The sequence below is a fragment of the Leuresthes tenuis genome, unplaced genomic scaffold (genome assembly GCF_036924035.1).
Source record: "Leuresthes tenuis unplaced genomic scaffold, fLeuTen1.0.hap1 SCAF_4, whole genome shotgun sequence".
Taxonomy (NCBI): domain Eukaryota; kingdom Metazoa; phylum Chordata; class Actinopteri; order Atheriniformes; family Atherinopsidae; genus Leuresthes; species Leuresthes tenuis.
The window spans coordinates 10,615,085-10,684,327 of record NW_027325358.1 but is presented as its reverse complement, the minus strand read 5'-3'; the positions used below and the strand labels follow the sequence as shown (position 1 = coordinate 10,684,327).

The following is a 69,243-nucleotide window of genomic DNA, read 5'->3' as shown; positions in this document are numbered from 1 at the left end:
TTGTGAGATGAATCACAGAAATTTGATATGTATTCACTCCAGAAATGGTTGGTCTGAAGTAAAACAAATACAACTATTGTCGCAATACCGAGGTTTGGACATCATTATTTGTCACAGTGAAACATCCAAATTGAACATTTAGTGAAATGTTAAAAAAAAGTAAATTAGTTACCTATTTATTTGAGATTTTGAGGAAAACCGGACAGTAAATCTTTTCTCCCCCTCTCAGTGTGTAAGCCATTGCTGCAGAAGGGTGGCGCTATAGTTTGCATCCACCGTGTAAAACTAACCAGAAGAAGAAAGTAAGTGCTAAGTAAACGTAACTATGGATTGAAACGATAGGTGAATACGTCGCCTCTGGATAATTCAAGGTAATCGATATGTTGTGGGCTTTCACAGCCATCATAAAATGACATCCAGATAGAGAAATATCGCTTTCGCCAACATATGTGCAAAGGTTTTCCTCTCCAGCTAACATCAGCTAAAACAGGCCACTGTGAAACGTTTGGCCGGTATGTCGGAGGATGGTTTTTGCAACGTGTCCCACACATATTGCACCGACGATGATAGGAGTTTAAAAGATTGTTTTTGAAGCACAATTTTCTTATATCTTACTTACACATTCAACGAGCCCGCTGATTATATCATACGTTTGTTGTGAAAGTCAAACCTTCAGTCTTGGTGGTGAGAATGGATACGACGTAAGAGTAAACACGTTAATAAAAGGTAACTGTTAGCAATTGTTCCGATGCTGCCTTCAGGTAGTGGTAGTGCCATAAACTAGTGGAATTTGACTGTATCTTAAACTTGATTGGGACTGAGACGCGCGTGTTAAAGTGTTTGTGTAATTAATTTAAAAGTTAAAGCCACTTCAGTAATTTTTTTAATTATTTTTTAGAAAAAGTTATCTAAGTTTGGCTATAACAGATGCATGCGGCTTTCTTTTTGGCATTGGCTTTATTAAATAGCAGAGGTGCATAAATACAGTTACGGCTGTTTGGAATGAAGACATTGTCCTGCTGACATTTTAAGAAAGGTCTGTGTGACAGAAATGGAGACTTTAAAAAAAAATGAATGAAATGATGCAAAGGTAAAAATGTGAGATTTTGCCCATTTCCTTCATATAGGACAGTAACTTTTAGGAGATCTGACTCCCGGCACATTAAAGTGTTGAAGCAACCAGCGTGTCTGTTGTTTTTCCGTCAAAAATTGTCTGAAATTCACCAAGAAATTCAGTTTATGCTCACTTGTCTCCATAAATTACACAAGGCCTGTCATGTCGCTTGTTTCTTTACTTGTAATTTGGAAAGCTTCTTGTTTTGCTCTACTCTCTCCTGTATTCTCCTTTCTAGATATATCCTTGTTGGTGAGACTAGAATAAAGGACTGTATAGGGTTGGTACGTTCTGAGTTTAAGCTACATTCGCTCCCAGGGCGTCGGTCAGGACACAAACAGAGGAGATTGGAATCCAGTTTAGGCAGTTTTACTGATGAGAGGCAGGCACAGGTGAGTTACAGGCATGAGACTGTTTACATGGCAGGAGACGGTGCTAACACTGAATAGATGTCTGAATATGCGTGTGTGTGTGTGTGTGGTTCTGCAGAATACAAACAGAAAAGGAAACCATTATGAGCATAAACACAAATACCATAATATATTACATAATTGCAATAATATAGTATTTGATAGTGTAGCATTTACACTATACAGGTTGTGACAGTATAAGATCAGATATGAGGAATAATCTTGATTAGTGCAATAACTTCACCACTCTCTATTTACCATACCAGCTCTTATATAGACCACAAATAAAGTAAGCAATAAACCGTTATCAAATAAAGGTCTCGATAGCCTTAAATGGCGTTAACAAGCTTTCCCCCCACGACTGGCGTCCTTGTCAAAATTGGCGTGGTTTGGAGGAGGTTTCGTAAACAATAATAATAATAATAATAATAATAATAATTACGCCTTCAGGAACAATAGGGCCTTCGCAGTTCACTGCTCGGGCCCTAATAAAAGCAATATTTGATATTTATAAACGTAGTTTTAAAAAAAGAGTAAGTTTATTAGAATGGAAGATTAAAAACATGCTAAAATGAGCCAAAAGTGCAGTGAGTCATTCTTGTGCCATTGTAATTTGTTGGATTTTATGGTAATCCTGTGAAGCTGGATGGGTGCACAGTTCATGGGCCGTTGCACTGTTTGCTCTTTATCTACATCAGAGCAGAATGACATTGAATCAAGGCCAACTTTTCAGTTTAGCGATGTTCCTCATGATATGTGAACCAGGATATCACAACTGTATTAACACAGAGGGTAACTGAACCAGATGGTATTTATTTTCTTAGCAAATTTGCAGAACCAGTCCCTCTTGTCTTAAAAGGTGCTCAGTCTGTAATCACCTGGTGTCATTAGGTAGATCTAGGGCTGTAACATGAAACTTTTCACTATTATGCAAGTGCAAGAGGAGCAGGAATAATTTGCAACACAGAGGAGGAACAAGGAGGCAGTGTCCTTTGGTGAATGTCTATGGCCCGTGGTTTGTCTTCTGTCTGCTCAGCCAATCGTGAGCTGCCCCGACCTCATGCAGCCCCTCCCCCAGCTCTATTATCCATGCCACGCAGCCTTTCTCTCTTCCTTTTTCCTTATGCTGTTTGCTGGTTCGTGCACGCCCTCCCTTCGTTGCTTAATGCAGCTGGGATTGAAATAATTAAATAGAGGAATTGGAAAAAGAGTAGTGGATTCTTATTCAGTTTTCCATAGTGGTGTGGGATGGAGAAGCAGCCAGTGTCTTTGGGCAGAAACCCTCATGTGAGTCAGATGGCCCTTTTTCCCCCCTCTACCATCACTCTAAGGATTTTATCATTATCGTATAATCCTTCCTGTCTTTCTCACATTGTAGTTATTTCTGTTTTGCATGATTGGTCTTTTTCATCCGCCTCTGTTGCTGTGTCATCTCTGCCTTTGCTTTCGGCATGCGTCCCCGCCCCCATAGCATAACGCTGGCTGCTGCTACTGTCTTGTGATGCTTAAATGAAAATTAAGGTCTGCTGAATGTTATCTGGTGTAAATCAAAAGATTTAGTTTAAAGAGAGGTTTTTTTGTGTATGTGTGTGTGAGACCCAACTGTTAAAGCTGATTTGACTCACCACACAGATGAGGCAGATTGAGACTAGAGAGGCACTAGTCTGAAAAGAAAGTGATCCAGGTTGACCCCATATTTGAATTTTATTATATTGATTGAATAAATATATATAACCCTGTGTTTTTTAAAAAATTGACACCTCAAAACTAGTACCCTTTTCAATCTTTTATTGTTATATTTAAGATGCTCATGAACAGTTCCAGACCTCCCTGGGCCCACCGAGACCAACATAATGGGTGAAACACCGAAAAATATTCAAAAGTTACAAACGCTGGATGTTTAAAGTTAAAGTGATTCCATAGACCTTTTTTTATGGAAGACCATTTGAAAGTAAATGTAATGTGGTGAATGATGAATAATTTCCACTTCATGTTAGTTGTCTCAGATGAGCGAAAACCAAACTGAAGCAATGTGAGCAATAATCTGTCTTTTCCATTTTTGATCTGAGCACAAAACCAGAAGATGGAGAATGATACATTATCTGATTTTTCAGTCTGGTTCAAGAAATCAAAGTTGAATAAACAAGTTTTTTTCTTTCCTTGCCTCTCCTGACTGGTTTGTCCCAAAATGTTGATGCATAAGAGCTAGTGTAGTGGTATTATTGCCACCCTTTGTGTGGGAGACCTGAGTTCAAATCCACTGCATGAAAGCTATTACCTCCAGTAATACCCCAGTAGGGATCCTTAGGCAAGACCCCTTTACCCTATCGGCCTGCCTGTAAGTCGCTTTGGATAAAAGCATCTGCCAAATGCATAAACACACAATTCAATTTCAGTCCATTTTTTTTCTTTTTTCATCTCTCTGAGGACTGAAGAAGGGAAATAAAATTCCTAACCCTTACTTGCACGTTCACAATGTTTACAACCTCGACTTCTACTATTCGGGCTGAACGATATTGGAACAAAAATACAAATTGTAATATTTTGTGTTTCTGAGATGCATATATCGCAAAAAAAAAGATAAAGAAATGTTCACAAGACGACTTGGAATTTGTAGTGGAGTTTGAGTCACTTTTTCCTTCCTAACATTCCTAGTGCATCCTGCAGAGTGATTATTGCACATCTACACGTTGAAGCCTAAATGATATATCCTGCTGCCCTAACCGTATTTTTTTGGTGTGTCCTCCTGAGATGTGACTGGATGTGAGGCCTTTACTTTGCCTTGTAAAGCTTTGTTCTACAGCATGCTCAGCTCCTCTAAGAATCGTTGGCACACGTTCTTCATATAAGTATATAGCATTTTTAGTGTAGTTTTGTTGTGTGTTTTCATGCCTCAAATTCTGAAAACTTGGAAGGCCCAAGTGAGTATGACCTGTGGCTGGATTTTACAACGACACTAACGCATAATAATGCTTTTGCCAGAAAATTACCGGGACCTCATCACCTCTTTTGCCTCTGTTTCCTAGGAGCTGTACTCTCAGAGAATGCAAAGGAGCAGAGAAAAGATGGAGCGAGACAAATTGGACGAAGAACAGAGTCAGGTGTGACCTCGTGTCTTTGGTGTATGGGAACATTGTTAAAGTCAAGTTGTTGCAAAGAAAGATGGCTTCTGGTGTTTGCCCACAGACTCTGTTGTTCTTTGAAGTTAATGATTAGATTGTGCCAAAGTCTAACTGTCTTATGTTTTCTTACTTTTAGACTAGTTGAACAAACTGATCAGGAAGTTAGTCGGCAGTAAGATCCTTTATACAAATGGGATTGTTTTCTGTACATTGTTGGATATTTAAGAATAATTATGAATAATTATTTCTAATGAATATTAGACATGTCCAGTATGTAGTGGAGAAAGGTGCGTGATTTAAGTGTGTTAATGTGATGAGCTAATGGTCCCCGTGTGTGTCTGTTCTCCTTTACTTGGTGAAGTGTAAGAGGAAGTTGAGGGTGTGTGTGGCAACATGCAACAGAGCAGATTACTCCAAGCTGGCCCCCATCATGTTTGGGCTCAAATCCCACCCTGATGAGTTTGAACTGGAAGTTGTGGTGCTTGGTTCACATCTCATTGACGACTATGGGTAAGACTACCTTTCCTTCTTCTAATGGGCTGTTCATAATCCACCACAGATTTTTGGTTTAGTTCTACGTTCGCTGTTTGAATGATATGTTTTGATGTGCTTTTTTTCCCGTTTCCTCCTCTTAAGGAACACTTTTCGTATGATTGAGCAGGATGACTTCGACGTTGGCTCTAAGCTCCACACTATTGTTAGAGGAGAAGACGAAGCAGCCATGGTGGAGAGTGTTGGGTTGGCCCTGGTGAAGCTCCCTGACGTCCTACAGAGACTCCGCCCTGACATCTTGGTCATACACGGTGACCGTTTTGACGCTCTTGCTCTGGCGACTGCTGCTGCTCTGATGAACATTAGAATACTTCATTTGGAGGGAGGAGAGGTCAGAAGGCTTCTCTGTTGAGCAGCTTCCACTGTATGAGAATCATTTTTCTTAATGTGATGTTTATTTACACAAAGCTTGTGTGTTCACTTTATGATGTTGTATCTGTCCCATTTTGATCCAGTTTACTTCTCTACACTCTAGCAACAGACTACATTTTTCTCCCATCTGTCCCATTCTCCTTTTCCCAGGTTAGCGGTACAATTGATGATTCGATCCGTCATGCCATCAGTAAGCTGGCCCATTATCATGCCTGCTGCACACGCATGGCAGAGCAGCACCTCATCGCCATGTGTGAGGACCACTCTCGCATCCTTCTGGCTGGATGCCCCTCATACGATAAGCTCCTGGTGACTCATCACAGAGATGACTACGTGGATATCATCAAGAGCTGGCTAGGTATGCAGGGTAACAGTCATGTGGACAGACATGTAGTGTGATACATCCATCTGTGGTTGTGCAGTGTACTAATCACTTAATGATTTACGGTAAATTCGTTGGTCACTGATTTTCATGCATCATTTCTCGTATTTCGTATATTTCAATAATCAAACATATCCAACCTTGGAAGTTCACTTTTGTGAGTCTTGTGAATTTCCACTTTGGGGTCTTTATTTTCAACACAGACTTTCTGAAATATCTTGGTGGGATTGTTTAAAAAAATGAAGACAATATTGAGAGATTTTAGACATATCAGTCTTGTGACATTAGAAGTGATTCTACACAAACGTGCTTTCTTATGTTGTATACTGCATGTGATCTATTATTATTTTGCAGGTGACAAGGTGCAGGACCGTGACTATATAGTGGCATTGCAGCACCCTGTTACCACAGACATTCAGCACTCTATTAAGATCTATGGGCTGATGCTGGATGCCCTACTCTCCTTCAATAAGAGGACGCTCATCCTCTTTCCTAACATCGATGCCGGTTAGTTAAACGGGTCTTATTTGTATTTCCCTGCTTTGTTTTTCTTGATTTGCAAGTTTTTCTTTTTATCAGTTTAAAACTGGGACCAAAAGAATTACAGAAAAGTTACTGCCTCTAGAACTTCTCCTTCTCATTTTAACAGGAAGTAAGGAGATGGTACGCGTCATGCGAAAGAAGGGTATCGAGCAGCACCCCAACTTCCGAGCAGTGAAGCACATTCCCTTTGAGCAGTTCATCCAGCTTGTTTGCCATGCAGGCTGCATGATCGGAAATAGCAGCTGTGGAGTGAGAGAGGCTGGGGCCTTTGGCACACCAGTCATTAACCTGGGAACAAGGCAAACAGGCAGAGAAACTGGTAGGTTTCACCTGCTGCGCATGTCATCGTTTAGTCCTGATTTCACCTCTAGCAGAGCAAGAGGAAGATTGAAGGATCACATTTGCTGAAGAAGCAAAAGGTTGTTGCTTACTGAGCTTCTTCAGAATTTACAACCTAATTTAACTTCAAACTAAAGGACTGAACATTTTAAAATATCAAGATGAGTTGCCACTGACATCAACAGAAAAAAAGCAGGTAGATTTGTAATTTTATTATTCAGGTTGGAAGGCTGTCAACATTCTCATAAAGTCTGTTTGTCATTTGATGGAAATTCATGTTTTGAATATTAAAATAGTTCTGAAGCAGCTAGAAGTCTAACAAAAGCACGAAGACGCGTTCGCTTACATCATCAGTCCAATTACTTCTTTACTTACGTTATTAAATAACAACTGCGTTGTTATTTCTCTCTTTCAGGGGAAAATGTTCTACATGTCAGAGATGCTGACACTCAGAATAAAATCTACCATGCTCTGGAGCTGCAGTTTGGAAAGAGATACCCCTGGTATGTACCAGTAATACCAGTCTTAGGAGGTCTTTGTTCTCCATTTTTTCAGTTTTAGATCGACTTTTGTCTTTTTTTTTTTGTACTTATATTGAGTTGCAACAGCAACTCAAATGTCAACTTTAAGCTGGTCAGCTGAGCACCTGTCATATCTTTCAAGTTAACGTTTCATTTTATTCATGGAGGCCCTTGCATTTTAAAGAAATCATTCCACAGTCTTGAAAATGAAAATGGCACACCCTTATCAATGCTTTATAAGCACAAGATAATCAAAATGGAGGTGCTAAGGTGTGTCTCCTTCAGTTGCCACAGTGTAGTTCTGCTTCCTGTTTCGCTCTGCAGACGAGTATTTTGCAGAACCGGTAAGATACTGACTCAGAGACAGATTATAATCCTGATTTTCTTGTTACAACAGACAATTCCAGACTACTATAACCATACCCATACCTACCCATAACTCTGTCTAAGGACAAAAAGGGTTAACAATGTGTAGAATAAATCAGTTGGGGAATAGAGGTCAAAAGATCACCTAATTAAAGCTGTGGGATCACTCTCAGCTATACTTGGAGTCATATCACTTTAGCAGCATTTATTGCCATCAAAGAATCGCAGAATTTTAGACATTTCTGTTCCACAGTTATCAATAGAGATCATTGTAGCAACATTTTGCACCTACAAGACTTACGATTTTTTTTTTCTTTTCTTCAAAAATGGGATTTAAAGAATGTAATTTCTGATCTTTATTACAAGGAGTGATCAGTAAGTTCCTAGCCTGCACCTATGAGAAAACAAGACTTAACCTGATCTTATTTGGCAGATTGTAGAGCCTGCTGTTTTTGGAACACACGCTAGAAATCCAACTCTGGCCAAATGAAAATGTGGATTTGCATCTCGCACTGAAAAAGAGAATAAAAACAAAAGGAGCCAAATCTCCTGACTCAGGCGAATGTTGTGTAATGCACCACATTTCATGTCAGTTTCCAGACCTGAAGTCATCATCAGTGATGATCCAGAGCATAAAGGTCATGTCAGTGTTGGACAGAGTTGGATGCTTGCACTCTGCGTAAGTTTAAGGTCTGCAGTGAAATATGCACCACAAGGGGTCAGGTTGGTACTCTTAAGGTCACAACCGTGCATCCATCTCAGGGAAACGCATGTGCTCATAAGCATTGTGATTTTTTATTTTTTTTTACAAAGCAAAGTAATGTTTGTTTTTAACCAGCTCAAAGATCTATGGTGACGGCAGCGCAGTGCCTCGTATTCTCAAGTTTCTGCGTACGATTGACCTGGACGAGCCGCTCCAGAAGACCTTCTGCTTCCCTCCTGTGAAAGACCCCATTTCTCAGGATATCGATCACATTCTGGAGACTCAGAGTGCTCTGGCTGTTGACCTAGGAGGGACCAACCTCAGAGTGGCCATCGTCTGCATGAGGGTAGGTTTCACAAGTATAAACATGTGGACAGAATAAATATTTAATCATTTTCACTCAGCTGTCTCTTCATTTTCATTCCATAAATCTTTTATCAGAGTTTGTATGTGGAGCTTTTGTGTGGAGAAAAGAAGCACCATTATGTCATCATGATAAAATTAATTTAGTTTCAAACAAATTACATTAAATTAAACTAAAATAGATCTTAAGATATCCTATGTTTATAGGCACTAATATCTTTAGTATCCCAGTTATTAATTCTAACCCTTAATGATGTAACTATGAAGAAACATTACTTTTAGCCACTCTTCCTTAAACTTAATCTGTAATAAGTGTGTAATAATGATGATGCTATCAAGCTTTTCAAGCTCTGTTTTCATCTATTCATCATCTTTCTAACCTCTCTTCTTCTCTCTGTTCAGGGAAAGATAGTGAAGAAATACACAGAGGCCAATCCAAAGACTTTTGAGGAGAGGATGCGTCTGATATTAAAGATGTGTACAGATGCCACCCGGGATGCCGTGCGCCACAACTGTAGAATACTTGGTGTCGGTATGAAAATGCTTACTCAGATTTCTTAATGGCAAACAAAATGCACTTTTTCCATTTAAGTGTCAGCTTTCTAAAAATCTGCTTCTAAGGAATTTCCACTGGTGGACGTGTAAACCCACAAGAAGGTGTCGTCCTACACTCCACGAAGCTGATCCAGGAGTGGACTTCTGTGAACTTGAGGACACCCATCTCAGATGCTCTACACCTGCCTGTTTGGGTGGACAATGATGGCAACTGTGCAGCGTTGGCTGAGAGGAAGTTTGGTCATGGAAAGGGAGTGGAAAACTTTGTCACTGTTATAACAGGAACAGGTAAGAAGGCAGGATTCCTGTGGTAAAGTCTGATTACGTATGAAGATATTATGACTAAAAAAAAATGGTGATGTTGAAGTTTCCAAAAAGCTTGAATGATGTTCAGCCTGACTGACCCCATCAATTAAAGCATAGTCATCAAAGTGTTAAACTAGTTGAATTAATTCTTATTGTGTGCTGGATTGGTTGGATCATTGCACAGGAAGTCTAAGTGAATAGCTTGACTGTGTTTAGGTATTGGAGGAGGAATTATCCATCACTATGAGCTGGTCCATGGCAGTACCTTCTGTGCAGCCGAACTGGGTCACATCATGGTTTCACTGGATGGCCCCGAGTGTTCGTGTGGGAGTCGTGGCTGCATAGAGGCCTATGCATCTGGTTTGGCGCTGCAGAGAGAGGCCAAAAGGCTGCATGATGGTAAAAAATAGCTTTTTTTTTTCCAGAAGCTCTGGGAAAAATACTAAAAAAATTAATATGATCCAAAGTGATCCATCATTTACTTTTATACATCTGACCTGTGTTATGGTGTGCTATACAGAGGACCTGCTGAAGATAGATGGGATGGATAATAAGTTCTCTGAGCCAATCACAGCTGCCCACCTTATCAGTGCATCCAGAATGGGGAACTCAAAAGCTGATGCTGTTTTGCACAAAGGTCAGAACACGAAAAATCACAGTTGCACACACACAAAACACATGACTCTGTTGGAGAAATAAGGAAAATTGTGTGTTAAGTTCACCAGGACCTTTCAGTTGTTTTTTTGTTTTTCAACCATTCCAACCATTTTTGATATTTTGTGACAATTTATTTTCACAGCCTTGACTTTCACTTGATTAGAACATCTGGATGGATAGATGGATACTTGAGACAAGATGAAAACAGGCCTAGTGAAAAAAGAGTGTAGAAGCTTTATATGCCTCTGGGCACCAATGAGACAACTGAAGACATACAAACCCAAAGAAAAACTAACTTGCGTGTCTTTTTCTTCTTGCAGCATCCACAGCACTCGGTGTGGGGATCGTAAACATCCTCCACATTGTCAACCCCTCATTGGTCATTCTGTCTGGAGTGCTGTCCTCTTACTACCAGGCCCCAGTTCAGCACATCATCTCAGAGAGAGCTCTCTTATCTGCCCAGAGTATCAAGGTTCTTACATCAGACTTGGAAGAGCCTGCTTTACTTGGAGCTGCAAGCATGGTGTTAGACTATGCCACAAGAAGAATATCCTGAGGGATCTACAGTTGGCTCTAGACATATTAGGACACTCATCATCATTTTTTTTTAATTTGCAAGACATATTGAGGTAACAGTTTTATAATGAAAATGGACTTTAAACATATGCTCACTGTTTTAATTTGATTGATATTCACATTACATTGAAGGGATTTTGAAGGACTGGTACATTGTTTTTATGTAGAAGCTTCTGTTTCAGGGGCTCAATGAGTTTTATCATTGTCGATGATGCTTTTCCAGGTGTTCATTGCAGCTGTCCGTAGTTGTTTGTTCACAGGTCTTTCTGCCTTTTAGTTTTGTGTTTAGCAAGTGAATACGGCTCCATTGGGGTTGATATCACTTGGACTTTGACTTGGCCTTTAAAATGTTGGATAGTTTGCGCTCTGTGTTTTGGGTCATTGTCTTAATTGATCAAGCTGCTTCTGTCATCTAACATGACTAGTGACCAGTGCCACTAAAAGCCATGCACGCCTTTATCATTGCGTTCTCTTCAAGGATCCTGTTACCGTCTTCACTTGTTGTCTTTTGTGGACATTCTTTTCATGTTACTATCTCACAACTTTTTCTCTCAGAATGTACTGTTGGTTTGCTTCTGATCTCTGATGTTTTTTGTTTCATTTAGTTTTTACAGTTCAATAATGGCCTGTTTTGTTTGCATAGAAAGCTTCTTTAATGGCATGCTCTGAGTTCTCAGAAACAGCCTTTAGGCGAGGATGCCACAGTTGAAATCAACCATAAAGCTTTCCACATTAAAATGCTGTAATTCTTAAAACGTTTCTATAATTTGGATGTTAATATCCTCACTTCAAAGCTGGAAGCCTTCACTTAAAGCTCCTTTTCATTATGTAACTGTAACTTGAAAGTAACAAAACTGGCCTCAGTGTCCCAAATATTTCTAGACCCATCTGTAGTTCTGATATCATAAAGACTGCTTCCAAGAGATGGACCCAAAAACTGACTGTAGTCAGAATCAGAATCTCTTTATTCACCGAATGGACGATGTACACAGGAATTTGACCTGGTGTAACGGTGCCACAGGATATTAAATAACAGTTAACATAGCAGGACAAGTAAAAAGAAGGTGACCCAAATAAAAATATATACAGTTGAGGTGGGATATGTACAGAATGATATGACCGGAAATATGTACAAGATCTTTGGCAGGGATAATATTGTAGAAGAGATGGGGGAGAGTGCTACTTCTATTTCAACTGTTTTTAGGAATGGTGAGGGGTGACTAGGATGTTTGTTTATAAGGGTAAAAAAGTGTTCAGGTGTCTGGTGGTTTTGGTCTCGATAGACCTGAACCTGCAGCCTGATGGGAGGGTTGTAAACAGGGAGGGAACTGGGTGTGACGGGTCTCCCACTATCCTTCTAGCCCTCTGCCAGTCAATCTGATCGTGCAGAACACACACGGGCTCCTGTTCAAGGCCCGTTAGACGGCTGGCTGTTTGCACGCTGCGCTCCAGTCTGTTCTTGGTGTGGGCAGAGGATGCAGGGTACCACACAGTGATGGAGGAGGTGAGGACACTTTCGATGGGAGCTCTGTAGAAATGTGTGCGAACCTTAGGGGAGACGTTCATCTTGCAGAGCAGCTTGAGGAAGAACATCCTCTGGTGCGCCCGCTTGATGAGTGTGTCTCCCATTTCAGGTCGCTGGTGATGGTAGTGCCCAGAAACTTCAGAGTCCACCATCCACCAGTAGTGCCTCTACTACACAGATAGCTAGAGATTTTTTAAAGCTCGGGTGATATCTGATGTCTTTAAAATTACTACACCAATGCTTGGTATGGGCTTCATGCATTTAAAAAAGAATTCTGCTGACAATTAGTTTATCAGAACCTGGAAACACAGTGTGGAGTGGGTCCAGTGTACATGTTAGAAATTTCAGCCTCTAATGCCTAAAATGAAATCTAAAGTTTAATGAAGCTGAACAAATTATTAGATGTGACCAAAATATTGCATAGACATTCTCCTGTATGGTAACTATTTTATTTGTTCTAAATGATTGCTTTTTCAATTTTATATGGATCTTGTAGGAGCGTTTTCTTCCCAGTTTATCTCTTGAGGTAAAAATTACTAACTGGTTATTATGTAATATTTCCATGTTTCGTTATTGAATTGTTTTAAGGTGGTATTTATCAGAGGCAGGGACTAAACTGACAAATAAATGAATTGCTAAGGCAACAACTGATTTTTCTCTTTTTTGTGCATTATATGACCACTGACCATGAGGATTTTAGCCTTTTGAATATAACAGTTTGTATGTGCTATTACATACTGCATTGTACATGAAATGATTTTTGTAACTGTATAGATGATTTACTATACAAGTTCATTGATTTATGTTGGTCCAAATAATGAATAAAGATTTTAGGCATTCACAAGAAAAGCTTCATTTGATTCTAATAGAAACTGTAGAGGTGTTCACAATAATACAAATTCTGCTTTACTTTACACAGTTGCAAAAGACCAGTCTACAATATTTCAGGGTCTCCATCCATGTTCTATATCTGCATAATCCAATTCAGGGTCGCAGGGGGTCTGGCTTCCAGGAGGGCCACATGTCAAAGTCTTTGGGCAACCCCACCTTGGCTACCAATGCATCCATCGTATGTATTGGTGTATGACAAACATACGTAAAGAACATAAATATATGTGTGACTGTGTAAAAGAAAGCACCGTGTAGCCTCCAAATGGAATGTAAATGGAGTGTAAAAGTGCTTTGAGTAGAAAAAGCACTATACAAGTGCAGTCAATTTACCAAAAATCTTTTAATACCTCATGGTTTTGATGAGAGGTTTGCACCCGCTTCGTTTTCTCATGTAGTTTCATGAGGATGTAATCTGTAACTTCTCCAAAATTCTTGAGAGTTCCAAAATATGTTAGTATGCGTTGACAGTCTTTTCTTCACTCTGCAGTCTAAGTCATATCAAACCTCTCAGGAAAGTTACATTTGGATAATCAAATCATCTGATGCTGCACTCCATCACTCCTATGAAGCCTAACAGCCTTAACAGAGTCTGGATACTCGTTTGCTAATTATCCTGCCAAAAAAACATGATGACCACATTAAAGGTAAAACAGATGGAATAGCAGATCCTTTTAAAGAGCTAGATCTGATATTGCTGGTTAAATGTCACTCACAAACCATCACAGCTCCTTCTCCATGCTTCAAAAAGATCTCATAAATACACAGCAGCTGGATTAAAAAATTACTCACCAAATTGAATAATCCTGCTGTACTCAATGCTTTTAGGTCCATTGAATAACTCAGCCCTAGAGCTTCTCCTCTTGTCTCACTTGTTAATGGTCACTTTGCAGCAATTTAACTATTAAGGCCAGATTGACAGTCTCTCCTGATCTGCTGATACTGAGATGCATCTCTGCTCCTAAAAATGTCTGAATCCTCTACAATAAACTCGACTGTTAAGTCTATTCACCACTATCTAATCATGCATCATGTTTTTGTCAATGAACTGTGTGTCACTCATCCCACTCACAGTGTAGGTTTTAAGCTGTAATGCTTTGCAGCTTGCACATTATTCTCACAATATGTACTCATAGCAATTCAAGAGTTCACTGAGTATCTTGTGGATTGCTATCATGTTTTAAAACCAATTAATTTGCTCCCTGCTACATATTTCAAGTGAGTCAGGTGAGTCCTTGCTTGTCACCTGAGCCCTGTGAGACTGCCAGAGCTGTTAATTATTAACCAGTGGGCAATTAGGCTTGGGCAGGACACAATTGTTGCTAGAGTTGCCAAGACAAAGCCAAAAACTCTGTTAGTGTTCAACAGAAAGCCTGACTAAAGAAACATAAAATAAAGCTCTATGATTTGATGAGGCCAAATGATTAAATGATTTATTTGATTACGTTAAGCTCTGAAGAAAAAATTACATATAGCAAGAAAGCGCCATTCTTACTATGTTGCTTGGAGTTGGCTACATGAAGATCAGGACAGAAGCGCCTTGAAAAACAGCTGGAAACTTTATTAGGACCATACAAATAGGACTTACAAGAACTGTTTTATTATCTAATCCCAACAAAACAGCAAACATCATGCATGCCATATATGTATATATCTATATCTATAGATATATAAATATAGATACGGCAATAAGAGTATATAAGCATGCAGCAGATGAATCTTGCCTCAAGACATAGAGACTGCAGATTTTTTTACACCTCTGACAGTTGTACTATACGTAGCAGGTCATGGGACCTGTATGCAAAAATACAAAGATTTTATTGGTCAAATTGTGAGGCAGCTGTTATGTGATTGGCCAAAATAACTATCAGTACTCTGTACTGGTTTATGATTGGCGGATATTCTATTTCCCACTCGCTATCGTCATTTTTCTTTTCCGTTCGTCCTTCCTCCCGTCGAACTGATCGTTTTCTGTGTGTTGCTACACCTGTTCTTCGTTTCCTACATTATCCTCGTACAAAAACACTCAACATGGATGATTTTGACATGTTGAACGCACCCGTCGCTGGAAACGGCGTCGGCTCGGAGGAGGATCCCGCGGCCGCTTTTTTAGCCCAGCAGGAGAGCGAAATCGCTGGGATTGAAAACGACGAGGGTTTCAGCATCCTGGACAGTGGAGAGGTGCCCTCGTCGCTGGGAGACTCCAACGGTGTGTAACTGCTGTGGTCAAGCGCTGAAACTCTTTAAGTGTTGTTTTTGCTCTTATATGTGTCATCATTGTTTGGGGTATATGTTGGGTATGAAATTAAATTATGGTCTTTGAACACAAACGGTAACGTGACACCGAAGTTGGCGCTTTAGCTAATGCTAACAGTGTTAGCAGATTTGTCAGGCGCTGCCAGGTTTAGTTAACGTTAACATAAACTTGTAAATGCGAGAGCTAAATATGCCGAAGAGAGTGGGGGGGGATGAAAACCCGATGTGGTTTGTCAATGCCTATTGTGTCGGGAATATAGCCTTTGCTAGCGTTTCTGAACGAGTCAATTAAATCTTTCTGATAACATCAGCTCAACCGTTCTCGGCCGTCATTCATTTTGCCTTCATTCAGCTCGACTTCTTGTGCCCAGCGGCTAATCGTACAGCTACAAGAGGAAATTCATACAACTTAACAACCTTTGGCCGTGACTGCTCATTTCCCCGAACCTATTACAGGGCTGTGGTGTAGCAATTGTGACTGTAGTTAAAAATGCTGACATGTCATACTTGAAATCGTGCTCTTATGACAATCTTGAGGCTTTAGCCACTGTCTATACATTACAGTGTTATTTGTCTTCATTTAAGATATACCTCACTATCTCTCTGTGTGTGTGTCTCTTTTTTGTGTATATTGATTTCTAACTGCTATCCCTGCTCTTTTCTTTCCTTAGATGGCGCTGTCAATGGAGAGCTCCATGGGGTAAGACTTAATTAACTTTTTTTTTGTTTGCTTGTCGATGGTACTTTGCTTTTGAATGATAACACTTATATCTGTGCCTTTTCTGTGGAAGTGGAGAGAATTTACACATACAATACCAGTCAAATGTTTTCTATTCATTGTCAATTGGTTGCTGTATTTCTGCTTTCTTGTCACTATAACATTTCACAGATGATTTTCCGGTCACCAATGTTGTTGTTTTGGTATTTTGTTAAACTATACTGCTATGGTGACATATTTGTTGTCATGTCACTGTGGAAAAAATAGAAACAGCCTCAAGGTTGTCAGCTGGAGGGGAAATGACCATTCTGTAGGTACATAAAACACTGCGAGTGTGGAATTAAAATGTGTTTAATCATTTTTGTTTGGCTTACCCCTGGAGTTTGGCGGAATGACAGTAATTATACACAACATATTTGTTTAGATCTACAAACTCAGCCACCACGTTACCAAAAGGTTAAGAAAAACTACATAAACGTCATAAGGAAGCGGATTATTTAAATTGTTCACAAGAAGGTAAAACTAAAATGTGTCCATTCAAAATGTCAGTAATGAGCCATTATTGCACAGTAAGCTACAGACCAGCTACAGGAAGTGCTGTAGGCACAGTTTATTCACCAACTGTACATGTAAATGCTGATTTTGTTGAGTATCTTGGTAGTTGGTCTAAATCCTCTTTGATTGTGTAACTGCAGCCTCATTTTAGTGATGTTGCCATGTTCCAGATAATTCATAAACTACATTTGTTCTTGGAGCATTTTAAATGGGATATTGAGACTGGCTTTGTACTAAACACCATTGCATTCTCATTGTTCAAACTGTTGGAAATGTTTGTAATATCTTTAGCATTGGAAATACTCATTATGTTTAAGCACTGCAGCATGACATAAGTATTAAACACTGAGGGTTGAGAGTCTTTCAGTTAGTGACCCCAGCTTCTTTTTCCTGTGCTGTCATTGCAACATTTCTTCCTTTTGCACTGTCAGGGCTTCTGGCAGTAAAGGAAACTCACTTCTAAGAACATATGCAATGCCTGCATATTTGCAGTGAGATACAAATAACCTATTGCAATGGCAGCTTTTGTATGATAGTCAAAAAAAGCATAATTGAATATCTGAAGATGAGCCAAAATTTTCTTATCTCATATCTCGGTAAACATCACTAACTTACATTGTTTCTGTAATGTGTTAGAGTTGAATGGCAGTTGCTTCTTGTTTTGCAGGAAAGCAACGGTCCGTCAGATGCATATGCAGCAATTTCCAATGCAGATCGACTGCAGGCCGAACCTGAAAGTCTCCGCAAATGGAGAGAGGAGCAAAGAGAGAGGCTCGAGTTACTGGGTAAGCACAGAGCGGGACAATGAACAGAAAAGTTTCCAGGAGCTAATGTTGTGGGGGACACTCATGCTTCAGTAGTTTTATCATCATGGCTTCATCACCAACTCCGATTGTTCCACTTCCCTCAAAGAATCTGAACGGAGCTGCTCTTAGAACAGACCTAAGGTGTTCAGCATACTGAGAATTGCCAAACACTACGGATGCCATCTTCGTGTTTTTACAGTTCTAAATGCGAAAGGGCTCGAGATTTTCTAGCACTGTTCGAAGATCAATAAATGTACCTGAGATCATCTGCCTCTCTCTACCTGTCCCTTTCTGTCTGAGTCCAACTCTGTTCTTTGCATTGCTTTCCCCTGATGACACCATTATGAAACATTTTCATTAAAACTTCACTTCGTTCTTATGAAAACGTTAGCAAACTGCCTTTGATGTAACGTGGGACAATTTCCTTGCATGCTATTTTTGGTGCCCTGAAAAATGATTGCATCTTTCTTGTTGTTTTCAAGCAGGAGAAGCAACATCTCTTAACTGAGAAAAAGACAATAAATTCATTTTTATTTATTTATTTTTTCTCAAACAAAGCCTGGAAATGTATAGATAAAACCTGCAATTTCCGTCTCCATCTATACAGACATATCATTAGTGTCTCCTACTTTGTCCTTTCACCGTCATCCACTGCTGTGTTAATTCTTCGCCCGTCTCCTCCTCTCCAGATGATAACTCCCGCAAACAGGAGTCTGAATGGAAAGAGAAGGCCAAAGTGGAGCTGGAGGAGTGGCATGCCAGGCAGAATGAGCAGCTGGAGAAAACTAAATCGAACAACAGGTACTGGCTTCTTCGCACAATGGAAAAGGAGCCACAAATGAATAACCTAGGATAGCAGAAGGTCCTTTTAGGGATTTGATAATTACTGACTAACTAATCACTTGATTTATAAAGTAAAATGTGTAATCTGTGAAGAATATTGAAAGGCCTTTTATTTATTTTTTTAAATCACATCGGTATTTAATGTGAGCTCCAACAAATAAATAAACTCCAGATATAGAAGTTTCTCATTTGGTGCAGGATACTATATCGTGATAATTTGATTAATTTACTTCTTTAGAAGATGAACATTTTGACCGTGCCACTGTTTGGTAGATACTCTTTAGTGTATATGACTTGTTGTAAATGCAAAGAGATAAAGGTGTTGACACTCCACCGTTTCCTTGAAGAAGACGGACACAGTCAGCTGAAAGACTGGGTGACTCTTTTTAAATGCTCTTTCAAACCTGAGACTTTAACTGTATGTCTGAGCTTGTCATTGTGTGGTAACTGATGACGCCTGTGTTTCCATCCTCTCCTCCCTTTTACTGCTTTCTCTCTTCTCTCCCGCCTTCTTGCTGCTCTGTCGTTGGGCGGATGTTTGTCCAGGGTGCTGGACGAAGACTTCTACAAGCAGCCCTTCTCTGAACTCATTGGTTATGTGTATGTTGCTCCAACTAACATCCTCCTTTATTTATTTTTGCTTTTGTTTACTCAATTTGTATCATCCACTGACATCATATTCATCTAATTAGTTAGGGACGTGTTTCCTCTTTGTGCTGCCAGGTTTTTATCATTTTAACATCCTGCATTTAAAAAAGCAAATCATTTTAACCCCATGTTTCTGCATGTCTTATGTGAGTGGATGTCTGACAGAAATTTTAATTAAAAAGTACAAATGCATGCAGCCACACCAGAAGTAGACCGATTTATCAATTTGGCTGATCAGGAGGTTATAGAATCTTCCTTTTTTCTGAGGAAATTTGCTCCGATGGTGGCTAGTGACTGGAGTCAGTGCAGTCACCAAAGTTGAGTTCACACCAACGGATCCGAAGCACATTTTTCACATCACAGATAAATGCCGCCTTTTCATGGCGCACGCCAGACGGAAGTACGTCATTTTGACGTGTTTGATTGGTGAAAAGGGAAATGGCAAACCTACAACAAACATAATGGTGAGCATGGTAAAGTAACTGCGGTATGCTCAGGGAACGGAGCACAATGTGGTTCACCATTGGCGATTTGCCTCCCCCCCCCCCCCCCCCCCACACACACACACACACACACACACTGAATTATCACATGTGACACTATGTGCAACGAAGGTACATGAGTCCCTGCTATGAATCATCAGCCATACTGTTTGTTAATGATGATGGAGAGAATTGTCCCCACATGACAGCCGGAACTGCGTGATGTAGATCAGTCAACAAGTCAGGGGTTAATTGCTGCGAAAAATCTTGTTTGGGTGTGACTCCCTGTCACAGATCACTGCTTCAAAACTCTCGCACAATTAAGCTCATGGCGTAGTGTGAACAATCACCAATTAAACAAGACTTAATATTGTCTAGGTTGAACTTGGCTTAAGAGATGAATGGCCTTAAATGCTGGTTTTTGTTTTTTCTTCTTTATTTTCATGTAAAACAGCAGATTTTTCAGTAACACTGAGAAGTGGAAATAATGTTATTTATGACTTGGTTTCTTCCTATAGCAATTATATCCTATATATGTGTGTGTGTGTGTGTGTGTGTGTGTGTGTGTATACATATAACACAACAACAGCATCTGCTCTTTGTTCATAGCACATGACAGATGAGAAAGAAGCAAGCTATTCAGTTGTTGCTTAGCAGTCTCTGATCCAAACAGTCACATACTTTAACTATCAGTTTAGGAAATAAAATTGGGCACTTTTGGATCTGCTTCACTGGAAGCAGAATTGGCAGACGAACTACAGCAGAAGTAACGCACTGTGCATGAGGACACTTAATTGAGTACGTTGTACGGGGGTAATGCACTTACTTTTACAAGCTCATCAGCTACTTCTTTTGTTTTTGTTGAATTTTGCAGCGTTTCGCCTAAAACTAATCAGTATTTAACACATTTTAAGTACATGGGTCAAACTTGAAAATAAAGCTAATGCTTATTAATGGCCCAAGTAATGAGCTAACGGCATTCAAGTATCATATCTCCATTCAAACATCCAGTCGGTCTACTTCTAAATCACACAAGCTGGCTCAGTCACATCCATTGAAATCTCATTCATTCCTTCATAATTGCCTGTCTTTATTCATTCTCCATTTATTTTCAGAAAGTCATTTCAGCAAATACAGTTTGTATGTGTCCAACTATTAACATTTGCTTGTATTGATTATATAAACTTTTACAAAGTGTTTGGTTCAATGCCTTTATGAATGTCGTTTTCTCTCACACATGACACAAAAATAAGTTGTTCAGAAGTAAGATGCTTATAGATCCGTTTGAAGCAGTTGTGTGTTAGAAATTTGCACTTGAGTGCATCGGTATCACCTGAGCCTGCAGGGTTGACATTAATCAGAAACGTGTCTCCACCTCTGATACAATTAGCTCTGCCAAACAGTTTCTCCGTCATCTGTTGTTATTGTTGCTGCTACACTTATTTTATTGGTGGTACATATGGCATGAATACACAACTGCTTCAAACTCAGATGATTTCATGCTTTATTAGAACTGATGCTTATGCTGCTCTGTAGCTACTGCTGTCCTATAGGATGACCTGCTTCTATGTCCAGCTAGCTATCCAGTTGCTTGAGCTGTGCAGCCTTTGGTTTCACCATCAAACAGTTTTGCCTGCTTTGTTGATTTACACTCCTGAATGGATTTTCGGCCTCAGTACTGTTGGTCCAGGATGAGGCTGAATCATACATGATGTACATCAAAAAGTACATGTGGGTTTTGATCACCTAACTTCTACTTCCCACGCTGGAAATCAGAACTCTGAATAAAAATTGTTAGTGCCTTCAAACTTTTGGGCAAAAGTGACAGCTGGTCACATTACCTCCTCTTACCAAACCAAAAGCTGCACGCTAATGATTTTCTAGTATAAAAAGCTGATGATGATGATACTTTTTAAACAATGTTGCGTTTGCATGCTGGCTTTCAGCTACTGCAACTGGCTCATTTTGTTGTTTTGTTTAGTTCGTTTTTTTTTTTCATTCCCTCCCCCTCTTTCTCTTTTCTGAATTCTGACTTGTGAAACTGTTTTTCCCTGTTTTCTTTTCCTATGCACCTTAAAGCACACACATTAACCATCCTTGCTACCGCCTAGACCAGTTAAGTAAAAACATAAAACCCCAGAACCTCCAACTACTTTATATTTTTGACAGGGTATAGATGCAGTTTTGTGACTGTGTGTGTACTTATGTGTTGCACAGATACTAGTGTACTTGCCCGTCAGTTAGATCCACTGCCTACGTAGAAGTTTGGTGTAATTTCCCGTATTTGATGTTGTCGTCCCCTTGTGTTATTTGTAGTTGGTTGTGTTAGTCAATGTCCATTAGCTTCTCATCCCCCATTTTGCTTTGTGTACTGTGTTTTAGTTTGTAGCCGAGGTTGTGTTTGCAGGTGGGGTGTAAATAGAAATTAGATACTGCAGTGGTATTATGTTTGTGGGTGGGGAGTGAGGAGGACCACGATCTTTGGTTTGCATCTGAAAATGTTCAATAGTGGTACTGACCCGTTTTTATGTTTCTTGATTTCTTTTTTTTTTTTTTTTTCTCTTTTCTTTTTTTTTTTTAAACCTTTTTAGCAAATTGTATTTAGTCCTTTCAGTGTCTTTTTTCTTAGATATTCAAAAGAAAAAACAACCTTCACTGAGAAGATGACAGTTTTTCTTTTGCCACACTATTGACACATCAAATCAAAGTTAAACCCATTCTTTCAACTCCAAAAAGCCTGCTCTTCTGCCACAGCAAAATGCATGGCTAACGCCCAGTAGTGCTTCCAGTTCATTTGGACTTGGTTAAAAAAAAAAAAAGAAACAGAACTTCGTTGTTATTGTTTCCTTATTTTCAAGATGAAGTATAGGGATGAGCTTATCATCCCTGTGCCTGGTTTTTGTTTAGCAAGACAAAGTTAAGTATGTGGATGTGGGCAAACTCCTGTCCCCCAGTTCTGTTCAGAACTGCATTTTTAACCAACCAAAAGTGCTTATCAGATCTTCATTTTCCCCCACTTTTCTTTTTTAAAGATGTATTTATGTTATTTTTCTTCTTTTTTTTGTGTGTTTTGTATGCCCCCCCCCCCTTTACTGTTGTAGCGTGTTCAGTAATACAGGTGACTGTAGTTTTACATGTAGCGCAGTTGGGGGCATGCTGCAGGTTTTGAAGCTGTGACAGTCTGTTTCTTTTCTTTGTGGGTGTAAAGACATGTTTGTTCCTGTGTGGTAATTAAACCGCCTGAGGTAGACACTGCTGAACTAAAAGTCCAACACAGCCTGTGAAAAACTGTGAAAATGTTTTTTTTTTTTTTTTTTTTACATTTTTAATGAAGTTAAAACTGATGAGCTAAAGCTCAACAAAACAATGATTTGATTCACAATTGTGCTGTAGACACTAGTGTCTCCCACCAGAAACTGTGTTGGTGCTCAGCAGAGGACTTTCTCACGGCTGCTTTGTGTAGGTGTATTTTACATCTTCCTCCGCTGACTGTTCTTTATTCTGTTTCTTCGCCTCCTCTGTTACGTCTAGGGCGGCTGAGGAAGCCATGATTTCAGATCTGGATGAGAGCAACCCTGGCACAGAGTGGGAGCGGGTGGCTCGGCTCTGCGACTTCAACCCCAAGTCCAGCAAGCAGGCCAAAGATGTGTCCCGCATGCGCTCCGTCCTCATCTCCCTGAAGCAGTCCCCGCTGGTCCGCTAGGCACCAAACGGTGCTCGGAAAGTCATTCCATATCATTCTTTTTCCACCACACACCAGCCCAGCTACAGACGTCCCACCACTTGTAATCTGAGGACAAGAGGGCTCTCATCCCTTCTGTTCACATCTTTTTGCCACGAATGGCCCTGTTTTTCACCCAGTGGAAGGAAATAGCCAGTGGTCCTACCCCCTTTCTATCTCCTCCTGGCAGGGCTCTGAGATTAGCCTTGATGTACCTGCTCACCATCTCAACCTACTGAAAGATTTTTATCTGTCTGCACCTCTTCCACAGACCAATTGAGACCATCTGATGTTTTGCCCTGAGATCAAGAGCAGTTAGATTTGCACCAGGTCATATGGTCTGTGGTCCTGCATAATGCTGTATGGGTGGTGAGTTGGGACTCTAAAAGGGAAGGGTTGATGTTTGTTTGGGCCTACAGCTACACTACGTCCTGCGTCACATGCCCCCCCCCCATAACAATCATTCCTATAATGCTGTGCTGTAACTCTTAACTCATCGGTCTTATAAATCTTACCTTCAAGGGTTGAAATATTTAGTGGTTTTATTCACATTTTGCCCTCCAACATACCTCCTCGTGTTCACCTCTTTACAACAACAAAAAAAAAAAGTATCAGCAGGATTTTTTTTCTCTATTTCTTTTCTAAGGACCAAACTCTTAAGACAAACTCCAAATTCAGTGTGTGTACTTTGAACTGTGTGTGTAGTGCCTGCTTGTGGCATATTGTGTTATATTTTTCAATCTATGCATTGTCTTTTGAAAGCCTCTCCCTCCAGTCAGAATTGAACAATGTCCAGTCATTACAATACCTGTTTGTATGTGTCAAGACCTCAACAGTGTGTGTGTGTATGTACTTTATGCGTGTACCTATGTACATATACAGAAGACCATATATATACAGTATATAAAACATTTATGTCACTGAAATTAGACAGTTGTGGTTTCAAAGAGAACTAGATATAGCCAGCTGATGCTTGACCATGTGTGTTCATTGTCCATTTGATTTCAATATCAGTAAAAAGTGAATGAGATTTGCTGTCCTGTCTTCCTTTAACTGGATATTTAATGTATCCTGATGAATGTGGTGCTTATAGATCCTGGAAAGATGTGTTTAAGGTTTATTACCACTGTGTTTAGCTAAATGTTTGGGTCCACAAAGATGCACAGTAACTCCCGAATAAGTGGATTCACAGAACTGCAGGAACTGCAAGGAAAAAGGAATGTGTGTGTGTATATATATATATATATATATATATATTCAGACTTATCAATATATAAATAATTTCAAGATCTGGGATGTTTGCAGGTTTGTCTGAAATCTTTATAATCTAGATAATATGAATCCTCAATGAAAAAAAGATCAGCATCAGATGGCACACTGCCACTCAATTTTTAACTGAGAGGAGTGTCTTAAGAATAAAAAGTTGACCAGGATTTCACTGTTTTACTGTTGATGACCAAATATATCTGTATGTGGATCTCACCAACCAAATGGGTGTTTTCCAACATTAAAATAAAAGCCACCAAAGCTTAACTTCATCTGATAATCTTCTCCATTAAGCAGGAGATGCAAGAAGACAAGCTGCAGTATATAGGACATAAGCATGTTTAATCCTTCTGCTAGAAATTTTAGATAATATTGCAATCTAAGGAAGTCCTCCTTTTGGAATATACCATGTGGAAATATTCTGTCCTGGATGCCCGAAAAGCTTATAAAAGAAATGTACATTTTCCTGGTTCCTACCACAAACATGGACATAGTAATCTTCATTTAAGGAGCAACGCTAAAAATGAAAACTTCTGATTTGACATGCTTCCATTAGGTAATATTATTAGACAGCTTGGCATAAATTTCCATTGCTGCGGGGTACTCGTCATACTTTTACCCAACGTCAGAATAAATCAATCAGTTGGTTTGACAACAAGCATGTCTTAGAGATATAAAAGCCTGCATGACTGAATTTTCTGCCTCTTAATTCAGGCAAAACTGAAGTTGTCTTTGGACCTGAGAGCTTTCAGAAAGACATTGTTTAGTTATATACTTACTCTAGGTGGCATTACCTTGGCTTCCAGCACTGCCATGATAAACCTTGGAGTTCTTATTGACCGGAATCTGTCCCTCGATTGACAAATAAAGCAGGTTTCTAAGACTGCTTTCTTTAGCCTTTGTAATATTGCTAAAATTAGGAACATCCTGTCTGAATGATGCAGAAGAGCTGGATTACAGTAATTCCCAATTACTGGGATGTCCCAACAATTGCCTGAAAAGCCCCCATCTGATCAATAATACTGCAGCCCGAGTTCTGATGAGAACTAGTAGGAGAGACCATTTAGCTTAAATTTTGACTTCTCAGTATTGGCTCCCTGTTAAATCCAGAACAGATTTTTGAAATTCTTCTCTCTAGCCATGCGTCATCAAATTCTAAATATGTCATAGACTCTGGAATCTTATAGTTGTATAATAATATGTATATTATAGTTGATCTATCAGGGAGTCCTGCAGCTCCCTTCACCGCTCTTCTTCCCACAGCTTTGCTTGAAAGGCAAAGCAAAGCATGACTGCAAGACCCTCAGAGGATTTACATCTGTACACGTCCACAAACAAATGTTGACTCCTGAGACAGACATAGTTTTGAATGTGTTTAGAAATTTGTGTGTGCAAAAAAATGGTTACACTTTATGTGAGTTGTGTCTCCCATGTGTTTTTGATCCAAGTGGATCCTCAGTGGATCCAATATTTCTGGTCAGAATCTGTGCTGAAGTTCAGCTAATCCCCTGAAGAGGTGGGACTGTGATGAAAAGTGACACACATCCTGGAAATGACTCCTGAGAGGCTAATCTCACCGAGTTAGGTGCTCCTCCATTACAGGCTAACTATCATTCCCTTGATCGGTTGTTTTCCGTGTCTTCCCCTGGCACAGTAACTGCACAGTAAATATGAGGGCTAACATGCAGGGATCTTCTGCTGCAATGTTACTTTTAACGTCTAACATCAGCTCAAGAAATGTGTTGTTTTGTTATAATGCTCTGTTTTTTACAGAAAAATGCAAAGCAACTTCCTAATTTTGCATATAAAAACCAGGGAAGTTTCAGTAACGTTTTCTTGCTGTGTAATGCCAGTCTGCTGCCTTAATCATAAATTGCCAATGGATTTAAGATCATTGAGGCTGTCTGTATCCACAGTGGCCCTGAGGTGCAACACATAACAACAGTGGGTAAAATGTTTCTTAAATTATATATATATATTTTAAACATTTTGTGGTTTTTTTTTTACATTTATGCAAGCTGTTTCCTTAGCTCGTAATGTAAAAATTAATGGCTATTTAAAGCAACCGTGGCAGGCAAGCTGAGGCCGAGAAGACCAAGACAGCAGTGATGTGTCAGCCGCGAACAAGCTGGTTCAAAGAGCTGGCTCTTTTAAGTAAATGATGGGAGCTGGCCCACGTTTTTTTACTTTTCTCTTTAGGAAAAGTACCTGCAGGTGTTGGCTACGGATGTCAGTGCATGCTGTGCAACCAATCATGTGAGGATTGACAAGGATCATACCACCAAGCAGGGAGGGTGCTGAAGGATAGAGAGGAGTGAAGACAAGAGAAGAGTGTGGTGCTTAGGTTTTTATAGGCATTTTCTATCTGCTTTGTGTAGCAGAGTGCTTCTTCAAACAAGTTGGAGAGTTACAAGGGATTTTAAACTATAAATGCAATTGGCTTACAGCAGTGTATTGAAATTTAAGTGATATGTGTGTTCACAAACAAATAACAAGTAAAACAGCGTTAAATTTGACTGACTTATAAAAGGTATAAGTGGTAAAATGGAGAGTCGTTTGGGAGCCGAAAGAGCCGGCTCCTCTTGGTGAGCTGAACCATAGGATCCGGGTCACTAAAAAGAGCCGAAATTCCCATCACTTCAAGACAGCTCTCTGTGAGAAGTGCTGACCGGATAGCTTGAAAGGCAAATCAACAGCAGGGGCTGGTGGTTGTTTTATCTGCCTCCTGAGTGAAAACGCAAAAGCAAAACATTTTTATCCTCATCCTCTCCCGTGAATAAATTAAAGCGAACTTTAAAAAAAAGAGAGAAGAACTGTGAGCATATAATCAATAAAAGCAAAAAAATATGGTTATTATTTAAAGGAAATGCCGCTGCACTGTAGCACACGTCACTACAAACACGGAAGTCCGGAATGTGCAGCACAATAACCGCTCCCGGTCGGCTGCTCCTTCTTTCAAACCTAACCGCTGTCGCTTCGTCCGTCTGCCTACTTGCTAAATAATTGCATTCACAGTTTGTGCTTATTTGTCTCTGAACAATCAAAATGCCTTTAGAGTTTGAGCTGTGTCCCGGTCGAATGATTGGAGGGAGCCATCCGTGCTTCATTATTGCTGAGATTGGACAGAACCACCAGGGAGACATTGAGATTGCCAAGAAAATGATAAAAATGGCAAAGGTAAATTAAAACGCTGTTTATTTCGAGCGAGCTCTGTCTTGTGTTCTCTTGTACGGATCCAAAAGTGCTCTTTGTGCACATTTCTAAACATTTTAGCTGCACAAATCAACGCATGATCATCCTGGAAGATGTTATAACTATTGGGAAACAGTGTTTGGACCACTCTGAGGCGGACACCAAAATGAGCAAATACTCCTATAATATAGCCAAACCCTGCGGAGCTGCAAGCTACTGCCAAGTGTTGTCAAGTCAGTCTGACTCTTGTTTTATGATAGACTTCTTTGAGTTTCCTTCACATAATAAATGATTTTTTTTAATTTCTTGATGCATTAAATTTTAATGCTCTGTAGTCTCTGTCTATGAGCTTCTCCTGCCCATAGCTAGTCTGTCTTTGTTTTTGGTATACAAGCATGGCTTTAGACACAACTCTTTCCTAAACTTGTGATAACGCTGCAGACTTCTGGGTGATTTTTAGGAGCTGCTGTAGCTCAGGAAGAATTGGAAGGTCAACTCCCGACCTCCCTGTACCACATGTCGAAGTGTGTTTGAGCAAGACACTGAACCCTGTGTTGCCTACTGAGGCGTCCATCGGTGTGTGTGAATGTATACAGAGAAAAAAGCACAGTGTATCATTTTGTCATAGCAGCTGCTGCTCTTTGTGCTACGACAGTTTGCCTTCTTTGGAAGTCAGAAAAGTCACACCCATTGACATAAACTGATGCACAGAAATAAAGAAAATAATAATTTAAAAAAAAAGAAACATCTCTGGTATTAATACAAGTACAGAACATCGTTAGTGTTTAAGAGATTTATGTCCCAATAGAGTTTTATTTAGGTACGTATTTTAGTGGAAAAATAGGATCAGAAACTTCCCTGGTTTAATTTTTTTCCTGCCCAACACTTGCATTTTCCTTTTCCCACCTTCACAGGCCTGTGGTGCAGATTGTGCCAAATTCCAGAAGAGTGAGTTGGAGCACAAATTCAACAAGCAAGCCTTGGAGCGTCCATACACCACCAAAAACTCCTGGGGAAAAACATATGGTGAACACAAGCGCCACCTGGAGTTCAGCCACGAGCAGTACAGGGAGCTGCAGAAATATGCTGCAGAGGTGGGGATCTTCTTCACGGCCTCAGGGATGGACGAGGTAAGAGAGCTGTTTGTTCACATGTTTGTGATGCTTAAATCAGCTGAGACGTTTAACTCCAGCTGTTTACACTGTCTGTTAGATGGCAGTCGAGTTTCTCCACAAACTCGATGTGCCTTTCTTCAAAGTGGGCTCTGGAGACACCAACAACTTTCCATATCTGGAGAAAACCGCCAAGAAAGGTGAGAGAGACTCCTTACTAATAGATATTGTAGTATTTTGTTTTCTGCAGAAGGTCCACGTAATGTTTATACGTCTGTTCCCGCCTGTTTGTCAGGTCGTCCCATGGTGGTGTCCAGTGGGATGCAGTCAATGGAGACAATGCGTCGGGTGTACAAGACAGTGAAGCAGCACAATGAGAACTTTACCATCCTTCAGTGTACCAGTGCCTACCCTCTGGAGCCCGAAGATGTCAACCTCAGAGTGATCACAGTGAGTAGGATATCACTCTTGTAAACTGTTTTCACACATGAAAAACCGGGGAAGTAGTTGGTGGGATATGTTGTTTTTAGGTGCTTGTTTTTATTGTTTTTAAAGATTTTTGCATTTGTACTCCGTAAAGCAATTTATGCTACATTCAGATTTTGTGAAAAGGGCTGTTTAGGTAAAGTTTAAGTGATTGATCGATTGAACGGTTTCGTGGATTCTTGAAACCAGTTGCATTGTTAGATCATTTCATTAGATAAGCAGAAATACCCTGAAGGCGGGAAATGTAACGGGCTGCATTTGTGAGCGTGAGTTAAGACCCCAAATCAGTTTTAGTATTTGAGCTGCCAGCCCCTTATGTTTGTACTTACTTTTGTTTTTGTTCAAAACTACAAATTAAAATATAAGATTTAAATTTTTTTAGTTCGTAAATACCATTTCAAAATATTGCGTCACAGGCAAATATCTTGTAATTGCAACTTGTTCCACCTCATCTAGTATCACCAACAAACAACTCACTAATTTCCTTTCTATTTGCTCCTGCCTCAGTTGAATTAATGACAATATTGTAATTCCATCATGTTCCCAAATAAAATATTAGTTTAAGATACCCCTGGAAAAACATAACAAATCAGTAATGTAAATTCATGAGTGATTGTTGAACCATTCGTGTCTGTTATTGGTGGCGAAGCTTCATTTGTAGTTGATTGTGGGAATTCTGGGAGAATGATACAAGCCTTGAATCGGGACTTCATCTGAAAATTTCCATTCGTGCTCGCATGCCTCGAAGCTTGCTTCTCTTCATTAGTTCCATCACTACAGTGAAATGATTAATTACGATCCAGATACTTCATATTTAGTTGAAGTTGCAGATCCTTGAGCTTCAAAGTGAATCAAATTCTCATTTCTGATATTTTCTTTTCCTTAATATCATATTTATCTGTGATAGTTGCTGTATAGATGAACTTTTACTTAACTTTATCTGAACTGCAGATGAGATTTGATCATCGGCATCCCTAATAAAAAGAAAGCTAAAATGAGCACTTATGTACCTTGTTTTAATGCACTCTAAAACACTTTTAGAGGTTATTAGCTATTTCTTTCTATACCAATAAGTTTTATTTCATCCACTTTTTGAATGCAGGAATACCAAAAGGAATTTCCTGATATTCCCATTGGATATTCCGGCCACGAGTCTGGAATCTATATTTCAGTGGCAGCTGTTGCTCTGGGAGCGAAGGTCATCGAGCGCCACATAACCTTGAACAAAACATGGAAAGGAAGTGACCACGAAGCCTCACTGGAGCCCTCTGAGTTGACTGAGCTGGTTCGCTCCATTCGGCTGGTGGAGAGAGCGCTGGGAACGGGCCTCAAGCAGATGCTGCCCTGCGAGAAGCCATGCCATGACAAGGTTTGTTAACGCTTAACACTAACCCGTCCCAGCAGTCAGTAAAACTGGCAGTTTATGTGATTCATTTAGACTGAGAACATTAAAGCTGTAATAATGTCACTCCTCTTCATTCCTTTGGCCTTAGTTGGGGAAGTCAGTGGTTGCCAAGGTAAAGATACCCAAAGGAACCTCCCTGACTCTGGACATGTTGGCGGTGAAGGTGGCCGAGCCCATGGGCGTCGCAGCTGAGGACATCTTCCTGCTTGTTGGCAAAACCGTGACGGAGAATGTGGAGGAAGATGAGAGCGTCACGCCTGAGGTGGTGGACAGCTATGGCAAGAAAGCTAAATGCTGAGCAGAATTTAAAAAAAAAAAAAAAAAAAAAAAGCTTCAAGTCGATTTAAAAAGGCATTTATTTTAAAATTTAATTGATTTCTGAGGGGATGATTTGGATGTAATCAAGATGACACATGGAGGAGTATGAGGATAATTTTATTCGCTTTGGTTGAGATCTTTGACATTTAAGTCATTGATCATCAGTAATCTGACAAGTGATTGGACAGCAAAGTTAAATAGCTAAATGACATCGCAGCTCTTGTCAATAATTTAACCACTTAATTCTTCTCCGCAAAAGCGTTTTCACATTTTTAAAAAGCGGCTTTAAGACGATAAACCTGGCAAACGTGATGCCCAGAGGCTGGATAGTAGCTCCAGCTCAGTAGTCAGTACTGATGTTGTTCTTCCAGAAGTTGCACAGCCACCAGATGTAACTGTCATCTAAACATTGCTTCAGTCTGCACTGGAGAGAATAAACTTAAGGCGACGCTGAAGCTGCTGCTGATCGTCTCATTCAGATCAGTCAAATCAGAGCCTGTTTGTCCGGCAGCTCGTGTGTTCCTCATGTAGCATTTCACTGAGCTGCTTACAATGTTAAAGGTACCAGAAGATATCAAATTATACAAACTGAGACCAGCAAATAGAACTCGTTCATGTACAGGAACAAATGTGTCGGATTGATAAAGCCCTACGTATGTACTTTGAAATCTTATGTGATTATTGCCTTATTTCCACATTCACAACTGATCTTTTTATTTAATCATCAAGCCAACTCCGTTCGTTCTGTTCATGACCAAAAGCTTTTTGTCATCGTGATGTGAAGATGAAGGACATCATCACACACATGTAAATGTTTACACGTTTATATTTGAGCTCTGACATGTTCTGAGAAAATGAAACCCACCAATAAAATGTTGCCAAAGATTGATGATTATGCTCTTTGCTCACGTCAGCTAACTGAGTGTACAGCATATTCATAGCAGTGCTTATGACATCATGGTATTTACAGTTAGTCATGTTTTTTTGTTATTTTATGACAGTATAATAATGACTTGGTGAATATGCATTTTACATCTGCAGTAGAGAAAGAAAAATCATCAGATTCAGTGCATTCACTCATAAAGCTTCCGAGATAGATTCTCTTTTTATAAAAAAAAAAGCCTGTTTGAGCACATTTTATTGACTTTGAGTCATCCCTTATATAGAGAGAATGTCAGTATCAGACTTCAAATAGTCCCGAGAGCTGTGTAAGGTAAAAAGAAAAACATTGCAACAAATACAAACTTACAGAGCATCTTTCACTTCAGCATCCAAACAGAATTGAAATGCTGTAAACAGTAAATACATTTAACATCAGCCCTTGTTGATAAAACAGAAGTCAATATATGAATTAATGATCAGATCTATAGAAACAAATCAGAACAATGTTGCTTCTTACAGACTTCAAGTAGTATTTGATTTTAAAAGGTGTAACTTTAGTGCTCTCTAGTGGTTGTATTAAGGAAGACGAGAGAAATTTCTGCTTTTCATGTTTTTTGGCCTGAACACATGCTGTATGTATGCTGCAGTTATGCTGCTGTGATCATTTCTCTGCACTTTTGTTTCATCTAACTTCAATGACCGTTACATCGGTTAAGCAACTGTTCTGGTTACATGGATTATGTTCGGAACATGTTGCTGGTACACATGGGGCACTGAGTGCATTAAGATACAGCTAACCCTGGGCATGAATCCAAATCCAAGCACCTAACTGGGACAGGATCATCATCATAGCCTGGAAAAGGATTTAATATTTGCTTTTCATTTCTTTACGACACAAACAATAGTTTTACGACACTTTATAAGCAGGAGAAACAACATTTGTTAAGTATTACTTATCAGATACTTGAATCTCACTCCCTTGAATTTTTTTTTATTCGTGAGAGGAATTGATAATCAGTCTAATTACTGGATGATAATAAACCCACCTTGTGATCTAGTTCTCAACTAACAAGCACAATGTGATACAGCATTGTCTATGAATACAAAGTGAAGTTCTGTCTACTTTTGGAACATGAGGTAATTAAACCACTACAAACAGCTGTTCAGTGTGCTGAACCTTCAACCCATCACATGCAACTGATTTTTACTGCGATTTAAAGACACTTGAAGCATAAAATTCACAACAACTTTTTGTCTTCTGTCTGTTGCGTGGCTCCTGGCAAGGAGTAATCCTTCTTTCTGCCTCTGAGGATCAGAGGATTTCGTTGCTAAGAATCTGGACTGTCTTAGGCCTCCAGTTTTATGCTCGAATTGGGTGGCAGTAAAAGGTGGAGCCAGATTCAACAAATCAGTGCGGAAGTTGTTGCACCACCCATCCCAGCTACTGATATTATGATCCTGACTACAGTCTAGCACAACTTTATCTGTAAAATAGGTTTCTTTCTTATGCTGAACTAAATCTCAATTTCCAAACACTTAGCAGTAACAGCATTTGATAGGGTAGCTTTGCCATATTTCAAATGAATGAATTAAATTTCCAGTCACTGCAAAGGATATTGATAATAATAATTCATAATAATGATACATTTCTCTTGTGTTTTCTCTTGTCTGAGAGATTAAGTCTCTTTGTGAACAGGCACTGTATAAAGGTGCCTCAAACTCTGCATTCCTCTATAAACTGCAGTGTGCAGGGGGAGGTGTGATCAGTAGCTGCTATCATTAACATATTTCTGGCTTACAACTACAAGCTTGTATTGGTGAGGACCAAAGCATTGCATACATAATAAGCTAGAAAGAGTAGATAATTTATTAAAATAGTGAGTCTTATTATAAAAATTGAAAAAAACATGATGAGAAAGACTGACATGGAAGAACAGCAGATGGTATATTGCTCCTGCTGCAGTGGCATATGTTGATTCTTGTATGAACAGTTTGGACTGTATGTATGTCACTGGCAGGTGCTGCTTGATATTTGCTGGCTGACCACTCTTGGCTAATTACTGGACTGTTGCATCAGTGTGAAAATTCAATGCCAATGATATAATTTCAATAGAGGAAGACTACTATAGAAGACATATTTGTATTTTTCTACCGTTATTGACAATCAAGGCAAGCAAATGTGCATAAAATCTAGGAACTTTAAAATCTCCTCCTGTTATTGTGTTGAAATATAAAGTAACCATGGCAGCTGGCATATTTTTCAAAATATATTGTATACATTATATACATAGATTTGAGATAGTATTAGTGTGACACAGTTGTCATAAAATTTGTATAAAGCTGACAGTGGCTACCCATGATCCCATCAGACTGCTGCTGGAAAGTGGTTGGTTGGCGGAATGTAAGTGGTATACCACTGTAGAGTCAACATATGCCACCGAGCCATGGGTGGCCTAACGTAGGCCAGTTTTAGACAAAGTAGTCCCCAGTAAATCCAACTCGTTTTCATGGTTGGGCATACTTCATTGTATATAGTTAAAATAAAACAAGCTATAAATCTACCATTACTGTGCACCTTTAATCACTGTGTGCAAGAATAAATAAGCTTTAAAATATTGTTACATTAAGTTCAAATTTGTCCTCAGTTTCAAGCTGAGGTTTAATCAAATGTTCTAAAGTCAAAAGGAATGTAAAAAAAGAAATAAGGATTAAATTAGTTAAATTAGGTAAACTGTCAAGTGAGAGCCAAGACAAGAAGTTTGTTTACTCTCTGCAAGATTACACAAAATCTACCAAGTTTAATGTCATGAAACTCGAGCATAAGAAGACACCATTAATATCTGGTGCTAGTCTACAGTCAATTACAAGTGCAAATGGATGTATTGTCCTTTGCAGGACATTTGCTCCCTGAGTGCCCTTCTAGTCGTAAACTGCATTTGTGCTTGGTGTGAGCTTACTGAACAGTAAGTTCTCTTGAGAGGAGATAAAGACTCATTATATAGATCTCTCTGATTACCTGAGCTATCCCTACTGCCAAAATAAGGCTCCTCCCTTTCTCCTATATTACTAAGAAGCTATTTCAAGCAGGAACTTGAGCCAATAAGCTGTTGCTGATCCCAGCTTCAGAAGGGAACATCTTTCTGTCTGACTTTTCACTGCCTGGGAACCCAAAGAAAGCCGCTTCTAATTTGAAAAATTTGCATGAAATAATTTCGCCAACTACAATCTCATGCAAAATTAGGATTTGCAGGTATATTATGTATATATACATTTGTATTTACATATTTATTTGGTTGATGTGTGTTTGCACAGTACCTTGGACTCTTTCAAATTTAACCTGATATTAGTGATTCCTGTAAGGACAGTTTTTGTTGTGAACGCAAACTAAAACAGATACCTGAGGTCTTCTGAGGTGCTTTCTGCATGTTAGTATTTAAAGCTTTGCCTGAGATGTACTTCAGCCTACCCAGAATGAGGTTTAAGTTAGCTTTGTTGATTATGTAACTAGTTTAGCCTTTTCGGGGCGTTGCATTGCCCTTAATAAAGCAGCTACAACCCAGATCCATTACCAAGGTCAAACCAAATGTGACCTCAGGACATGACATTGATTTATAACATTACAATGAGGAAAGTGGGAAAATGAACTAAATAAAGAAAGAGAACAGGATTTAATCAGTGTTGCAGTTGTTGCCTACAAACCCCATTTCCATAAAAAAATCTGTTTGAACTGTCATCAAATAGACAGCAGTACAGAAGTAATGATTTTCAATGTGTTCGCTGAATATTGCTGAATATAAAAAACTCAGTTGGAAAAGAGGCATTGAAACACAGAGAAGTTAATGGAATATTCAAGCGACAGAGTTCTGGCAAATTCTACAATCAGCAGTTGATTGATAACGGGTGAGGTCTTTAGGATTGGGGATAAAAGGGGCATATAGTCTTTCCTTGCAAGGATGGGTTGTTGCTCACCACTTTGTGCAAAATGCTTTAAAGCATATCACCAGTAAATTAAGAAAAAATTCTCAATGCAGGATTGCAAACAACTTTGGTATTCTATATGTACAGGGTATTATATTGATTCAGGGAGTCTGAGAAAATCATGAACAAAGACCATGGACAGAAACCTCTGACTCAGGCGACACTTCATGAGAAACTATCATGATGAGAAGTACCGTTGAAAACCATTTTCACTCAACGCAGTCCCTCACTGCTTCCAGAAATGTAACCTGAAACTATATCAAGCAAAGAGTAAGCCATATATCAACTCAAAGACACATCCTCTGAACATGCACTCATATCAGATGGACAAAAAGACAGTGGATAGAGTTGCATACTGGAATTTAGAAGAGACACATTACCATCAAGGTTACATCTTTTCAAGTGCATGGTTGTTTCAGCAGGACAAACCATTTCTCACTCTGTCTGACTTAAAACAGTGGCATAGACAAAGAGTGTGTGTGCTGGCTATCTGTAGTCCAGACATGTCTCCTATTGAAAAACTATGGAGCATCAAAAGGAGGAAAATTAGACAAAAAACAGCCATAGATAGTTGACCAGCCTGTGCAGCCCTTTTGTATTAAGAAAGACTGGACTTAAAGGGAACACAGGCCACGGAGACAAGCCCCATAAAATCCTAAAATGTCCGCATGGTTTAAAATACTCACGATCCAGGGGTTTTGTGTTTTGATTTTCTTGTCCTTTGTGTTTCTAGTTTTTCTATGGTTTAATCATTTCTTAGTTATTTTATTTTATATCCCTGCATTTAGCCTTAAGTGTTTAGATTTAGTCATTACCTACAGTATTCCTCAGCTGTCTTAGTCTTTTCCCCTGGCTCTCCTCCACACCCACCTGTTGTTAATGAGTCACAGCTACTCTCACTTCACTCATCAGCATCATTCTCATGTTGTTTTAATGATTTAGATTTGTCATTTCAAGTTTCATTTTTGGAGTTCTGGCTCAGTTGTGCTGTTTGTTTGTTCTTTAAGTAGATAATTTTAACATTCATACATTGCCCCCAGACAGCTGCTTTCTCGTTTGGGTCATTAAAACAATTCACCTCGGATATTGTAACAAAAATGGTTTTACAAAGAAAGCTTGTTCTCATATCTTGAAGGTGAAGAAGCTTTGAAGCACTTTTGGCCTGGTTAGCTTGGTTGCTTGATACGTTTTGAAATGCAACATTCTGCTTCCAGGGAAAATTCTGTGTTCTTTACTGAATATGCGCCTGGTATTTTGATGAAAGCAGTGAGAGGTTGGTTTAGACCTAACAGGATTATATTGCAGTTTATGAAGAAACTGAAAAATAACTAGAAAAAGTTCATGCGAAACAGCAGTGAGAATGTTGATGAAGTTGAATTGGGATAGATGACAATGCTAAAAAAGTGGAAAATCTTTCAATTGCTGAAGTCTTGGTTGAAGGAATTTGAAGTTGAAATAACAATAGTGGAATGATTTAAACCTAGTGGAAGTACAGAACATTTGATGAAAGGGTTGAAAAAATTGAGAATTTTTAAAAATATTTTTTAAACCGTTATATTTCAATATTGGCTTAATATTTGAAAAAGCTGACCCAATAGCTGTAATAGCTGAATGTCCTGTGACCCTCTAGCTGAAGGTATGCAGAAGTGATTAGGTTGGAAAGAGGAGGAAGTTTTTGAAGAGTTGAAAGCACTTTCCATTCATTTGAATGAGGAAAAAAGTTGAATCAAAGTTGAATAGTTTAAAGATGTAAAAGATATGAACACCAAAAGATATAGCACACATCTCCTGAACGAGCTGAACGTTTTGATACCAATATTGTGGAAATCGTGAAAGATTGCAGAAGTAGTTAGCGGACAAAAAACGTACGGAATAATGCTTTAATAATGCTTTCCAGCATTCTCACAATAATTCTCTCTTTTTAAGACACATACACATGAAGGCACTTGCGCACTCTTGAGTGAGACAGTACGTGACAAGAGAGGCCACATCATTTGCGCTCACCTTCTGGCTACTCAGGCTTACAGAGCTCACGTGTAAACCTTGATCTGCCTTAAAGGGTGCACCTACAGTCATGCACTCATACACACACACAGATACAATAAATAAGCTTTGTCATCCATATATGATGTTCTCTCCAAGCCATATTTTGCATCCAAACCACTAATTTTTAGAAGGCAGATATATCCAAACAAAGTATCAATGAACATTAGACTACTGAATTTTCATAAACAGCATTTTTATAATAATGACTTTGAATTTTCAAGTTTCATTAAGAATTATCCACAGGCCCAATTCCAAAAAAAAATTGTAAATTTTCTTTGTAAATTGTCAACAAAACGAGCATGTTACGAAGCTATCTTTGCATTCTGATTTATATGCCATTTCATATAGCTATAATATGGGCTTGTCCCAACTTTTTGGAGACGTAATGATGCCATCAAATTCAAGATGAGCTAATATTGTTCATGACATAGTAAAATGTCTACATTTAAAAAAAGAAATATTTTTTTCTGTTGTGGATGCAATATTTGTTTATAAGATTAGTATATAATTGCATTCTGATTTTATTCACATTTTACTCAGAATTTCAACTTTTTTGGAACTGGTGATGTATCCCATTTCCTGTACAGTTATGCTGATACTGAGTCTATCTTATCTGATAGATGGAAGCCTGAGTAAAAACGATTTTGCATTTAGTCGCATCATTTGTTTTGTTAGCATTCAGAACAATAATTTTAAATGTTTTATTACACTCTAGCCAGCTGTAATTGTACTGGTTTTTTTTCTATTGTAAGATTAAAGTCCAATAGACACAAATAAACAGCCTCATTAAAGCCCGTTCAATTTGACCCGAGGGACACCAGAGGGTCCCAAAAGTGAAGACCATTAAAATAACCAAAGAAAAGCTATTTCTAAGCTGCGTTATAATGAAAATGTTCATAATTGCAATAAATTGCAGAGGGGAAGAATATAAAATTGTATTAATGGGAGTGTAATTCTGCATTCAGTCTGTATAAAGTATTTTAGCTCAGATTAGTATGTGTCAGTATTGTTTGGCTCCACTTTATGGAAACAGGATTGTCTTATGAGAGCAGGTGTTGCACCCACAGCCAATTACAGACAAGTGGGAAATGAAAGACAGAAGGCAGAGAGATGTCACCCACAGCAACTTATTTATATCTGAAGCATGTTGTGCAATCATTGGATGTTGGTCACAATGCCTGGTTCACTTTAGACTGACATCTGACTTTAAAAGTTGTAAAGCTCTTACACGTGAAGATATCACGCAGTGTCGAATCTGAACTTTGCAGTGCAGCATTATTTCAAAAGGTGACAAGGACTAATATCAAATGCTTTTTATCCTGCACTGTGATCCAATGATATGATAATTAACAGCCCCAACAAAATCTGAATTTGTTGTAAAGTACCAATTTGTTTCTGTTGGACATGGGAAGAAATATAAAGGGTGCTTACCAAAGTGGGAACAAGTAGATATACTGACAGAAGAGAGGAGGTGAGAAAGATCTAAAAGAAGGAGACAATATCAGGGAGGGGAGAAACACTGAGAGAGAGGGAGTGGCCCACTCTGACCCAGTGTCTTGGAGCTCCTCCTCAGCTCAGAGATGAAAATCCCACTGAGGATTTTCAGTTTGGACCTTCAAACTGAGCACTAGACGCTTGGGATTCTTCTGCTTTTGGTGTCAATTTACTGGAATATTCCCCCAGAGACTCAGGATCTGACTGCCTGCCAGCTGCTGGAGTGCCTCCTGCAGAACGAGAGATATCCAAGTGTGGTATGAGAACATAATTAGTTGTAGTATAAGAGCAAAAGTAGTATTAGTTTGTATTCACTCTAATGCCCGAAAACAGTTTAAACTAACTTCACAAGAGCTGCTTCCTTATCAGAGTTTTGAGATTTGAAAACTTTCAACACTTTCAAGGGAATTGGATAGTGTAGTGGTAAGATTACTGCCTTTCATGTGGGTTCAAATCCCCTGCATGAAAGGAACTACTTCCAGTAGGGGTCCTCAGGCAAAACCCCCTTACCTATACGCCTACCAGTGTAAGTCGCTTTGGAGAAAAGCGTCTGCCAAATGCATAAATATAAATATAAAACTGGATGGCTCACTGAGACCGAACAGAATTTAAAGGACTTCAGATATAATATTTGCAGTTTACACAAGTGTTAGCTGTAGAGTGAAATAATAGATGTGCAAATGAACCTCTCCAGTTTTTATTTGTCAAGTTAATTTTATTGGTGTCTGATGTTTGACTTTGTGGAGTGGTACTGGTGTGCAGGGCCCGAGGCTAATCTGAGTATATCTTCTCAGGGATTAAAAGGTTTCTTAATGAGCTTTCACTAATGTCCAAGCCTCATTTAAAAGACAGCTCCCCACCTGAAAGCTTTGTCATTTTAACAGAAATGTAGCTATTAATACTTTAATTTCTAATTCACAATACTGCAACTCCTCCAAAAGTCTTACATATTAATATTCTATGTATTCATATAATCTTTGTATGTACTTTTATAATGGACAACAGACTGCAACTACAACTAGGTATACTTAAATCATCCAATCATCACTACTTATTAACTAGAAAACAGCCTTAAAAAAGCAGTCCGATTTTTTTATTTGGTTATTTACTCATTTTGAGATAGAGTCATGCTGGTTTGTAACACTTGTAGAGTGTGGCTTGGTAGTGACTTAATAAAATAAAATTAAAATTAGCATCGCCTGATGGCAGCACATGTTGTGTCAAACCCTGTATTTATCAGTCAGCATTAACAGTGACTTCCCAAATGTCCAACTAATGCAAGTAATGTACCACTGATAAACAGCTGGATTATCCCTCTGTACTTTACTTTTATTGTAAAAATTTGCTTTAGTCCATCTGTTTTTAATGCAACTCTTCAATGTTGAAACTGATTGTGTTTATTGCTATTAGAAATATATGTAAAAACATATGATCCGTTTCAACATTTGACATGTTTTGATTCTATTCTTTTGAATCAGATACAGATAAAAAAAACTTTTTTTGGAACAGAGTTACATAATATAAATAAAAAAAACAATCATTGCTCAGAACCGCAGGTTGTTCTTTCACCTTGAGCATTTTTATAATGGCTTACTGATACTGACGTACTTACATATAAGCAAATAGAAGGTTTAAAGAGAACTTAAAACTGTCTTGATATATCATCTTTAAACTAGCCAGTGAATATTAATGCCAACTATTTCCAAACTATTTGCTCACGAGGAGCACAATGACAGTGACAGAAAGTGGAAGGAGGGAGGAGGAGGGAATCAAAAAATGGTTCTGAATAAATCATTTTCTTTTCATCACCCTGAACAAGCCAAATAAGACCTATATCACATATCAGGGATGGAAGAAATCTTGAATCAAACAAAAAACAGACAACATGACAACAAACGTGTAAATACTTGCTAAGATCTATATATTCTTATTGTTGCAGGAGAATGGCTGATTTTGGTTTTATAAGTTACAAATCTTCATACATCACAGTATTTAGAAATTGAACATTTTTGTTTATATTTCAAATTACGTTTCTGCATCATAACTTATAACCACTGTTTTCTTTGTCTTGCAGGGAGTAATATGAGGAAACCTTTGAATGTGCTAGATCCTGGAATAAGACTAGAGGGCCTCCATTGTGTTTAGTCTTGGAAGCAACATGCTAACAAACCGGTAAGCCACTGCGGCCTGTCAGAACCCCGCCCTTGTAGCCACCAACATCACCAACCCAGCTTTGGCGGGGATTCCAGACTTCCACTCTGCCTGACAACCTGCGCCAAACACCATGGATTTCACGCTACCCATAAGAAGTCGAGACATGATAGCTTATTCCTGCTCTGATCCTCTTCTGGGTCCTCACAGGAGCAGCAACCGGTACCACTATCAGGGTGTCAAAAGAAAGCTGAGACCCGGTCGGATTCTGGGCTTCATTATCAGCCTGGTGGTTGCCTGCACAGTTTGTTCATTCAGTGCCTTGTCGCTGGTCACAGTTGTGGCAACTGAGCTAGGATCACCTGCTCAGGGCTCAGACAATGCAGCATTGCCCCAGAGGACTCTTCTGCAGCACCACAACCTCTCAGCTGCCCCAGAGGACACACCAGTGGCCATGAAGTCTTCTGACATAGAGCTGAATCAGGGGGACTACCCAACGGACTTATTCAGTCTGGAGCAGAGACGCCAGGGCTATGTGGTGTTTCATATGTTTGGAATGTTGTACATGTTCATAGCCTTAGCCATCGTTTGCGATGAGTTTTTTGTCCCTGCCCTCACTGTCATCACAGAGAAGCTGGAGATCTCTGATGATGTGGCAGGAGCTACCTTTATGGCTGCAGGTGGCTCGGCCCCAGAGCTCTTCACCTCTGTCATAGGAGTGTTCATCTCTCACAGTAACGTGGGTATTGGTACAATTGTGGGATCGGCCGTCTTCAACATCCTGTTTGTGATCGGGATGTGCGCCCTGTTCTCCAAAGAGGTGCTGAACCTCACCTGGTGGCCTCTGTTCAGAGACGTCTCTTTCTATACAATTGGCTTGCTCATGCTCATCTACTTCTTTCTGGATAATCAAATCACATTGGCGGAAAGTATCAGCCTACTGTCGTGCTATGGTTGCTACGTGACATTCATGAAGTTCAATAGTACTGTGGAACTTCTCATCAAGAGCAAGCTGGGCGGCAACCAAGTGGACGAGCTGGAGAGTGCACCAAAGGTGAGTGCACCAAATCCATCCATCCATCCATCCATCCATCCATCCATCCATCCATCCATCCATCCATCCATCCATCCATCCATCCATCCATCCATCCATCCATCCATCCATCCATCCCTCCACGGATAATAAACCATAATCCATCCTTTGTCATTCTCTAATCTCTAATCTCGTTCTCAGTCAACAAAGGGACATTCCCACCAAAAACAATCACCATGGCTTTTAGCACTCTTTTTTGTTCTGCTATATCTGTATCAAGTGAGAAGGCTGGATTTAAATGACAAAATGTCAAAAATATAACTCTCATAGTGCATCCCTCATTATAAAACTATAAACTTATAAAAATTATTTTCAGTTTGAGCCATTCTTGCTATCTGATCTGAGATCAAACATTTCTTTTTCACAATACATAAGTTCTAAGTGTGAAAATCCGATATGGCTACTGATCCTGAGAATAGTAGTGCTCTTATTCTGAGAATCTGAGAGGATCTTAAACCATAAGCAGAACAGACCACAGTCTGTCTGGTAGCCAAAAGTCTTAGAATTTCCCTTTCAATGGATATAAATATCTATTTTAACCCCCCACCTGTGCAGCTCGTCCAATGTCAGGCAAAGCCAAACTGCAATCTGTTTGTGCTGACTAAGTCTGTGAGCAGGCCTCATCTTCAGTCACTGCTTTTAGAGACCTTGTTCAAACCAGAGGCCAGCGAGGCTCTCAGAAAAGGAGTGATATAACAGTTCTGGGTGGATGTTCCTCAATTAATCTGGATTATGATACTGAACAAAGCCTACGTTAGAATATTTAAGACTTTAAAACAGTAGATTAATTTGTCATTTATGCTTATTAATGTACAAACTACATTTTATGGAGGGGTGATGGAATTTTCACATCATTATTTTCATAAACTATGCCCAGATAACTGTTGATAGTCCTTCCCCGATGATGAGGTATGTGATCATTATCACTTAGTTTATCTATCTATCTGCAAACTTACACAAGGAAATGATTAATTCTGAAATGTGGTGGTGTTGTGGATAGGCAATTGAAAAACCTTTTTTAATTTTGGTTTGGATCTGAATCATATAATTTACAATAGAGAATTCTTTCTAACAAACAAAGAATAATGGTTTATGCTAAAAAGACCTATTAGGTGTTTGAGGTCCAATTAACAATTATGATCCATAATTTGTCCATCTCAATAAAAAATATCTTCGTATTTGTAACATGGAAAGCACATGTCAAATAGAAACTACACATTAGCCTCCTGCACTAAGGCTTAATTATTTTTTTCATTCATTCAGTTAATTCAAGTTGTTTTAAAATGCTCATGGGTTTTATTCAGAAATTCTTTAGATTTTTTTTTATCATTTATTTAATTTTTTCACCTATCAATTCCAAATGTAATATAAATAGTTTTGAAAACAATTTCCCAATCCCTGCTGATGTCTGAAAAGATATTTTGATAAAAGAAAAACTGTGATGAAACAAGAAGGAGCAAAACCTCCAAACTCACTGGTTGTCTGGATTCTTGACAATTCACCGTAGTCTGTTGTTTCAGTAGGAAGGGAGTAGCTCTGGGCGTTGTGTGTCCCCCCTCGTTCAAAACTGTAAACAAACCTACATAACAAACTTAATTTTGGAGCATCTGTGGTTATTCATCGAAACATGGATTACACGCAGATCTAAAAATAAAGCTTTTCTGTGTCTGTTGACAATAATATCGACACATTAAAAAGTTGTTTTGGGTTTTGAGAGAAGAAATCCAAGCAATGAGGAGACATTACAAAAGCATGATTTTCAACGTGAAGGTGTTTGAATGAAGACTTCCCTTTAAGCTGACTAAACTGATCGCTTCATGAAGTGACGCAGTGATTATGAATAACACATGCATGAATAGAACGGCTGTGATGGACTGGTGACCTGTCCAGGCTGTACCCTGCCCCTCACGCAATGACAGCTCGGATAGGTTCCACCCCCCCCCCCCCCCCCCCCCACAACCCTGAGTTGGATTAAGCGCGTATCGGAAATGAATGGATGGATGGATGAATAAAGCAACACTCAAACACATTACCATGTCCTACACAAAGTTCAAAAGATCAGACTTTTTGTCTCTAGATTGCTGAAAAAGTGCATGTATTTGTGAGCATTTTGAATCAGATCTGTTGATGATGCTAAAGTGGCAAATATGAAAACTGCTTGAGACCGATTGCAGTCCGACATCGATCTCCATTACTTCTTCAGGGGTTAATACAAGGAAGTGCTGCACAGGATCCGTCTTTATCCTCTGGAAACCTATTCTACCTTTGAAGATGCACACAAACTTTAAAGGCACAATGGCTGTTGATGGGATGCAGTTTTTTAAGACCTTATTATAGCCATAGCAAGAATCAGGACTCACGTTTTAGGCCACAGATGAGCTTATAATCACTTGACCCCAGTATGAGCTCATCTGCTTGTCAGTCTCTCCAATTAAATGCCTTGTTATGTGGAAACAAAATGAAAAAAAAACATAAAGAAGCATGTCTATTTGTAGGGAATTTTATATATAAGAACTATCAAATCAATTCTTCTATTTTTCCAGTGTATTCCTCAGAATCAGCTACCCACCAAATAGTTTTTGTAAAAAATGATCATGAAGAGACATCCTCATGAGTACCTATTAGTATCAGTGCTGTTGCATAAGCTCTCTCTGTTTGACTTGTGTGTCCTTCTGGGAATCAGCTTCTTCAGACTGCCTCACTTCAGCCCCAAGAACAGCTTTTCTCCTCCTGTCGACAGCACTTGATGTCCAGCTGCCTTGTCCTCATATGTCAGTAGCTGCTAAATAATCCTCCAGGTTAATGCTCTCCAATCCCATCAGAGCCACTAATAATAGTCAGATGCTCCCTGGGGCAACAGGAATCAGCAGATCACTGAGAGAAAAAAACTGAATGTTCCTTTCGTGGTCTGCAGACATGCTCATGAAAAAGTTTGGTATTAATTTTGTGCATAACTATGTTTTGGGCGGGTTTGCACTGTATGTGCTGCCTACTGTGTCTATGTGAGAGGGACAGTTCTGCAGGTTTACTCTTTGATGGTGCTAAATTTAGGCAATCCTCTCTGATCCCCTTATCAACCGCTTACCTGCAGTGACGACAGCAAACATACCACAGAACACTGTCATTCTATGTCTGCAGAGTGATGAAGAAGTGCTCTAATTCTTCTTGCAAACATGAATATGTCCGAGATAACAAAATCCTCATATTTAACCCATTATGACCTGATGCAACATTTGTGCTTTTACAAAACACACCTGGAAGAATGTCAACCTTCTCAAAACACAAGAACTGTGGGAATTTTCATGATATATTGATAAACATACAGGCAAAGTCAATAATTTACAGTTAAAGCTGTAGTAAACAGTTTAACCTTTGATATAGTTTTTATTTCTTGGTTTTAGTTTATTCAGAGGATGAAAAATAAAAGCTTTTAGTAGGCAGCTTTAGGATTTCCGGAAAACTTTTTTTTTTTCAGTCATGATATGTTAAACAGAGTTGGCATGATGCAAGTTCCTGAATTGAGATATGCCTTGTCACAAATAATGTATTAGTCTACAGTTGCTCAAAAGAGAATTTTTTTTAATAATCATAACTGGGAGTTTCTTTTTGTTGCTGCAACAAATTGCAGCTCAGGTGTTCTGCTGACATAAAATTGTGGTAAAAATCCGCTGTTGTGCAACTGTAAACACTTAAAGGACAGGTTATTGGGGATCGGCTGACAGCTGAGAGTGAAAGAGTGTTGTACTGCATTGCATTACTGCATTGTGACCCTTCAATGGTTGATAAAGGACTTGACATGCAGGCTTGAAAATTTCCAGTCTAAAAGTGGAGATCACTGCAGATTAATCCTGGATAAGTCCCACAGCTCGGACAGTCAGGTGGCTAAGAGAGGGAGAGAGCGTCGCAGAAAGAAAGGTGATCTGATTGCACCATGGTAGCATGATGGTAATCGGGATGAGATTGAAAGCCTGGTGTAAATCTGTTGACCCCAGGTCGGCACTTTTTCCCTTGGCAGTTTAACTGTCTCCCCTGAAGCGTCCTGTCTGGAGGGTCTGAGACAACTGCAGCAGGGCAGCAGCTCTATCCAAACTGAACAAAAAGTTAGGTAAAGAATTGTCATTCTTCTGAGTAAACCCAAGTATTTCTACAAGATACATTCAGTCATCATGTGCTTGTTACTGCTACATTCATTTGAGGGGGCAGATATAGTTTCTTAGAGATTGAAATTTGTATACTGTAAATATTACCTGAGTTCAACCTACAGACAAGGTTTAAAACATCAAATCAGTTTGAAGTCATTTTAAATAATTTACAATTCTGTTTTATTTACTAGATTTATTTTATGTACTATATAACATCTAAGGTAAGCAAAAAATGCAATATAACATTTGTAACACATCCGCAGAAGGCACAGGCTCTTTTTCTGAGTCATGTTGCACTCAGCCGCCAAACCACATACTGGCTCCAGAGAAATCCTTTTGCATTTTTTTGTTGTTTCTCCCACCCACTTTGAAGTAGAGGGAGATTCAAGGATAACTGAGTTGGTTGCAGTCTGCAACTTTGATGCTAGATGTCACAAAATCCTCCACATTGCTCCCTTAATCTAAAAAAATAAACCATAACTCTATAGTGCTGCAGCCGCACTCAACCTTTGAAATACTCTGTTCCAGCTTCTGTATCTTTAAAGCTCTCCCTCTGAAAAGACCCAGCTGATTGGTCAAAGAAGGAGTGACAACAATGGTGACTTCTGTTTGCAGCAATTTGTGGATCTGACAGGCTGAAGTTTGTGTATCCAAATTATATGAGGGATTCACAGCACTGACGTGTGCACTTCAGACTGAGGGATCGACCAATCGCTCATTGTACAATTTTATCTAAAAAAAATTAAACAAAACAAAAAAAATTTGTTTGCTGTAAGTTACTGAGTTAGAGTTGAGCTTATTAATTCTTAATAAAGTAATAAAAATGCACATTAATGGAAACATGGTGAGGGAAACATGGAGTTGGGGGTAACTCCTTGACTAGTTTGAAAGGTAAAATGATTTTACATATCAAAAGAGTTCTTAAACTTAAGTAATGTAATTCAAAAGGAAGAACAGTTACTTTTTATTAAACTATATCTAAAATCTACAGCAGGTTGAAAGAGTGTGTTGCCACTGAGCAGCTCTCATTAGCCATATGAGCTCATCAAGATGAACCAGGGCCAAGCTGCTAATGCATAGCACACTGTTCAGCAATCATAAGGACAAAACAGACCGGTGTCCACAGCTTCCTTGTTTTTGTTCTTCTCCTCTGGGTTGCTTCAGCATTCTTGTACAAAGTCTTCTTTAAATTGATCATATTGCATATTGCATCGTTTTCACTCAAAGTGAATATCTCAGACTTGGTTTCAAAAGCCTGGTTTTACATTTCTGTAGCTCAGTTTGTAAAGTGAATGAACCTTACTGGATGTGAACAAGATAAAACCGATGAACTGCAGCGACAGTTGATGGGATGCATGCCTGCAACGACAATAGCTTTTTCATATCTGGGTTGGACAAAAACTTAACAGGTACATAGAGATTAGCTTAAAATACAAAATGGACATCCTCCGCCTTTGTTTGGCTGCAATAGCAGCAGGTGTTTTGTTAAATGCTGGCTAAAGGGATTATCTGCTCAAACTCAGAGGTTTACATCTTGAAAACGTGCTCTGCTGTTTGGGCACTGAATAAAAAAAGAACCATCTTAAATTATTGGTTGACATAAATACATCGAAAAAGAACAAAGTGTAGTCTTGTCTAATTTAATCCACAGAAAATACAGTGCCATCACAATACCAGACCGTGTAAGAGCAAACACTGTGTAGGTTCTCGTGTGTCTTTGTACAATATTGTTTAACTGTGTCTGCTCATTCTCTTTTAAGCATTATGTTAGTTAAAGTTGGCTGTCATTGGCATATAAATGAACTTCGAAGTATTTTACAAGATAAGAACTGCAAGCAATTGAGTGTTCGATGAAAATATACATAAAATGCATCATGAGACAGAAAAGGCAAATCCATTGGCTAAATATTCTAATGACATACATAGTGAAAACAAAACAGAAAGAAAAACCCAAATATCAATGGGCATCACAACATGCATAATAGTTTAGAAGTAGAGTACAGATAATCTCCAGCAAATGTAATAATGATAATAAAAGATTAAAATAAAGAAAGAAGTTTTGATGGGCCTTATTTAATTGTTGAGTTGCACCTTTGACAGAAAAATAAAACAATAAACAAGCACGTCCTACTTATTAGTACTAATATGCCGTTGGAAAAGAAATAATATACCATTTTCTACAGAGGAAAACGAACCAAATGTGTTCACACCCATAATATGTACTCACTAAATACAAGGGTGCTGCTTTATAAAAGAAAAACATGACACATCTATGTACGTATCATGAGATCTGTCTCTTTCTAAATTACTTTTCACTTTTTATAGGTTAAGATTTTTGATGATTTTGCTTCCATAACATGTCGTCTTTCAGACTCAGGAAAAAAACACTCAAAATACATATTTAGATGTTTATCTTATCGCATTTAGTGTGTTGGACCCTCAGACAGATAATAAATTACACAATGCTTTATTTGAATATTCAGTATTAAATCTAGAAAAATTATAGTCAGAATCAAAAGTATTTGTCCTAATGTCATTAGTCATTGGGGGAAGTGTCATGGTGATATCTATCAGTAATATTGCAGTCCATGTCTTTAAAAGGTATTTTCTCCATCTGCATCTACAACTTTGTTCTGACTTTATCCAATATTTAAAATCAATTTCTGAAAATGAATGTCAATCAGCATTTTTTGTGTAATTTGCACCTTTCAACATTTCTGAAAACTAGTAAAACACAGAATAATGATCTTAAGAACAGAGCAGCTGCATGGTGGTAGTCATTTTTACTTTGAGGTTGTGGCCTAAAATTAATTTTTGATTTATTTGAATAATTGTTGTTAGTTTCCTGCTCTTGTCAGCTCTTCTGTGTTATCTCAGGGACTCTGTGTAGTAGAAGTAGCTCTGTGACAGAGTGAGTTGGCTTTTTAATACACCTCCATAAATCGGTAGAAATATATCTAATCAAAACATTTTATAGAATTGAGTTCATAATTAATTAGACAGTAGAGCTTTGAGGAACTGTCCTAATTCTGTTCATTGAAAAAAATTACATTGCATCTACCCACAAAACTCTCCAAATACTCTCTCCCCCCACATCAGACTTCCCCTGTTGGACAACTCTCACCACTTCTGCCTTTGCAGACCTCTATCACTGGCCTGTTAGAGTGTGTTTTTCTTTGCGGTGTTATTCTGTGTACATATATAAATATCTAGAAAATTGTCTGAGGTTCAGGTTAGTGGGAGACTTCCACATTGCATGTATAGGCGTCAGAATGCAGGTGGACTGGAAGGCTTAGTCACTGCTTCAGTCCTGCTGTGAGGACTAAATAAGGAAAAGTAGATTATGTCACACACTTAAATTAAGCCGAGAAGTTTTTTGGTATGATGTTACTTATTGTAACCGTAGTGAATTATTGACTGTTCTTTTAAAGACCGAAAGTGTAGTAAATTTGGATCAATTGTTACTATGTAAGTTTCATACTGTCATACATTTTCTGATGAAGGAAAGTCATGAGGACATGAATTCTACTAAAATTCTTTTACAGTTGTTGTGGCAAGCTTAAACCTAGACTCCTCTGTGTTTTCATCCCTTCCACTCTTCTCTTGTCTTGCTGCTGATTGCTATTATGGTCAAACCTTCTTTTTTTGTTTCATCTATGCTATTGCTCAAGTCGTTTGTGTTTGTTTTCATAGCTTAACTGCAATTGTGGACGTAACCAGACTTCCTAGATTCAATTTGATGTATCTACACCTCAAAGTAACACACACTGACATGTAAAGTACCTGTACTGATGAATGCATGCATTAATGTATCCTCTCTCCCCCTCAGAATGGTATCCACTGACACAAACTAACAAATTAGAGTGCTCCCTGACAAAATATGAGCTACCACAGATTACAAAAATAATCAAATAATCAAATACAAAGTTATTTCCATCCACCCATCCATTTTCTATTGCCTCTTAATCTAATTCAGGATCACAGGGGGGCTGGAGCTTGGCCCAGTTGCCATCAGGAAAAGGGATGGGAATGACTGACTATTCCATCTATATGAATAAGGAATACACAATGACACTGGCATAATGTATGTATCAGCAGATAAAAGTGGGCAAAAATAAACTATGATGGGCAAATTTGATCAAATTTGTCCTGGTCTAAGCTAATTTCAGGATTGTTGCCAGGAGAAGGTAATCTAATCTTTCATTTGTCTTTTGCTGTATAAGTAATGTTTTCTTTTGTTGTATTTTCATTGAAGGCAAATGCATCCGGAGATGATGAGAACAGGCTGATGGTGAGTTTAGGTTGCATGTTTGTACGACATTATGCTGCATATACAGCACACTTCTCTGTATATATCATAGTTTGACATTTGATCGATGGTTTGTCAAAAAAATAAAGATTTAATAAAAGTAAAATGAAAACTTGATTAAATGTTGATTAAAACTCGAGTTTGCTTTCATTCAGTGTGACATTTGTGGTCAAATTACTTTTTAACAGGCCAAACCCAAGCTGCAGAGAGAAGGAAGCTGTGCTTCTCTACACAACTCACTGATGAGAAACAGCATCTTCCAGCTCATGATACACACACTGGACCCCCTCAGTGATGAAGGTATGACGCACACAAATGTGCTGTTCAGAAAAACATTCTTCATTCAAACATTTCCATTTCCTCTTGACTATAATTGTCACAAGTCTTGCTACCTCATGTAGGAGGTAGTGAAATGTCTGGTGCCTCTGTTGCAGGACGTTTCAGAGAGAAGGCATCAATCCTTCACAAAATGGCCAAGAAGAAGTGTAAAGATGATGCTATCAATGCCAATGGTATAGGTGGGTACCACTGACACAATGGAAGAAGAATAAAGTGACAGATAAAAGATTAAATAGTACTGAAATTATTTGAAATCAGTTCGATTCACTTTACTGATAGTGCCAATTCACAACAAAAGTCATTCAACTGATTGAGCTTTCAATACAAACTTAATAATACAATGCAGTCCAGTTCAGTCTAATTATAACCCAATTAATTCCAATACATAGAAATTGTATGCATATTTGGGGTTGTACTCTTTTTCATAAATGTATGAATATAAGTGTGAAACAAGTCTGGTACATTAGATGGAGTGATTATAAGCAGGTTATGAAAACATATCAGGTTAACTGATATAAATCTGATTAATCAATTTCTTACCAATCAAATCAACATTTCTCCACATTTTATGTCTTAATGTGTCTTTTTGCTCCACAGCTGATAAAAAAATCCCCAATAGTTCAAAAGTTGCAGTCGAAGTCACACCGCCAATGAATGGCGTCGCCGGAGGAGACATGGTAATTCACCTTGCGTCAAAAGTTTCTCCATACAGTGTTTGTTTTAAACAAAGTTTCAACACTTTGCATCAGTAAAATGGACACGATGAAATTACCTGACTGCACTCTGCTGAATTTGATGCTGGGATGTTTTCCAACACAAAAATATATTAACAGATATTGTTATGCACAGTGTATGTACTATACATAATGTAAGATAATGAACTCATCCTCAGGGTGATGAGGACGATGATGATGAAAACCAGCCTCTGAGCCTGGCCTGGCCCGACACCCCCAGGAAACAACTCACCTACGTCATAATCCTGCCCATTGTTTTCCCTTTGTGGTTGACACTGCCTGACGTCAGGAGAGAGGTGAACACATTCACTAAATCTAACGTACACAATCACACCTTTACAACTCTGCACATTGCATGACGCTATGCTGCGCTGTCCCAGAATGCAGCGTATCACCATCTTTCGTCTACATGAAATAATTAATAATATTACACCAAATTTATTGTTTTTCAACATGCAAATTGTAAATACATGCTTGTTTAATTTCTACTTTGAAGACAATCATGCATAATGAAAAACCCTTTCCCACAATGAAAAATCATGAGCTTTCACTTTACGTGCTGCATAAGGCAACCTATTACTCCCAGAAAGTACAGACGTTTTGTAAAGTCAAAACATAATCCAGTGATTTGAAAATAATGTATGCCTTATATTTAAAGTCCCCCTTGGCTAAAAATAAAGGTTTTAACGTTTTCAACATGACGATAAGCCGAGGCTGAAGATTTCTGCTTTGGGAAATTTGAGAAATGAGTACAGGCTAGGAAGAGAACAAAGCAGAAGAAAGACCGAAAAAACGAGTCGTAGCTGTGGAAAGCTGCAAGAAGCTTGCTCCTGGTTAAACAGGATCTAACCTCTGAGACCACCAGCAAAGGGAGCAAAAGGGTGGATTATGAGGATAACCGGGCGAGCCCTGAAGCTCACAGAGTGAACTCTCAGCACTCACTTGGCCCGTGAGGCATAACCAACTGAAAATTCTTATTCTGTTGAGCCGCTGTAATACTCTCCATTTTGCTTTTAAAATCACACTAAGCGGTTTTCTGTAGTGCTGTTATTAGAATAAGTGATGAATACACAAGATAGATATTTATCCAAAAAACAATGACATGTCTCACTTGCACCATTTATCACTGTACTATTTTCAAAAAGATATTGTTGTAAAACACCAAGCATCTCAAGAGTAAAGTATTAGGTTATTATGTAATCTAAAGTTGGAAATTGCCTGCTTGATTAAGGGATTATCTTTTCATTTTTTCCAGGCCTCTGAAAAGTTCTTCCCCTTAACATTCATCGGTTCTATCTGTTGGATTGCTTTCTTCTCCTACCTGATGGTGTGGTGGGCTCACCAGGTACTTGGCACACATATTCACACACACACACACATGTGTGTGTTCAGAATGTCATTGTCACACACACACCATGGGCCAGATGCATAGACAGTGTGAGTGCAAGTGAGCTATGATTATGGATGTTTTTAGAGCAACTGAAGCTAAAATAAAATGGAACAGAAAAATATTTTTTTTATAAAACAGGTCGATTTAATCAGAATATCATGACAGTAATTTTGTTTCTTCTTTTTATTTTTCATTTATTTCTGTCCTCATACATTCTATATATACTAATGTATATGTACAAACAAATTATACTATATTGTTCAATTGTGAATGATAGATAACTGCAGCCATGAGACAGCCAACATACCGTGTACCATGTATACATCCATGTTTCACTGATCACTTCCACTCAAGGCTGCAGAGTATACGGGCTATGTGTTTTATCTGCTGTAGATAAAAAAAAGCTGTCACCCCTTCCTCTATAGCTCTGATACTGTCTTTGAGTGAGCCTGTTTTTAGAATAAAAAAAAAGAATTACTGTTTGATGCACAGCACACAAATTAGTGTGACGGTTTTGACCTACCTGGCCAGCAGAAGGGCAATCAGCATATAGGAGAATTAAACTGTTAAGCTTCTTTCTCACATCTCTTTCTCGAGTTGACAACTACGTTTTTGCAATAAGACCCCCATCAGTATTACATTCATTTTGACAGTTTAATCATCTTAAACAAGCAGGAAAGTGATATTTTCAGCTGATTCCACAGCCGCTTTGCTTTTTACAACCACAGCATACTTTGCACGCTATGATGAAATGTTATGTCAATATGACATGATGTGACTAAGACTTTGATAATATACCTTGCTTATTTTACTATTTTACTATAAATACAGCACGGTGCACTGTGGCTGTCTCTGTTACTCACAGATATGTCTTAATGAATTCCTGATGGACATTAACACTAAAGTGAGCAATGTGTGAATGACTAAATGCTTAAGTAGGCTGACAAAGGCATTAATATTACACGTCTCGTCTTAAAAGGGCTTTAGCTTTTTCTTTTTCACCCAGGTCACTCATATGAACTGCAAACCAAGCAAAAAAAACTGGACACTTGAGGCACCTTTTTGTTAACACCCATAAAACTGGACTGAAAACCACCAACCACCCAAATGAACATTACTGAAAATCTATCAGGCCTGTTAAACAAATACAAGAGAAATTCTGTGCTAGCAAATTCGTCTACAAGACAGCAGGATAGCTCAAGGCGATTTCAGTTATATATGTCTGTACTTCATACATTTCTAAACTTTGCTTCATTGTAGGTTGGAGAGACTTTCTGGATCACAGAAGAAATCATGGGTTTGACCATATTAGCAGCTGGAACCTCAATCCCTGACCTGATCACCAGTGTGATCGTAGCACGAAAAGGCCTTGGTGACATGGCCGTGTCCAGCTCAGTGGGCTCCAACATCTTCGATATCACTGTGGGGTGAGTCCACATGTAAACAAAGAAACACACATTTTTTAAATGAAAACATGATAAAAAAAAAAAAATTTATTATTATTATTGTAGTCTGTTTTACATTTTCATCTACGTTCCTCTTCCTGCAGCCTGCCATTCCCATGGCTCATCTACAACATCATCAATGACTTTAAGCCAGTGGAGGTGAGCAGCAACGGCCTGTTCTGTGCCATCGTCCTCCTGTTCCTTATGCTCCTCTTTGTCATCATCTCCATCGCAGCTTGTAAGTGGAGAATGAGTAAGTTTCTGGGCTTTCTCATGTTCCTGCTCTACTTCGTCTTCCTCATCGTCAGTGTCATGCTGGAGGACAAAATCCTTGTGTGCCCTGTCACCATCTGAGAGCGGGACTCAAGTCGATTGTCTGATAGCTTATATTTATTATAGGAGTGCAATAACACTCTGACACACACAGAAACAATCTCTCATCTGTTTCACATGCATCCAGTATTGTACACACAGACACACACACAAACAGGTTGTCGATGTTGGTTGAGCAAGAGTTGTGATGTACATCAACCTTGCAATTTGAAGCCAGTGCATCACAACTATTTAACAGTGGCAGACAGGCCTATTCTGTCTTAACAGATTTTAGGCCACCCAGTAGCCAGACTTTCTTTATACCATGTGACTACATTGTGTAGTCACTACTGGCAAAACCTACTGGAACCACCTAATGGAGAGTGAACGCAATGGGGGATGGAAACTGAAGGCTTTAAGAAACCCTTTTTTAGTGGTTAACGGATTGTGTGGTATTGTAAGAAGAATGCCCCTCACTCATGTCAGTAACCAAGTTAAGATCAAAGAGACATTTTGTTGCTGTGGCGTTGAGATCAGGGGAATTTGACTATGGACAGATTCGAAGGGCAGGCGCAGCGCAAAATTGGAATAGCTGATTCAGAGACTTTTAGGTTTTAACTGTGTACCTTCCACTGGGAATGACTTTACAATATCATAAACATTCAAATATTCACTGGTAACAATTTGGGCGTGTTTTGAGACACAGGTTTAGATCCCATTTGACATAAATAGCTATTTTAGTGTTTATCACATTCATAGTAAAGTACAGAGAAAAACTAAGTGGTGTAAACTGGCAAAGGTTTTTGTTAGGTCTACTTTCACACACACACACACATATGTATATATATATATATATACATATATATATATATAAAACAAGTATCTTATTTGGATTATTTCCTGTACTGTAATGAGCTTATGAACATGACTTTGTCTGTTCTGGTTGCCTTTACATCTACCACTTTAGAAATGGATAACTTCAGTTTCCTGATTTTGCTCTTTGGGCAACAAGTGATGGACAAAAGACTGTTTTTTTCTTTCTGTTGTATTGTATCTGTTTGACCTTTTTTGAGTTTTCTTCGAATATAAAAAAGGAGTGTTCCATATCAAAGGTATCATCAACTGTTTTGGTCAGTGTTTTGATTTAAAACTACTCATGTACTGACTTATTTGATGCACATAATGACAACCAGCAGGCATTTTGTTCTTGTTGTGGTACTGGCACGGTCTTCTTCTGAGGACATCGCATTAACAAAAAGAGGTATTCCAACCTGCATTTGTGCACTTTGAATCAGGATCACAGACATGTCTGTGCAGTCCCAATAAGTCGATAGGTCACAGACAGCAAAGAGCCACACTTACACACTCTGATGAGGCTGGTTTTTGTCATCATCGTCTTCACCACCCCGAGGATGAGTTAATTCTACAGTTATCAAAAAGTGAAACGAATGCATCATTTTCATTAGGTAATACAATTAATCTGAAGTTAATTTAAAGTTACAACTTTAAACGACTTATTATACAATAACGAAGTGTCTGAAACTTTCCCTTTCTGGTATGGCATTGTTGCTCTCAGATTTAAGGATGTGTATATTCAATTTTGCTTGTTTTTTTGTTTGTTTCCTGTTTTGTTTTATGCGGTTTCCAAACTGCCAATAAAAGCGGGTGAAAATAAACATGATGTGAGGCAAGTATTGGGACCCATTATGGACCTTGCTGAAACAGCAAGGTAGTGTCATTAGTGTCAATGTCGTCCATCTTGTCTTCATCATTGCACCACCTGTTGCTGCTGAACTGCCTGACTGCCCTAGTATATACAGAGTATCAGACTTGTCTGTTTGAATAATCTGACAACTATCAGTGCCCCAAACTGCTCAGAATATTCAAGAGAAACAAGCCCCTTGTGTTAAATATGACCCAGTAATAACCTGTACACAGTACCAGCCAATGCATTGCAAATTGGTTTGATATATTCCTTATGTTGCCTGCTTTCTCTGTTCTCTGCTCCACCCCTCCACCCCCACAACCCCCCCATGTCTGTGAGAAATGTTCAACGAAGGCTCTTTGGATGTCCCTCAGCAACATCAACGTCTATTATTCATTTATAGAAGTACAGAAATTGGGAACCTTTAAAAAAGGAAATTGCGGTGCAATCTTGAAACAACAGAGGAGATAAATAAAAGCAAAATATGGTGTCCTGTTTGATTATAATTCTTTGTTTTTTAGAATTTTTATATTATGTGTGCTACCCTGGTCTTGGAAACTGTATTCAAGCAAAATTTGCATTTGTGTTGCTTTTTCATTTTAAATGTAAACACATTTTTTAGACTCCCAAATCTGACTTTCCCTTATAGATTTAATTATAAAATCGGAAAAAAAAATCAACTCTACATTCCAAACATTTTGTATGTTTTCACATTTTTTTCCTAAATCAATGTAAAATTGAGGTTCCATATAATTCCCTCCATCCATTCCCAATGTCAAAAAACTTCAATTGTGTGTTTATATGTATAAAGAAGTTTATGAATTGTACATGGAGACATACTGTATGTGAATATAAGCTCCTGTATTTAGTCCTAGTCAGCACATGCAGTAGTTTATAAACATCAGTACAATTTTATTTGCTCACACTCCAGTTCAGATGTAGCTTGTCGATGCAGTATCGCCTCTATTTTACTTTCTTTCCTTTTTATGTCTATGGATCATCTGAAGGCGAAGGATGTTTGTATGAATGAGTGCATTTACAAATGTCCATAAGAACTTGACCAGTTTCAATACCATGACAAATAGTGAAATGGTTTTGTATCTCCCTCATGTGTTATGTAAGTATGGAATCTTATTCACATACTACTTGAATCATGTACTATACTGTAAAAACATATATTATTTATCTCTGTATAAACTGTTATGGTCAAATAAATGAAAACTTAAATTTTCAAAAGGATCATTGTCAGTTTTCATTGAGTTCATTGTCAGCAATAAACACTGCACAGGTCCAGAATAGACACTGACACTGGGCTTTTTTTTGGCTCAACATCAGTTAAGATGTTCTTATAGCGTTACAATAAAACAGAATAACATTCTGTATAGTAACTTTATCTCATGGCGATATCTTAACTATAATGAGCCACATTTCAAACTTCCACACAACACCTGACAAATTTCATCATTTATCAGTATTTGAAGAGGTTTACTTTGACATAAGCCAGGCATCCTCAGCCTCTCATAGAATTATGCATGGCTGGCTGCCATGGTCAGCATTATGTGGTAGAGATTAACAGGACACCTGAGGGCAACCAGCAAAGGACATACTCACCTGTGTTCTTTCTATCTGCATTTTGGGGACATCTGAGGACATGTCCTCACTGTGCATGTGTGGATTTTATCCTCGTACTCCGGCTTCCTCCAACCATTCAGAAACATGCATGTTAAGTTAATCTGTTATTCTAAATTGACCGCAGGAGTGAGTGTGTGTATATATACCTTGTCTCTGTGTGGCGCTGTGATGGACTGGGGATCTGTCCAGATTATACCCTGCCTCTTGCTCGATGGCAGCTGGAAATAGGCACCAGTCCCTCCTGACTCTAAGATGGATAATAATAGTATGGGGTATGAATGAATAACTTCATCAGATCATCAAGCCCAGAAAGGAAAAGTTTAGTCAAAATGAGGATTTATGAGGGATTGCAACAGTATTGGGGTCAAGAAACAAAAGGCAGGCACTTGTGTTCAGCAAGAAGGAGTAATAATGGCCGCGTTTCCCAGATTCGCTAAGAGCTTCTTTAATCTGGGAAACGCGGCCAATAAGAGTAGTGAGACACAGAAAATAGGAAATTGAAATAACCTGGTGAAGAATTAGACAAAGTAAAAGAAAGTATCTTGACTTTGGGTGTTGGGACAGGGAGGACTGTCATGGGATTATTGAAAGCAGTAGGTCGTTCCATTAGAATTAAAACGGATGACGTATCAGATCCTGAGGATGGCAGTAATTCTACTTCGAGCAAGTTAGCTGCCGATAAAAACTCCACAGAAGAAGAAACCGGAAGTATGTCGCTGTCCGTTTCATAACAATAGTATAATACAACACATTGTATGACTCCAAACCGCACACACTGTGTTGTGGCAGAGCAGCATGGATCGGCCAGAATCAGAGGGAGATAATGCTGCCGGTCCCAGCCCGGAACAGAGTCCAAAACCCGAGCTTTCTGCAGCTATGCGGGCTAAAATCGAGCGGAACCGGCAGCGAGCGTTGATGCTCCGACAAGCCCGACTAGCGCGTCAGCCTCTGTCCGCGGTGGAGGGCGCTACTTCGGCCAAAGTTTCCAAGACCATCGACTCCGGTGCTGGTTTCTTCATCGAGGATGAGGAGGACGGAGAGGGAGAGCAGAAGACCAAGAAGGTGGTACATCAGCCAGGTGTGTTTGTGGATTCCGTGGAATGTATGAGTTTGTGTGTGTTTGCGCGCGCGCGTTTTTTACATTGTTTTCAGTGTCGTGTGTGTGTGCGCTTTTTTTTTCTCAGCTCCGGTGATTGAACCAGAGTACCTGCTGTGTGATGACTGTCAAAAGCCATTTATGGACTCCTTCCTCAGCAACAGCTTTGACTTGTCTGTGTGTGACAAGTGCAGGTAAACACACACATACACACACACACACACCTAGTTTGATTGAATTATGAATAGATTAAGTTTCAAATACAGTTTTTTTTTGTTTGTTTTTTTTGCATTTTGTGCTGCTGTAATTTTTCATAGGTGATATCAAGGCAAATGAAAAACAAGTTTTGTGGTTTGACATGCAATCACAGATTCACTAACATAACTGAATAAAGGAGAAAATGAAGCATTAGATTGTGACAACCCTTTTGGAAAAAAACAAACATTATTTCTGTTACTTGTATGCAAATTTTACTAGTTCCATTTAAGGCAGATATGTGCAAATTTAGATATGTTTAAAGTATGTCTTAAGGTGGTTTATTGTCACATTTCCATCTTTTTAGGATAACAATATGATTTTAAGACAATCAGAATAGAAAGCTTCATTGTCATGGCACAGAAGTACAACAAAATTAAGGTGGATTGACAATTGAAGCCTTTGTCCTCTTAAGAGACAACGAAGAGAAGCACAAGCTGATCTCCAGAACAGAGGCCAAGCAGCACTACCTGTTGAAGGACTGCGACTTTGACATAAGAGAGCCTCCTCTCAGGTTTATCCTGAGGAAAAACCCTCATAACCCACGCTGGGGGGATATGAAGCTCTACCTCAAGCTACAGGTACTCATGATTTTTCATGGAAATACACTTGTTCTTTATCGTTGACTTCTGTGACAAGGACTGCGATATGTTTATGTGTCGTACTTTAACACTATCCTGTGGATGAAGCCCATAGAATAACAATGAAATATAAAAACATTTACCTAAAATGTTTGTTTGTCTGTCTCAGGTGGAGAAGAGATGTATGGAGGTGTGGGGTTCAGAGGAGGCCTTGGAGGAAGCCAGAGAGACGAGGGAAGAAAACAGAGAGGTGCAGAAACAAAAGCGCTTCAACAAAAAAGTCAAAGGTTGGTTTGCTGTGTGAGGGGAGGATCACATGCCAAATCAGTCAAGCTATGTGATGTTAAACTGTGTGTGTGTGTGTGTCAGAGCTGCGCAGGGCAGTGAGGAGCAGCATGTGGACCAAAAACACCAGCACTCACCAACATGAGTACGGACCAGAGGAGGTGGTGGATCCAGAGGAAGACCTCTACAAGAAAACTTGCACCACTTGTGGACATGAACTTGCGTACGAGAAGATGTAGACACATGTAAAGACCATTTAAAAGCAAAAAGTCTGGTGCTTCTGCAGGAGACAAACTCTCTGCCAAGAGCAATCCTGCTCAGAATAATTGTGAGTACATCATTTTGAATATCTTTGTAAATAAATGCAAATATGTCAATTTAGTGTAATCAGGTTGTTTTAATAGTCAAAACTTAAATACAAACATGAAATATATCCCAGACAAAATCATCCCACACGGATATTTGGCAACAATAAAGCCTCAAAATGTTTCACTTGGACTTCTAGAAACTTCTTTCATCTGCCTGGTGGTAGTTTCTGACACGCTGTTGCTACTATGACTTAAAGTTCAAAGGCGTCCTTTTTGCTCTTACCAGGGGTTTGCAATGGGATTCAGTTTGTCAGGAGTCAGTCATTTTAAAGGTATACTGCTGTAGAAAATTGGCAGTTAGTGTTTGAGGCAGCAACTCAAATTTTGCCCTTTCCCATCCATTGCAGAGTAATGCTACAATTAATTTAGCTCTGAGGCAGGATGTTGGAAATGGAATTTACAAAAAAAAAAGTTGCCATTTGTCTTTTACAAGTTGGAGATTGGAAACTCTGCTTATGAAAGCAACTCATGGGAGATAGACTGCTGGCCAGTTACAGAACATAGTGTAGAGGAATAGAGTTCCAGTTATATTCTGATTAAATAGTTACACTGGAGGGAAGTGTTTATGAAAAGTCCTCATTCAGGATCATCAGCACTATGGAGCAAGAATTTGTACAAATGTTTGACTACAATATCTTCGGCAAGATATGCCTCCAAACTTGTGACCCAGTACCTGTTGCACCGTTTTCCTGTAATACCGTCAAAGGTCACTCTAAATCTTAAATTTCACAAGAAAATGCAGTTTTTCCCACGGAGTTTCTCCTTCCATGGATGGTCTTCAAGAGCTGATGCCGCCCCCCCCCCAATCCATTGGAAAAAAAAAAAAAAACAAAAAAAAAAACAATAGGATCACCAGTGTACATGAAGGTGTTACAAGCCAAAGCACACTGAAAGTCTTACACATGTAGCCAGGACCAGAAACAAATATGAGCAACAAGTTTATTTTTCTTTACATGAATTTATCAAAACACTTTAAAATTCAAAGGTTCTCTGAACATCAGAAGTCTGAAGTACAAATTCATTCTCTGTAGCGTCAACCTGGACTTCTTCAATTGCACCCTAGGAGAAGAAATTATAAGTTTTCAAACTTGTGGATACACACAAACCGCACATGCAAGCATAATGCGCTAAGCTGTAAGTGTTTAATATCAATATGGGTAGTGAAGTTAGACTTACATCACTAAAGTATTTCTCGATGAGGCTATGCGCAGCCTCGTACACTACATCATTGTCATGGTTTTGCAGCGTTTCAATGCGTTCCAACCCTCCCAGTTCTTCAATCAACAGGCTAAGCTTCTCCGTTTCACCAAGCTTCTCAGCTGCCTGAAGTCAGTTACCAAAACCCATCTGATCAAGGTCTGGTTTTGATCCAATCATTAAGTTTAGAAAACTTGTTTTTAATGGTGTTGTTCTCACCATGAACATGTTGTTGATGGCTTCTAGTATGACTAGAATAACTTTAGCATCTTTGACCTGCAGCAGGTTGATGATGGCTTCCAGAGCTCCACTCTGCACCAAATGGACCACCTGCTCTACAGTGCCACCACTGGTGAAGTTTGTCACTGCCCACACTGCCTCCTTTTGAGTCTTGTAGTCTCCCTGAGAGAGTGAATGAAGGGGGAAAAAAAGTTTTAGGTGTTAAGCTAATGAAGGCTTCAGGAGAGGGGCAAAGGAAGTCCAGCTAACTTGAAATTAAGCCGAATTGTATTCGTTTCATCTCCAAGCAGCAATTTGCAATGTTAAAGTCTGGCACCAAATAGTCATGACTGAAATGAAGTAGAGACTTTCCTCGTCAAAGCAGTTCTTGACAAGCATTTGCATAAGCGATCTGAAAGCTACTTACATTCCTGAGCAGTTCCACAAGGGGAGGAAGTAGGCCGCAGGTTATGAGCTGTTGGATTTGCTTACAAGGTCCAGCAGCAATGTTTGACAGTGCCCACGCTGCTTCTTTCTGCACTGTGGATTTTGGGTGCCTCATCAACTCTGGTAGGATGTTAAGGACACCAGCATCGATCACCATCTGGGTGTGCAGGTCAGAGCCACTCACTATGTTCCCGATGGAACGGAGAGCTGGGGTCTGGAAGCACAAATTAAAGCGATCTTTAAAAAAAAAAAAAAAGTTACTTAGAAACAAACCCCTCAAATATCTATAGAAGGGAAAAAATAAATGCAATTCATTTTTAAGCCCAGAGATGGGTTATAATCTGAGACCACACTACCACAATGCAGAGGTCCTTGTGGTTCATGAGCGCTACAAGTCGAGGGATGATGCCAGTTTTCACTACAACATCAATGCGATCATTATTGCCATCTGAAAGGTAAGAGACTGCCCAGCACGCGTCGGACAAGATGTTCTTGTCGTTGAGGTGGAGCAACTGGATCAGAGAAGGAAGCATCTGAAGGAATATTGGATATGGCACATTAGTTTTGCTGGCATAGCAGCTTTAACTGAAAGAGCTCTTACAGAGCAGTGGTTTCACTTACCTGCTGGACAGCAGACAAGGGTGGACACGGGTTCTTGTTTCGACACAAGTTAGACAGAGTCCATGTTAGATTACGCAGGTATCCAACCTGCAGTTATAGATGTCTATTAATGGAACTGTACAGCAGTAAAGTTTACCTCTTCCACAGTTGAGCAGATTTGTACTCAGTAATTTTGAATCATTAAAATCGTACAATTTAAAGTACATTTAAACTCCAGAGAGTTTTTAAAAGGTGGATGCAGGCACGATGTACGAGACCTGTGTTTCAAAGTGCAAGACGATTGATAACAGCTGGTTCCATTTGATTCCAGCTTCTAATATCAAGTCAGAACATAAACCAGGTCCCTAGATCAGTGGTCTTGTAGTTCTGAAAATAGCTTCAATTAATAAGGTCTTAAATCCCACCAATCAGGTTTCAGGTATTATCCAACTGTATACTCTTGTGCAAGGCAATCCAGAGTTTTAATTTAAAGTGAGACTAAATGTAACAAAATTACCCCGTTCATGTATTAAACAGGAACTACATGCAGGGAAATGTATGCATGACAGTTTGACATGGAATGAAACATTCTCTTGCAGTGTGTTCGAGTTCAACTCTGTGCCTTTTCCCCCGGTGAGGTGCACTATGGTGCCATCTAGTGTGTGCTACTGCCTTTAGCTCTAGCAGTGTAGAATTTAATCAGAATCACTTTATTAATCCCAAGAGGAAATTATTTTTGCAACAGGCAGCAGGTTTATGCACATGCACCGACGGAACTATGGTGCACAGTTTTGAGCCAGTCATGTAAAGCTCTGACTTACTGGTGTGTCTGGGGAGATGCGAGCAAGCAAGGCTGGGACGACATTGCACTCGATCAGGACATCTCGATAAGCCGACCCATCACCTGCCAAGAGTTTACAATTGTGATTTAAAACTACTGAAGTGGGTTGTTGGTGCACAGTTTCCTCACTTTACAAAACCCAAAGTCAGCATTTTGGTACAGTTTGAGACACCGCTTCAGTTCAACTTCACACATGACTGCAGTTTAGTTTGTTTTCACCTGCAATGTTTCCAAGAGCCCAGACAGCCTGTTCACTGATGTGCAACATCGGTGAGGCCAGCAAGTTGATAAAAGCTGGTACAGCCCCATGATCCACCACCTCAGAGCAGAAATTCAGTTCTTGTGAGCATGACTTGATGTGTTCATTGTTACAATGGCAGTCAGCTGCACATAAGGCATGCGCCTCTTCATTTCAGCACAGATACCTGCTTTGTATGCCAAGATGTCCCAGAGGCAATGTTGGTAAGAGCCCAGGCTGCTTCAAACTGCAGTGCTGGCTCATCATCCATGGCCAGGAAAGACACAAAACGGGACAGCAGGCCTGCATCTATAATGGCTTTCAGAGGAGGATCACGCCCAGTAGAAAGCAGCTTCCTGAGGGAGGGTTAGGACATTGGGATATTCAATTAGCCGCCACTTCTAAAAGTTCCCCCAGGAGACATCCTTTTATTTAAGCTTATTTTTCTCTTCATATACTTTTTTAGAAAAATCATGACAATAAATACTTGGCCTCACATCTAAAAACAGTTAATCATCCCTGATGGCTCACCTGGCTGCCTGACAGCCTCGTGTCTGGGACTCTCTGCATTCGCCGTTTACGTCTTTGATAATGTCCTCGATCCTCAGTGTCACCTGTAGGACAGATACGGCAGGTGAGAAAATTCACGGATTTCAATGCGGTTATTTAAGGTTTCGGGAAAGGACCTTCTCGCCGTTTCCAGGAGAAAGGGCGTCCTCGTCTGGGAGGGACGACAGCGTTATGTTTCGTCTCTTGAGAAAATTCTCGTTTTTCTGAGCTTTGCGCAGCTCCACGCACTCTGAGATCCTTTTCTCCCGAAATTTCTGCGAGAGGGAACGGGGTCGTTTTGATAGAATTGCTTTTATGTAGGACTTTAACAGTTAATTTTAGTTAATCGGCTACTTACTGCAAGATCTTTGCCCTTGTTTTTATATTTGGAGAGCCGCTCGTCAACACAGTTTTTGGTGGGCATGTTTGACATCAACGCACGTTTGAGCTGCTTGACTCAAACTAACGGAACCAATGAGTTTCTAGAGAGGGGGTTATGAATTGCGGCGCAGCCCCAGGTGAATTAGATTAGGCGTGAGTCTGTCCATGATTGATTGTTAACGTACAGCTGTGCGCCTTCCAGTCAAGTATCCAACCTTTCAAGCAGACGCTTATCACGCATGGACAAATTCAAAGTGGGTGTGAAAAACGATTTTTGTACAATGTGTATAATATCGAACATTTCTGCTGTCTTTTCCTTTCAAACGTTTTAATTGACCTTATTCAAACGGTCATATGCCATTGGGGGGAAAATGTCTATTTAACTAGTTTCAATTATGGAAGGAAAATCCCAAATTAAGTCTGATGGATTCACATTTTTGGTATTTCAACAATATCCAAATAGCTTGAATAAGATAAACAGAATGATCTCGCATCTTCAAAAGAAAAGTAACAGCATACATGCCCTTCGGTCTTATTTTGTAAATGTTCCGTTATGTGATCATTTTGGACTACAGATGGCGGTACAACATAGGATGAATTCAGGTAATTCTCTGATGGTTTTCCTAGGTTTAGACTTCATTCATTCAACTCATTGTGATGTGTGTCCAACTTACTCGAACACATTAGACCTGTCTGATATTAAAAAATCTAACACACACAGACAAATATATATGTATATATATTTCTGTACATACATCTGTGTGGGTGTGTGTGAATGTGAATGAGCAGATCCCTAAACCTTCTCATGACATCAGCTCCATGAAGTCATGCATTTTCAATCACATGACATCCATACTAAACCTATAAACCTTCAGGTGACTTTAGTACTTTAGATGAGCTCGAGCTTAGGTGTCCCATCACCTAAATGAACCCCAACTGATCTCATAGTATGTGTCAAATTGTGTCAATTTCTCTAAGTTGATGTAATTGTTATAATAACAACATCTTTGTGAAATCAAAGGATGATATAAAGGGGGTTCTGGGAGTTATTTTTCTGTGCCTTTGCCAAACAAGGGAAGTGGTACCTCTCTCTAATGCAATTTTTAGTTTTGGTATTAAAATGAGCTACATCACTGGAAATTAATAATAATATCAAAACGGGAAAAAAGATTGAAATAGATAGATCAAACTAGATTTTTAAAAAAAAATCAGTTTCAGTTGAAAAAGTGGCAGAGAGAAATTGTGACATGATGGATTCTCATCTTCCTCTGTAATTACCAGGAAGGGCCGAACAATAGCAGCTGAAGCGGGGGTTTCCCCTGACCAAGTTATAATCACTTCCTCTTGATAACATTCATATAGCGAACACACATGTGACTGTGAGCGCTCAGGCTTTACAACATTACTGTACAAACACATTTGTCCTTTCTGTAGCCTCACCACAGGGAGCCAGAGTGGAGGTTACAACCCTCATCACGGTGGTCTTCTCTAATGCTCCAACTTTCTCACTCACACCTATAGTAGCTGTCTCTCACACCCTCTCGCACAAAGGTGGATGCAAAGAAAAACACATCTGTTTCTGTACTTATATCCATTTCAAGTGTGCTTTTAAAACCTTAAATCGGCTAATTAAAATGAAAACGGGAGAAATAAATCTGTTGAGATGAATAATTAATGCTATGACTTTTTTCAGCTCATGGTTATAGTATTGCTGCTCTTCCATACTTTATATATATATAGCATTAAAAAGTTAAAGAGAAGGGATCATTTCACTGTACCTCTACTGTGTTCTTCTCCTTCCTTTACTTCTGGTGACTTCTCTCTGTCAGGCACAGGAAACCAGGGAGGATTAATGGAGATGGATGATATAATTTGTCCTAATGTGCCCTAGCTTCTTCTCCTATTATTAGCTCCATAGACATCAGAATATATTGTTGAACAACCAAAAAGCTGTCTTGTCTAAGCCTTTACCAAATTTGTTTATACTGTGCTTGTCAGTGCTGCTTTATTTATAAAAACAAACAAAAAAAGACTCAGTCGTCACTCTCTAAGTTATGACTTGTTCATAATCTATATAATTTCTAGATAACTTTGTAGGTTGGGCGACCTGTTGAAATAGAGTTTTCTGCTCTGTGTGTGAGTTGTGTGCTAGCCTTTTGACCTAGAAGTGCTTACAGTTCCTTGGAGACATCCTGAAGGGTGCGGAGTATTTCTCTCCTGCAACATCGTCTTTGACTCGTTAGTCTGAACAATGTAAAGCGATGGGAGGAAATTCCATTGTGCAGGTTCATTGCTTCTCAAACACTCACACACACAGATAAAGCCCACATAATGGATTTTAAAAAGCCTACAACAACCAGTTAAATGTTTCAATCTTTCAGAAATCCTTCAAAAATGCAAAGCAAACATTTCTGTTACACTGGTGTGCCATCCTTTGCTTTAATGCCAGTGTGCTCTTGAGCTGCATGGATTCCAAAAGTGAGTTCAAAACCATGTTGTCCCACATGATCTGATAATGTTCCAAAGAGCTTCTTGTGATGTAGAATGTTTGTTTTTTTCTTAGCCCTCAAGTGCCCACATGCATGTTCAGTGGGGATAAGGTCACATGACCGTTGTGGAGAATTATTGGCAGTCAGTGCTCGTTGGTCTTGTCCTGAAGTCATTGTTGCAAAGCTTTGAAGTGTGTTTGGACTCAGTATCCTACTGCAGAATCAATCCTTCTTTGTACAGATGCAAACCAGAGAATGCTATATGTTTTAGAAGACTCAAGTGCTGCTTCTCTTTCATTTTGTTTGAGTCCATTCGCTGAAGCAAAGCAGGATACACTGGACAGGTTGTCATTCCTTCAGGCCTCACATAGGCAAACACTCACCCATGTTCACATTCACTCCTAGGGTCAATTTAGAGTCACCAATTAACCTAACATGCATGTTTTTGGGTGCTGGGAGGAAGCTGGAGTACCCAGAGAGAACACATGCATACAAGAGGAGAAAATGCAAACTCCACATAAGGCCCTGGCTAGGATTCGAAGCAGGAATCCTCTCACTATGAATCGGCGGTGCTAACCACCACACCACGTTCATCACAGTGAAGGGCTGTCATGTCTTAGCTGAGCTCAGACTCAAGGCCTTGTTTTCCTTCTTGAACAGTAGTTTGAATAAGCTACTTATCCTCAGAGATCTTAAATTGACAACTCTCTTTTGCAGCTCAGTCTCACCAGAAAACACCCGGTATGATAGGTGTGTTTTTCCAAATGTCCAAAACATAGTAGTGTCACAATCCATGGCTGTAATTTGTGAGAACACAATGTATCCCTAGGTTGTTGTTTTCAATCAGGCAGCATGACATGACATGATGGTAATCTCAGCCTGTAAATAGTGAAATATGTAGGCTGTAAGGCTGTATATTTTTCTGTCTAACCATGTTTTGTAA

The 69,243-nt window shown here is 39.1% G+C and overlaps 6 protein-coding genes across 10 annotated transcripts; 5 read left to right on the top strand and 1 right to left on the bottom strand.

The window, feature by feature from the left end:
• The first annotated feature begins 284 nt into the window (after nucleotides 1-284).
• Nucleotides 285-11,533, top strand: gne (glucosamine (UDP-N-acetyl)-2-epimerase/N-acetylmannosamine kinase). 2 transcript variants are annotated; one of them, XM_072384553.1, is made up of 14 exons: nucleotides 285-371; nucleotides 4,551-4,625; nucleotides 5,008-5,156; nucleotides 5,283-5,529; nucleotides 5,721-5,928; nucleotides 6,307-6,459; nucleotides 6,602-6,814; nucleotides 7,250-7,337; nucleotides 8,560-8,770; nucleotides 9,190-9,319; nucleotides 9,409-9,630; nucleotides 9,865-10,047; nucleotides 10,169-10,285; nucleotides 10,626-11,533. In XM_072384553.1, the coding sequence occupies exons 2-14, from the start codon at nucleotides 4,569-4,571 to the stop codon at nucleotides 10,859-10,861; spliced, it is 2,214 nt and encodes a 737-aa protein (XP_072240654.1). In that variant the 5' UTR covers nucleotides 285-371; nucleotides 4,551-4,568; the 3' UTR covers nucleotides 10,862-11,533. The 2 variants fall into 2 exon arrangements, with proteins under 2 accessions (XP_072240654.1, XP_072240653.1); XM_072384552.1 differs by lacking the exon at nucleotides 285-371 and adding an exon at nucleotides 2,639-2,811.
• A 3,689-nt stretch (nucleotides 11,534-15,222) lies between these two features.
• On the top strand, nucleotides 15,223-24,353 carry clta (clathrin, light chain A). 3 transcript variants are annotated; one of them, XM_072384549.1, is made up of 7 exons: nucleotides 15,223-15,503; nucleotides 16,222-16,250; nucleotides 17,491-17,608; nucleotides 18,319-18,430; nucleotides 19,019-19,072; nucleotides 21,682-21,717; nucleotides 23,134-24,353. In XM_072384549.1, exons 1-7 carry the CDS (start codon nucleotides 15,326-15,328, stop codon nucleotides 23,303-23,305), a joined length of 699 nt encoding a protein of 232 aa, XP_072240650.1. In that variant the 5' UTR covers nucleotides 15,223-15,325; the 3' UTR covers nucleotides 23,306-24,353. The 3 variants fall into 3 exon arrangements, with proteins under 3 accessions (XP_072240650.1, XP_072240651.1, XP_072240652.1); XM_072384550.1 differs by lacking the exon at nucleotides 21,682-21,717; XM_072384551.1 differs by lacking the exons at nucleotides 19,019-19,072; nucleotides 21,682-21,717.
• A 3,190-nt stretch (nucleotides 24,354-27,543) lies between these two features.
• Nucleotides 27,544-31,987, top strand: nansa (N-acetylneuraminic acid synthase a). The gene is made up of 6 exons (XM_072384548.1): nucleotides 27,544-27,766; nucleotides 28,696-28,911; nucleotides 28,994-29,093; nucleotides 29,189-29,343; nucleotides 30,482-30,748; nucleotides 30,873-31,987. The coding sequence occupies exons 1-6, from the start codon at nucleotides 27,635-27,637 to the stop codon at nucleotides 31,080-31,082; spliced, it is 1,080 nt and encodes a 359-aa protein (XP_072240649.1). The 5' UTR covers nucleotides 27,544-27,634; the 3' UTR covers nucleotides 31,083-31,987.
• A 9,799-nt stretch (nucleotides 31,988-41,786) lies between these two features.
• Nucleotides 41,787-55,464, top strand: slc24a2 (solute carrier family 24 member 2). The gene is made up of 9 exons (XM_072383784.1): nucleotides 41,787-42,707; nucleotides 51,144-51,179; nucleotides 51,386-51,497; nucleotides 51,632-51,715; nucleotides 52,134-52,213; nucleotides 52,429-52,566; nucleotides 53,526-53,615; nucleotides 54,921-55,087; nucleotides 55,210-55,464. The coding sequence occupies exons 1-9, from the start codon at nucleotides 41,787-41,789 to the stop codon at nucleotides 55,457-55,459; spliced, it is 1,878 nt and encodes a 625-aa protein (XP_072239885.1). The 3' UTR covers nucleotides 55,460-55,464.
• A 3,964-nt stretch (nucleotides 55,465-59,428) lies between these two features.
• Nucleotides 59,429-61,348, top strand: xpa (xeroderma pigmentosum, complementation group A). Its single transcript, XM_072384547.1, has 5 exons — nucleotides 59,429-59,832; nucleotides 59,939-60,044; nucleotides 60,521-60,686; nucleotides 60,856-60,973; nucleotides 61,056-61,348. Exons 1-5 carry the CDS (start codon nucleotides 59,550-59,552, stop codon nucleotides 61,208-61,210), a joined length of 828 nt encoding a protein of 275 aa, XP_072240648.1. The 5' UTR covers nucleotides 59,429-59,549; the 3' UTR covers nucleotides 61,211-61,348.
• An 819-nt stretch (nucleotides 61,349-62,167) lies between these two features.
• On the bottom strand, nucleotides 62,168-65,877 carry kpna7 (karyopherin alpha 7 (importin alpha 8)). 2 transcript variants are annotated; one of them, XM_072384546.1, is made up of 12 exons: nucleotides 65,789-65,877; nucleotides 65,568-65,705; nucleotides 65,413-65,495; nucleotides 65,069-65,237; nucleotides 64,863-64,962; nucleotides 64,624-64,706; nucleotides 63,824-63,910; nucleotides 63,559-63,735; nucleotides 63,183-63,416; nucleotides 62,756-62,938; nucleotides 62,516-62,662; nucleotides 62,168-62,398 (listed from the first exon to the last, which is right to left on the bottom strand). In XM_072384546.1, exons 1-12 carry the CDS (start codon nucleotides 65,861-65,863, stop codon nucleotides 62,312-62,314), a joined length of 1,563 nt encoding a protein of 520 aa, XP_072240647.1. In that variant the 5' UTR covers nucleotides 65,864-65,877; the 3' UTR covers nucleotides 62,168-62,311. The 2 variants fall into 2 exon arrangements, with proteins under 2 accessions (XP_072240647.1, XP_072240646.1); XM_072384545.1 differs by having other exon boundaries at nucleotides 62,319-62,662.
• Between the last annotated feature and the right edge of the window lie 3,366 nt (nucleotides 65,878-69,243).

Excerpts from the sequence above, each read along its gene's own strand:
- kpna7 (XM_072384545.1), bottom strand. The coding sequence starts at position 65,863 with ATGTCAAACATGCCCACCAAAAACTGTGTTGACGAGCGGCTCTCCAAA. Across the intron at positions 65,238-65,412 it reads CGAGGCTGTCAGGCAGCCAG|GAAGCTGCTTTCTACTGGGC; the intron begins GTGAGCCATCAG and ends ACCCTCCCTCAG. Across the intron at positions 62,939-63,182 it reads TTGTGGAACTGCTCAGGAAT|GGAGACTACAAGACTCAAAA; the intron begins GTAAGTAGCTTT and ends TCACTCTCTCAG.
- gne (XM_072384552.1), top strand. The coding sequence starts at position 2,773 with ATGGAGAAGCAGCCAGTGTCTTTGGGCAGAAACCCTCAT. Across the intron at positions 2,812-4,550 it reads CTTTGGGCAGAAACCCTCAT|GAGCTGTACTCTCAGAGAAT; the intron begins GTGAGTCAGATG and ends TCTGTTTCCTAG. Across the intron at positions 10,286-10,625 it reads TGATGCTGTTTTGCACAAAG|CATCCACAGCACTCGGTGTG; the intron begins GTCAGAACACGA and ends TTCTTCTTGCAG.
- xpa (XM_072384547.1), top strand. The coding sequence starts at position 59,550 with ATGGATCGGCCAGAATCAGAGGGAGATAATGCTGCCGGTCCCAGCCCG. Across the intron at positions 59,833-59,938 it reads GAAGGTGGTACATCAGCCAG|CTCCGGTGATTGAACCAGAG; the intron begins GTGTGTTTGTGG and ends TTTTTTTCTCAG. Across the intron at positions 60,687-60,855 it reads AGCTCTACCTCAAGCTACAG|GTGGAGAAGAGATGTATGGA; the intron begins GTACTCATGATT and ends TGTCTGTCTCAG.
- nansa (XM_072384548.1), top strand. The coding sequence starts at position 27,635 with ATGCCTTTAGAGTTTGAGCTGTGTCCCGGTCGAATGATTGGAGGGAGC. Across the intron at positions 29,094-29,188 it reads GGAGAAAACCGCCAAGAAAG|GTCGTCCCATGGTGGTGTCC; the intron begins GTGAGAGAGACT and ends CCTGTTTGTCAG. Across the intron at positions 29,344-30,481 it reads TCAACCTCAGAGTGATCACA|GAATACCAAAAGGAATTTCC; the intron begins GTGAGTAGGATA and ends TTTTGAATGCAG.
- slc24a2 (XM_072383784.1), top strand. The coding sequence starts at position 41,787 with ATGGATTTCACGCTACCCATAAGAAGTCGAGACATGATAGCTTATTCC. Across the intron at positions 52,214-52,428 it reads GCGTCGCCGGAGGAGACATG|GGTGATGAGGACGATGATGA; the intron begins GTAATTCACCTT and ends ACTCATCCTCAG. Across the intron at positions 53,616-54,920 it reads TGGTGTGGTGGGCTCACCAG|GTTGGAGAGACTTTCTGGAT; the intron begins GTACTTGGCACA and ends GCTTCATTGTAG.
- clta (XM_072384549.1), top strand. The coding sequence starts at position 15,326 with ATGGATGATTTTGACATGTTGAACGCACCCGTCGCTGGAAACGGCGTC. Across the intron at positions 15,504-16,221 it reads GTCGCTGGGAGACTCCAACG|ATGGCGCTGTCAATGGAGAG; the intron begins GTGTGTAACTGC and ends TTCTTTCCTTAG. Across the intron at positions 21,718-23,133 it reads CCTTGCTACCGCCTAGACCA|GGCGGCTGAGGAAGCCATGA; the intron begins GTTAAGTAAAAA and ends TGTTACGTCTAG.